Source organism: Ixodes scapularis, unplaced genomic scaffold, assembly GCF_016920785.2.
Source record: "Ixodes scapularis isolate PalLabHiFi unplaced genomic scaffold, ASM1692078v2 PGA_scaffold8__174_contigs__length_109621045, whole genome shotgun sequence".
Classification (NCBI taxonomy): domain Eukaryota; kingdom Metazoa; phylum Arthropoda; class Arachnida; order Ixodida; family Ixodidae; genus Ixodes; species Ixodes scapularis.
In genome coordinates, this window is record NW_024609883.1 from 82,796,310 (window position 1) to 82,868,398 (window position 72,089).

Here is a 72,089-nt window from a genome sequence, read left to right on the forward strand (position 1 = left end):
AGCGGAATCAATATCAACTGCAACACTTGTGCTCCGTGAAAGTGCATGTTTACACCGGAACAATTTGGAAAGCAGCACAACATCACCTAAAGCATGGCACAGGAATTACGAGCTCGAAGGCAGCTCTTCGGTGCGCCGCACACCTGTGCTCCATGAAAGTGCACGTCTACGCCGGAACAAGTTGGGAAGCTGCACAGCATCATTTAACACGGCACGGGAACTACCAGCTTCAAGGCAGCTCTCCGGTGCGCCGCACAGCCAAACTGGGCCTTCAGTCATTTGAACGGAGCTGCAGCACGATTGCACAGTGCCAAGCACGACTCACGCAATTCCCGTCGCTAACTGTGTATCCAAATATATTGCACACGCTTCACTGTAGACCTCGAAGATTCCGATGGTCAACGAGAGCGCAAAAATGTAGCCTTAAATTTTATCCTAGCGGTATCCGAATCAATCCTAGGTCCGAGCAACGCAGGGCAGATTGTCTCTTCCGTAACAATATCCCCGTCGGTAACCAGCGAAGTGCACACCGCTCATCCGTGTTTTCACGTTATATCTACGTCAGACACCACGCTGAACTCTGAAGTCGCTTTCGACCGGCCTCATACGACGGCTTCCGCGTCTGAAATCAACTCGTCCAGACGAACGACAACCAACAATGAATCCGACAAGCTCCGGCCCAGCTTGGGCCAGCCGCTGCATGGGCGCTGCCATTTTTCCTGTGACGTCACGTATTTGGTTTGGTCATGTGACGAGTAGTCAACTTTGCGTACAATTGCATCCGCCTTATGGGGATCACTTTTGAGTGCAGACCGTAACCCCGGTTTATCGCTCTAAGCCCCTCTACCTCGTTGGCTTGGCATGCTCTCTTGGCCAACCAGAAGCCTAAAAGAATCCCCCAGCGGTGGTAGCGAGAAACTGTTGTAATCGAAGGTATACGTTCGTATATTGTTGTAATAAGCGCGTAAGAATGAAGTGTAGTAACGCTTTGTGGTTGAAAAGAGGGTGCACGTGATGCTTCGATCATTATCATGCAGAAAAATGTAAGAAACAAATGCGCCGCTGGAACTCTGTTTTGCTTGGTGAAAGTGTGACCGCTCGGACGGCAGATTCGCGGCCTTCGGTGCTTGGCATACGGATTATGTCGATCGTTCCGCTAGTCGTACTCTTCCAGCATGATTTTGGATGACCGTGATTGAAACATCACGTGCACCATATATTCAGTCACCGAGAGTTACTTCGACGCACTTATCAAGTTTTTTTTTTCTCGCGACCCCCGCCAAAGGTATTATTTCCGACTTCTGGTTGGCCACATTTGAATTTCTGAAGACGCCCTGAAACACACCCAGCCCGCTATCGGCCAATGGCGCCTCCTCATTTGTCTCCTATACTTCCCAACGAATCAAATTCTCTACATACACGGTTCTGCACGCCAGTGGTAGCGCGCAGGGCCGAGATGACGACCGCCCCGATTCGCTGGTTCTTTATCGGAGTCCTCTCTTGGGGTCTTGTGAATTGAAACAGGAGCGCTGTATAGTGGCGTTCATGTCAAAATCTAAATGATGACCCCAGCACCATATGTTGGTTCAGAGTCACACTTAATTAACAAAGCCCGGAGAACGGGGAGCGAACGCTCGTTCTGGCAGAACCCAAATATATGGCCCCTTTCTGTGCAATTTGCCGTTTCTTGAACGTAATGAATTAATAAAGCAAGCGATCGGTCCTGCGTGAACGAATTGGGGTGCTTCATTATCTTGGTGCACGTTTTGTTGGTGCATCGCTAAAAGGGTTGTTTCTTTCGCGTGGTGTTTATTTTCAGCTTGGTGTTCACCGCTGCGAAGATGACGCGATGCACACAAGACAGTTCCTCGCTATGTCGTAAGCCTCATTACGATAATGGATGCGCTCTTAAAGGCGCCTCATCTTGTCCTTGTTTTCGACAGAAAAACAACGGCCGAACAGGCCCAAATGGAAGTTCTCTAAGGAACTATACGCTGCAGGGTGTCACCTTGTGCCTGGCCGAAATTAGTCACTCGGTAATTTTGTTCCTGGCATCCGCAAAAAAGCAGACCTCGCTGCTTCGTAATTACCTTCTTGGTATTTAAGGGCCGCTTTAATTAGTTTTAAGAGGCACAACTTAGAGCTGTCTTAACAGGGTTATGTACTGGGTTGTGTGTTGCTTACGAAAACTTCCCGAAATATATATATGTGTATATCTCCTGACGAAGCCGAGCCTCTTGGCGAAACTGTCGTAATACATACAATAAACTCATAGCATAGCAACTCCAAAAGTACGGATCTTGGACTTATTACAATTTAACGGTCCATTGTTCCCAAACTACTCTCTCTCTCTTTCTCTCTCTCTCTCTCTCTCTCTCTCTCTATATATATATATATATATATACATATATATATATACATACGTACATATGTACGTATGTATGTATGTAACACGTCAAAGGGATCGATGGCCGTTTGAAGGGGCCGCATAAGACGGTTTCTTAACATATCGCACTAGAATTTGCTACAGAGGTGCCCGAAGGTAGTGGAAGCTTTTGTTTAAATTGTGGGAGCTCATTATTTTTCGTAAATAACGAAAAATAAAAAATCAGTTCTTTCTATATTTTACTGGTACTCTTACAAAATACTTTGTGTGACTGTGGCGCTTATTTGGGCCAAATGAAGTAAAGAATAGGTAAGCCAATTATATTTTCTTTTCGTTTCACCAATTGCTCGGTCATAATAAAGGCCAGAATAGCCCAGAACGATTTTCAGATGATTTTGAAAACAAATAGGGTTACCGCTACTTTTTATATGAACAAAGACAGCTTTAGGTTCTTTCTTTTGACATCGAATATTTAATGTATTCACACTGTCAATTGATGAATGCACCACCTTTGAGCGCCTCTGTAGTGAATCCTAGCGTATTTAAGAAACCGGTTAATGCGTCTCTTGAAACCGCCATCGGCCCCTTGGAATCAAGCGGTATAAATATACGGCCAAGGAGGTTCTTCGCCGCAGGAACACGTCGCGAAATTTTCAACAATGACTGCCTGCTTAGTGTAAGGAACATCCGAGCGGAAGTAACTAACGAACACGTAATTAATCCAACTAAGAAGCATGCAACCAACTAGTAACTAGCAAACATGCAATGAAGGTCATTATTGCGTTCTCATCCACTTGAAAGGGGTGTCTACTTTCCACGCTGTTTGCCACTTCTCTCGAACCCTTCTCCCCTTAGTGCTAAAACAATTCTCCAAATCAGTAGCTTTACTTAAGCGCGAGTGAAGTGATCGTTCCGGCGCACGCATACGATGTTATATTTTGTTGTAAAGACATTGACGCAACCGTTCAACTCGCGAAAGAGTTACGTGAAAAACGTGCTCGGAGAGGAGTGGTAACCGCGTGCACCGAACTTGGTGATCCAAAAAAAGTCTACTCTCTATTTCACTCTCTCTGTCTCTCTCTCTCTGAATCCGCCTGCGCCGTAAATTGGTCGAAATGTCTGTGACCATGGCACGAACAATATTAAAGGACTCGCTCCCTTTGTGTTCAAAAATGCTCAGTGGTCAATATAATGCCCTGGATTTACCTACATTCCGTTCACCCTTTAAGCTGAGACTACAGCCAGAGCTACAAGCACGAGCTAACCCACGCTCCTCCCCACCTCAAGCATTCACACGAACAGCGGAGAAGCAGAGCGAGATGTCAGCGTTATTAGACGCATTTAGCGGTCAGACTTCCGACGACTGGGCTCGGTCTGCGCTAATGAGAGTAGAGAAATGGAGGCATACAGCAAAATGCACTATGCGATTATGGCAGCAGCGCTGTTACATGCGCACGACGACGAACTGCTTCCTGCTAAAAGAAAGATGCTTCTTGAACGGGTAAATGCAACTAAAAAGATAAAAATTGGGGGATGATTATATGGTGTGGTGCGTTTAAGCAGCGGCAGCTTCTTTTTTCTTCTTTTTTTTTACGTTTTTGCGAAAGCGGCGACGCTCCAGGTATTCACACGAGGGAGAAACCCCGGGGATTTCTCCCTCGTGTGAATACCCCTCAACAGCTGCCGCTGAAATTATTTTAGAGCACAGCTCTTTGGCGCGCCTTTCCGGGTTTCGCGATCTACAGACGAATTAAGGATCGCGCTTGATTTTGCGGGATAATTGACGTCACGTGACCTCAACAGCAATTCAATTCCACGCTAAATTTTGCGTGGAAAATGATGTCACATGACTTTGTGTCACGTTTCCTACGAACAAATTCAGCTAGAATTAGCGAGAAAATTGACGTCACGTGCGGAGGAGGAGTTGAAGGTACGAAGGAGGAGGAGGAGGGGAAGAGGAGGACAGAAAAAGGAGAAAACGAGGGGAGGAGGGGGGAAGAAGGGAGGAGAGAGGCAAAGGAGAGGAGGACCGACGAGAAGCAGAGGAGGAGGTGAGGAGGAGAGGAGAGGGGCAAGGCAGGAGGAGAAGAGGGTATGGAGGAGGAAGAGGGGCATACCCTCACCTTCGTACCCTGCCCTCCTCCTCCTCAAGAGCTGCGCTCTAATTTCGCGTTAGAGAGCTTTATAAACGTCTTTAATTTCTTTGTTTACGCTCACGCTGTCGCTAAATGTTTCCGCCAAATTTAGCGGGGAAACTGAATTGGTGTAAAGATCACGTGACGTCAATTTTTTCCCTAAATTTAGAGGGATCCTTAATTCATCTGTAGATCTCGTGTTTTTGTCTCTAGGTTCCTTACGTCAGGTCACGTGACATCAATTTTCCCGCCAAAATTAGCAGGGAAACTGAATTGATGCATAGGTCACGTGTCGTAAATTTCTTCGCTAAATTTAGCGGGGAGACTGAATTAGTATGCGCTCACGCCGTCGCGAAACCGGAGGGATGGGCCCGTAACAGCTGCCGCTGTAAACCAGTTGTAAGAGCTGCGGCTTGAAGAAGGAAATAAGTGTAGGAAGGGGGGGAGGGGGGGGGGACAGAGAGGTTAACCATGCAAGGCGACCTTGCTCGGTTGTCTGCTCTGTATTGCGGAAGAAGATGAAGAGATGAAAGCAGAAAGAAAGAAAAACTAGAGGAGATGAGGGTAACAGCGTTTGCTTTACTAAAGTGGAAAGAAGTGGGAAGAGCTTCCACTTCGTTCTCGACCTGTCACCGACTATAGTACAAACACTAACACTGTGAGCCAGAGTCAATAATTAAGAGAGTGCCGCAGTATCGAATGCGGTACTAAAACTAATATACTGAAAGTCCGTGCTGGATGGCCACCAATGTTCACCCAAGTCACTGGAGTTTTATGCACCTGCGCGCAGTTCAATTGAACAGATGTACATTTAGATGAATTATAAAACGGATGGTCTTGAAATTGAGCGCAAATAATGAAAACTAGAGAAGTTTTTATTAGAAACAGAACTCAAGGCGAGTTTTAGATAAAAAAATCGCAGAAAGGCGCTAGCGGCCTTCTCCTCTTTAAATGGAGCGCCCCAGGTCCCTAGTATTTTGGACGTAGTAAACGGCCGGTTGTCGAGACGTGACAAAAATGTTCGTGAGTACTTCTCTTTTTCCATCGTAAGTTGCTTATTCGCATATTAAATGGGATATAGTCACAATCACACCCCGGACAGTTCGGATTGTGTGTTTTCTCAGTTCGGTGCTGGAATTCCAGTGTGTAAAGGACGCCCAGCCGTAAACGGTGTAAACGTTGTGTCACGTAAAAGGTTACGTGACACAAGGTATTTTAGGTCAGGATCCAGTAGATATAAAAGAGGGTAATGGTGTGAAGAACTCTTCTGAAGACTTTGTTTTGCTTTTTGTGCGCGGGGATTTATCAAAGAAGGGAAGTCGCTTCTCGAGTGAGTATTTCCAGATTGGGGACAAGGTATGGGCGGAAGTTGCAGCACCATCTGTCGCCTTATTTCCAGGCATCTTGCAGTGTCCAAGAATCCACTGAAACTCAACAGAGTGTATGACTACATTTCTGAAGATGGCATAAAAGTTTGAAAACAATTTCTAGATTTCTACTTCGTCGTAGGTATGGACATATCCTTTGGGTCGCGGTTTAGAATCTGTAAACACTGTCCATGTCTTAGCTGGTTTTGTCAATGTAAATCGAAGGGCATGTTGAAGTCCTACTAGTTCAGCCGCTGTTGAAGATGTCTTGTGGTTTAGATTTGGAGTCTCTAGTTGTGACGTACGATGGAATCGCAATGCTTGCGCTAGAAGTATTTTGGCACAGGATCCGTCTGTATATATGTGAATTTTTGACACGTGAATACAGGCAGTGATGAATAAAGTGAGTTTCTTAAGCACTAGTAATAGTGTATTTGATTTCTTTTTGACGCCTTGCATATCTAGTTCCGCAACGGAGACAAGGCGTCTTCATGGAGATATCGTAGGGGGGATGAAATGGGCTATATATCATTATCTGGGATGAATTGCTACATGTTTGACAATGCCTTTTAATACCCTGGGTAATGTCGCTTAAAGGTAAAATCAGCAAGTAAGCGATGACTATGATTACTAATATGCGTCAGATGAACTCGCAATGTTCCCTGCATTATTAGTACCTCCAAAGGTGCAGCAAATGCCTCGGCAACTGTGCCCCGAGTCGAGGCACAAGCTGCCAGGCCCAAACAGTCATGGAGGCCACGTGCTTAATCTGCTCGGAGAGCTTTGACGTTGGTTCGGAACGTGCCCTGTAGAACGGGAACGCTATATCAAAGTAAAACAACAAATAAGGCCATGTAGATAGGGCATAGGGATCCCACTGTCGCGCCCCACGCATGTGGTTCCACCGATGAAGCAGGCAACAACACCAAAAACTGGCGAACTTTTTACTCAAATTAAAAAAAAATATGAGGTGACCAGGTCAGATTACTGTCGATGGTGACTCCAAGAAATGTGTGGCATTTAACGTATATAGTTTGCTTGCGTGTCTTGAGTGGGTATTTGTCTGTTCTGTTGATTTGTCACTGGAAATTTCGAGGTGCCTCAGACGACATACGCCACAGCGTAAGCCACAACGAGTTGAGCGATTCCTGCGCCATTACCGGCATCTCGCTGAGAACAATCTGTAAAGTTGCCGGACACGCGAAGGAAATGCCTCCGATTGCAAAGAGGTCCCACGCCAAGGCGGGGAGCTTTTATGCACCCCGAGTGAAGTATTCTCCATTCCCCGGGGGATGGTGTTCCACCCAGAGCTCAACTCACAGGACTTCAAAATATGGGCTCGTGCAATGCTACCACCATTGAACGAAGGTACAGTTTCTAATGTCGCCATTTTGATATTCGAAAAACGGGCGCTTATAAATACACACAAGGAAAAAACGTGCACAGCCTCTTGGGACCGTGTTGGTTAAAAAGAAAACGAAGCTTTGCTATAGTTGCAATATCATTCGTACGATGTGGCTCACTCCAAACGTGCTTCTAAATATGGTATTATTTTTTTTATTTATTTATTTATTGTTTTTTTTTTGGGGGGGGGGGGATGGATTGGTAAACAAGAAACGTATCGCGAAAGGGGGCGTGTTCACCCGCTACTTGCTTTCGGAAGAAGTGTGTTTTCTTTTTCAGTCCGAAATATAACTTTTCAAACAAAGTTTCACAACGTAAGATGTGCAGAAAGAAAGAAACTTTCCAAAATGTAAACAAAAATCAAATCGACATTTTTTTAAATTTTTCCTTAGCCTGGGCTCTTAGCACGACTGGAAGAGAGGGACTAAAGAAATTAAGCGTAGGCTTTTGAGCAGCACTCTTGTACCACTGAGTAGCAACTAATAAATTCTTTCGTTGGACAGCCACGATGTGAGCCTTGCGGCTCTAAATAAGCGTTTCTTTTTGTTGGACAACCTGAGGAGCCCTTTGTTAAACAATGGAGAATTAGGATTTGAGAGCTTGGCTTTTAGTGGTATGTATTTTTTACTAAGTGAAATCACCTTTTTCTTTAAAAAAATGTTTCCAATTTGTTTTGACAGGGCGCTCTCAGAATATCTCGAAGAATGCATCCAACAAATTGCCCAATTCAACGAGAATGACGTCAAAAGTGGCTTTGCTGTAATCTTGAATAGCTTTATTTGCATTTTTGACGCAGCTTTACGGAAGACAGAAATACAATATGAAATTGTCACTAAGACTTGGAAGATAATTGATGGAATCAATTAAGTTGGGCGCAGAAGTTAGGATAAAATCAAAAATGTTACATGCAGTAGCCGTTATCATTGTCGGCTTAAGAACTTCTTGAGGGAAAGTAAAATCGGAAAGCACATCCAAAACTTGGCACAGTCAACTGACAATGAATCATACAAGGCTCCACTCGAGCTCCAAACAATGTTAAGGTTATTAAAATCATCCTTCAATCACACAGGTGCATTTGGAAGGCGCATTGTAATTGAAACACAACAACAATACAATACAATACAATCAACGCATCATGAAATTTTCCAGAAAAGTCGGCAGCATGAGATGGTGGGCGATAACAGCCTGCCATAGAAGTTTTTGATGTTTAACGGTAATACACACCCAAATTATTTCGACAGAACTGTGAATATTTAAAACAAAGGATGGTATACTATCTTTAACCCGACGCCCCATGCCATTTCGTTCCTTCCTGTCAGGACAAAATGTTTTAAAATGCTTTTGTCCAAGGAAAAACTCTGTATCTGTTATCCGAGAGCCACGTCTCGGTTAGTACAGCAATGTTAGCATCGCATGTGCCAGTGGCAGATCATATAGCATGGCACTTCTTCTATTAAACGTCTTATATTAGTGAAAGGATATACAAGTTTGATAAGTTTTGTTCATGACCCCTCTGCAGCTGCTAAACAGGGACAGATCCGCTATCCGCCCTAGAGTCAGCTAGATTACGGGGGGGGGGGGGGGGGGGGGCAATTTCGTGACCTGGCCTAGATCATGGTCGTACACATAGCACTTGTCATTTAAAAATAGTTTATTATGGTTTAGCTATAAAGTGGACTCTTGAGCTTTCCAAAACTCAATTAGCTTCCTCCTCCCCGAGCAAGTTGCAAATGAAAAGTTCTCACTGACACCAATTTTAATGAATTTCAGCTTTGCTCATAAACCAAAACCTGCATCTTTCACTTAAAGAGGCACTGCAAGGAAAACAATTTTTTTTTCAGGGCATAGATGAGGCACATACTTTCTAAAATATATTTGCAAGAAAATATTTTTTTTGCGCAATTCTTATACGTGGTTAGACGCAATTTAGGTGGAGATCACAGCCTGCTCTAAGCCCGCCCACAGAGTTGTGGCCCCGCCCATTGCTACTAGACTGGCTTGGCTGCTCGACCGAACAGGCTAACAAGCGTATACTGTCTCCCTTTAGCGTCATCCGGTGTTTCTAGTCGGAAAGTCACACCGCCTGCTACTCGTGTGAGCAAATCAGCGGCAGCCTTCGGCATCGTCTGCTATTTCACCACCGTCTTATCTTCGTCTGCGATGCCGTGAGACGCAGACACGATATATGCTCATAGACGGAGACACGATATATGCGTCGAGCTGCGCGTCGACGTACGTTTTCGCCTCCATCCTTCTGCTATTCATGCCCCGTCTAAAAACTTCTGCAGCGCTCAGAAGTAACGGCCGTGAAAGCGGCGTTCAATCGTTCCATCGTGCACAAGCCACGGTCCAATACAAGTGTCTGTCAGCGTCTATTAATGTGCGTACTAAGTGACCGAGAGGACTAAACATATTGACAAAATAAAAATGCAGTCTTTCTAGCATTACAGTTCTTGTTATTTTTTTTTTTTTCGTATGGTATTCTCGAGCAAAGTGAGTGAGCGTCATGACGCACAATTAAAACGCGACGTACGTACAAATATTTGCTTCCGTAGACCAGGCGCACTGCAAAGCTTGAAAGCTTGAATTTCGAGGCGCAATGACGGAAACATACCTAGACAAACTTGATGCGAGCCGAACCCCCAATTGGCTCCAACCAAATGACTCGCAAATTCTTACCTTTGTACGTATCCTGTCGGTATTGAAACCATGGTCGCAATTACGACGGTTGCACAATTCGCAGAGAAGCGGGGCCGCTTTTACGGGACCCAAAATTTTTATTCAGCATCAACAAACGCAAAGAAAGAAATCAAGTCAGAGCGATCAAAATAGTTGATTTGGGACGCTAAGCTTAGGCCAGTACCTCTACGAAAACAAGCATCCGCACAACGCTTTCGAAGGCTCGTACTTGCGGCAGTTTGTTGCAAACTACGTCGGTTGAGATCTTCCTCTAAACACCTGTGTAAACTCAAAACCACTCGCACTCATAAAAATTTACGGGCTCAAGCAGCTTCGCTCGTTCAGCACTCCGCAGACGCCGGCAGCCATGTTTGTTTAAAGGCTATAGGCTCCTTGCACTGGCGTCACATCGCACACTTTTGAACACCAAGTAAAAGGAGGAGAGGGAAGCTGCTTTTGTAAGAATTTTGAGTGATAGGTTAATCTTCTCTAATCTTCTGGGCGGAGAATAGCGACGCCTGTACAAATCCGGGAGGCACAAAGGAGGATCCTGATAAGAGGGGAGCTCCTTGTTTCCCTTTTCTCTGGAAAGCTTCGGAAATAACGTCATGTGCAAGGAGCCTATAGCCCACATGGTGCGCTTCTCTCCGCGTCTGCGCTTTGACGTCACTTCCGGCGCCGGGACGAAACGCAACGTTTTTTGGCGCTTTCCGACGTATCTGCAGGAACCAGATATTTTGCGTCCAGGCGTCGCGTCTCCCGCCGCGTCCAGCAGGCGACAACCAATGAACGGCCGTGTTAGGCTCGTTGCAAGGAGCGTTTAAATTTCTTCACAGTTTTCGAAACTGTAGAACTGTTGTACGCCACGGACCTTGCGAAAATGGCGGTAAACAACGAACGCTTAATTAGCGAAGTAGAAAAGCGTCCTCCACTCTGGCAGGCGACATGTAAAAAATACAAGGATACCAAGAAAAAGCTGCAATTTGGAGTGATCTCGGGGATCTTCTTCTGCCGGGAGAGAAGGATCGCCGTAAGTCCTAACTTTCACCAAGGAATGGTGCCCACCTCAATCTGAGTTTTTTTTTTATTTTAGCGGGCACATTCCAGGAACGTTGGAGGTCCCTTCTGAACAAGTCGGTGCGCCTGCTGCGTGGCATGAGAAAGTCCTGGACCAGTGGCGCCGGCGCAGACCACGTGGAAGACCCGATGGCGTGGCCACACTTCGAACAAATGTACTTCGTGCGAGATAGCCTGGAGCATCGAAGGTAATGCGGCCTGCACTGTGAATTCTCCGATAGTGTTCTTCGATTAAATTATTTGATAGCCGTCCAGGCTTCGCTGTCCCCATAAAGTAGATCGCCACTTATAGATTCCACGTGTACATGCTTCTGGTATGGCCCTTCGGTCTTTCTGCTATCATCGTCATCTGTCTGAGTGCAAATCAACATTATCATTATTATAATTACGCAATTTTACCGCGCTTTTATTGACGTTCTGATACACTAAGTTCTGAGTAGCTTTGGAGCTGCGTAGTAGCTGTGCCGATCGAACATTTCGGCTAGCATAAGCTTCCTGCACAATGTGAACTTTCAACTGGTTATTGCTCAGTGTGATGAAAGGTACAGGAAGAACGAAATAGAATCATACTATTATTAGAGGTTCAAAAATGTGTAAATGACACTGCACTTTGTTTAGCAGTGTGCAGAGACCTATGATCATTTTCCATGCTAACTCAACGAAATCTAGTGAAGCGATTGACACGATGAATTACTGCACTAGTGGGTCACTTCTTGGACCTTACATTGGCAGTTTCGCCCCCACCCGAGCCGAGAGCCTACCCTTTCCCTAGCCGAAAATTCCTGGCTATGGCCCTGGTGTATGGCACTGAATGTTTGTTTTATTAAAGTAATTTTTTTCTCCTTAATCAACAGCACACCAGGAAACATGAAGACATCTAGCAATGACGACTTCATCCGTCCAGTGCAGGAGGGAAGCTATTTAGACAAAAATCCCGCAGCTGATGGGCTCGAGCCGGAGGCATGCAATGTCGAAGTCTATGAAGTAAACGAGGAGTGCCATTCTGGGGGGTGAAAAGCCTGTTCCCTTCAGCGTCTACCAGTTGCGCTACTAACGAGCCCCAAGATAAAAATAAAAAGAGCAATCCTGACCCGCTCTTGACAGAGCTCCAATATGGAAGTACTAGTGTTACTTTTCCCTATCGTTGTGCGATCTATTGCAATCTATTCATCCATCCAAGGTGTTAAAAATGCGTAAAAACATCCTGTAGGCAATTGACAGCCAGGAGTAGATAAGTTAGTCCTGTTTCAGATGGTTTTTTTTTTTCAGTAATCCCGCCGTTTTTCGCTAGGTGGCATCGGGCCAGATCAATCCCAGCAATCCCGTATTTCAGCTCGAAGATCTATAAATTGCCCCGTCTGTGGTGAGACTTAGCGCTGCCAAGAGGGTACCTGGTTTCATTTTGTTCTATTTTTAATGTTTAAAATCTACTGGGGGTGCAATAGTGGAATGTACCATTCACTGCATTTAGTCTACGATTGCAGGGTATTTACAGACATGAGGCTGTTGCGCGCAAAACATTACAATGTGTACAACTTTGTTTTCTGTTTTGGTAAGATTGCTGCATAGCACATTGGGCCCAAGCAATGTTTTCGGACTAGTAACTATATCTAATTTCCAGGAATGCAAGTTGTCAAGACATCGTATTTTATGAGTTTCACTTTGATTACATGTACTTCGTACGTTGTTACTGTTACCATTATATTTCGTGGATTCTGTACTGTTGCAGCAGGCAATTTACAGAGATGTGATACGTTCAAGTTATATCTATATACAGAATATTTATTAAAGAATTCATATACACTGATGCAACTAGAGCAATACAAATTTCAAAACAAAGAATGTGAGAAATATGTAAACTTGATAAGTTGCCGTGAATCAAGATACCTACAGCATTTACCAAGTACCTTCAGACAGTAACTACTAATGAAGCAATGTGATAGAAACATAATCGGGATTTCGTGCTGCGTGTAGTCCTCAAGTCTTTGCTCGGGGCACTCGATGGCGTTGCCGTCTCACTTTTCCTAACTGGGCTCGCTTTTTGGCAATATCCCTGACAAGCAGCATATGCTGTCAGGGATATTGCCAAGCATATCTCGAAGCATATCTCTGTCACCCCAGTCACCATGGTATAGTACGACTTTAAAGAGGTTGTCAAATAAAAAGAAAAGGCTATTTCGTTCTGCTAAAATGTCGAACGATGATCAACGCTGGGCAATATATCACCTTGCTGCCGCGGAGTACAAAAAAACAGTGGAGGAGGCGAAAGCCACTTTTTTCAACAGTACACTACCATTCATGCTAATTAATAATCCCAGGCAATTTTGGAAAGTTATTAGCCCCAGTCACAGTCAGGACGTAGCGCTCAGGGATAATGACGGAGTTGAAGTTCAAGGTGATTTGTGCTCTTTTGTATTGAATGATGAGTTTGCTAAATCCTTTTCACTACCTATTACCTCTGACCATCCGGTTCTCCCAGTTTGTATCTGCAAATGAATCCAGTCATTGTTGATTGCGAGGGTATTGCGAATATTATTGAAACCCTAAAAATATCAACTTCAGCAGGCATCGATAATATTAATACTAAGTTTTTGAAAAATACTAAAATGTATTCAAGCATCATCTTATCAAAACTGTTTACCCAATCACTTGAACAACAGATACTACCTAGAGACTGGAAAGTGGGGAGGGTGATTCCTCTCCACAAAGGCGGTGATAAACATAATCCTTTGAATTTCCGTCCGATCTCCTTAACAAGCATCCCATGCAAAATACTTGAGCACGTAATATATTCCAATCTTATTAACTTTCTGGACTCGAACTCTTTTTTTCACCCAGCACAGCATGGTTTTCGAAAATTCTATTCATGTGAAACACAACTCCTAACTTTTACCCATGACCTTCACGTCGTTCTCGACCGGGGTTCCAGGACAGATTGCATATTCCTTGACTTCTCCAAAGCCTTCGATAAAGTACCCCATGTACTCCTTCTCCATAAACTTCGTAACTTAAACATAGATAACAACATACTCAATTGGATAGAATCGTTCTTAACAAATCGTTTTCAATTTGTTTGCGCCAACGGAACTAACTCATCATTATCAAGTGTTAACTCTGGTGTTCCTCAAGTTTCTGTGCTCGGTCCACTACTATTTCTTATTTATATTAACGATCTTCCTACGCGTGTTTCCTTTTCCATCAGCTTGTACGCTGACGACTGTGTCATTGATAAAGAAATTATTCACGATTCTGACATTTCTGTTCTTCAAACTGATATAAACAACGTCACACAATGGTGCTCAGAATGGCATATGGAACTCAACACATCTAAATGTAGATCTATGAGAGTGCCCAGGCATAATAACACTTGTCCATCCTACAACATCATTAACTCCCCCCTACTTTCTGTTACTTCCTATAAATATCTTGGTGTGCATCTAACCAATGACCTTTCCTGGAATTTACATGTCGAATATGTCACTAATAGCGCTAATCGCTTACTAGGTTACCTTAAATGAAACCTTTCGCTTACTCCTGTTTCATTAAAGCTTCTACTCTATAAGACTTTAGTCCGTACTAAACTGGAATATGCAGCCTCAATCTGGGACCCCGGTATCACCCTTTCATCCGCTGTTGAGTCCATACAAAATCGTTCCGCTCGTTTCATCCTCTCGAACTATCATCGCACATCCAGCGTCACATCTATGAAAGCATCCCTTTCCTTGCCTAACCTCTCTCTTCGCAGGAAAATATCCCGGCTTTGTCTTTTTCAGAAGATTTTTCACTCTAATCCAACACTTCGTCAAACATTATTCTTAGAACCATCTTACATTTCGCTACGAACTAATCACCATCTAAAAGTGGGCGTCCCCTAGTGTAACACCTCATCTTTCAATGCCTCCTTTCTCCCTCAGACCTCAATAGATTGGAATCGCCTTCCTGCACCCATAGTCTCGATAACTGATGCTACTGATTTTAAAATTGCCATTACTAAGTTTTTTTATGTTCAATAACTTTTGTTTTACGTCATGCCTTATGTATCGTTATACTCATATGTTTCCGTTAAAAAAAAAAAAACCACTCCTCTCTGTAATGCCTTCGGGCCCTGAGAGAACAATAAATGAAATGAAATGAAATTCCCCGATTTTTCCCGGTAATTAAAATTTCCCTGACAATTCCCGTTTTTTTCCGGTCAGTAGACACCCTGAGAAGTGTTGCTCATAGTACGATTATTGATGGAAGTGTTTCCAATATTTGTGCCAGATGAAGTTCAGTTTCGGTTAGAACATGGTCAACATAGCCTGAGAACCTCCTAACATATACTTCAGTTTTAAATAGAACATAGAAATTGTCTTCAGTCTCCTTTTAAGACTGTTCATTCACTCAGATTTCGTCAATTTAGCAAGGTTGTCGTAGTGCGAAGATTTTTATTAATCTTTACTCCAACTTCGATCTATAGCAGTTACCAAAATATGCATTGCACCACAATTTTCTGTCAGGTGGTTTGATTGTGCGGCATGAACCATGGCGTGAACCTACCGAGCTTGACTGAGTCTGTAGTTGTAGGCCCTTCTCTTATCAGCAAGACCTTTCGCCGGATATGGGCGGAAAGAGTCAGTGCGAAGCTGAAAGGTCTCGTCGCCCACAAATGCATAAAGTGCCAGGTGTGGCTTTTGACACCCTGGGAGCGCCCCCAGCTTCGGCAGGTTGAGTGTGCCTTGATTCAGGCCCTGACCAATCTCGGAGGCCTTGAAAATGCCGCCATCACTTTGTCGTCCCTCTGCACCGTCGTCAATAAGCACAAACTTGTACTTGCTGTCTACCACAGCCATCAGGACTATATAGTAGGTGCCCTGAAACAAGAGTAGGCAAATTTAGTTTATCATAGCGTTCACTGTAAGGACAACATCACCGAGTCCCATGATCTTAGTTTGCAACACCTTCAGGCTAGACAAGCCTTTTAGACTGCCCCCTCTTAAATTAAACTTAATGCTATACTTTATCGTCTATGAGCTTCCCATAAAACATTTCGATGACTCGGTTTGAGGTGGAATACCGTCCAAACCACAACCGGCTGACAGAAACATTCATTGATCAAACACGTTACACCTCTACTATACAAAAAATACTGGAGCGACGAAGGAACAACGCGGAACCATCGGACCTCCAAAACAAGGTCATTAATTCATGCGGGAAGAGTTCACTTAAAACAAAGGGTCGTATGTAGGTTCATTCGAGGATCGGGGCAAAGCGGGCAGGGGGTCTTCTTGTTACACCACCGCCCATGGCTAGGGAAAGATTCGCGTGATTCATACATGAAGTCAAGATAGAGGGCAGGGTGCGCGTTCCTTCTTTTCTTTTCGCGGTCTTGAGAAGGCAGATGATTCACCACCGCCGACAGTGCACCGCTTCTTCTTTGGTTTGGGCTGCATGTCCTGCTACATACAAAGTAGGAAACATTTAATCTTCGTAGGCTCGTCTTCTTTCCTGTAGAACTTGAATAACTTCGCGCGGTTCCTCCCTTGTGACGAAACGAGCGTAGCGGCGCACGATCCAGCGTCAACAACGTGAGTTAAGCCTACTCGTACTGGTCGCACTCCGGCCGACTTCGATATCTTGCCGAGAGTAGCCGAGAGCAGCAGACGACAGAAAATCTCGCGCCTTCTCGTCGCAGACGCGACGCTCCGAGAGCAGACGAAAAGACGGCCGCCGTTGGCAGAGGTGGATGCAAGCAGACTTGTACACGTTACTGAAAAATTGTAAGGAATTACATTTACAATTACTCAAGGCTAAATTGTAATTTTTTACAATTACAATTACTCTCTCATAAAAGTAAGTTACCGTTACTCCCAAAAGTAATCCGTTACTTTCGTGGCGTTACTTTCAACAATATTTTCTTCAATTAAGAAACAAAAGGAAGAAGGTTATTCAAGTTCTTACTGTTGCCACCTGTCCCATTTATTGACCTTCAGTATTCTGAGCAATGGCTGGCACTTGAAAGTCTTGTCAGACATATATTGCGTCATTTCTTACTGAAGACGTCGACTGCTACGCGGAACACCATTTGAACTAAGTCACTGGATGGGATTGCCGTATTGTGCCTCACGAATATTTAATTCGCTGCATTCAGCTTTTTCAGCGAAGCAATGGAAGTACTATTTAGCTCGAAGATAGGGCAAAGCTTCATCGTTGCAGCCGTTGCCTGATATTCGAGTCTTACTTGAGTTGGTAACAGTGAGGTGATAATTAAATAATAAATAAGGTGTGGCTCGATATTCCTCTTTCTTCGGTTCTGAACAGGTCGAGCCTCGGTTGAGGCGCATTGGTGAATAAGAAAACGTTTTTAAGATATCAATATAAGTAATAGAAAAAAAAATAATCAGAACGTCGGTTAAAACAAGGAAATGCAAATGCACGCTTGCCATGTGTACCTTTCTTGATGCCGTTCAAAAACGCAAGGAGCACAGACCGATTGCAGTTTACTCCGGTTTTCTCCAGATAGACTTCCGCTGCTGCCACGGGCAGCAAAGGGCAGAAAACTGAGCCACACCCGAGTATCACTCTCTCCTCAAGTCCAGAATCTCAAGTCTACGTCAGCCACCATTATGTTTTATTTTTAAAGAACTCTGCTTGAGATAAGATGCGTCGTGCTGGGATACAAACAGCGAAAAAAAAAATGAAGACAATAGACCCTTTCCGAAATTCAGTCTGGCCACTTTGATCACTATCATCATCATCCGAAAAATGGCATATGTGCCATACCAATGGCGGCTTTCTATTTACTGATGAAGGCGCATGTTGAAGATACTCCTAAGCTGAGGATTCGAGGCACGTTGCGAAGCCGGAATTGAATGCAAGCGCTGCGTAAGCGTTCATTTCACTAATTCGGGCCCAGTGAACTTGTTAGTGGCACAAAATCGACTTCGAAACCCCTTGACTTATAGAACTTTATCAAGGCGTTTGTCTGGGCTGGCCCATCGTTCTGACTGGTTGCATCTTCGTGGGAATCGACACTGGAAGAGATCATCCAGAAAAACCTGTATAGCGAATAGTTTATTCTCGTCTGCCGTTGACATGCAAAAGTGATGGTGCCCGATAAAATACTGCAGGCTACGGGTTCATTGCCGCCATTCGTATGGCAAAAGTTAAACCGCCATTTCAGCCTCCGGATGGCACTGAATTTCGCAAAGGGTCTATTATTATTTTCGGAGTGATCGCAAAAAGCTGACTCATAAAAAGGTGACTGAGATGCGGAAAACCTGGCTGAAATTCACAAATAGAGTTGGCCAACCCTAGAAATTGAACCACAAAAAAGCAAGTAGCTTTCAAACAGGTTCAAATAATGTGAAAGAAGCAGAAAAAAATACATCCTGTTTTCTAAGAGAAGATGATAAGTGTGCAGCAACGAAGGAGGATGCTTGTGGCAATAGACCCTTTCCGAAATTCAGTCTGGCCACTTTGATCACTATCATCATCATCTGAAAAATGGCATATGCGCCATACCAATGGCGGCTTTCTATTTACTGATGAAGGAACATGTTGAAGATACTCCTAAGCTGAGGATTCGAGGCCTATACATTCTAGACGTTAGCACGTTGCGAAACCGGAATTGAATGCAAGCGCTGCGTAAGTGTTCATTTCTCTAATTCGAGCCCAGTGAACCTGTTAGTGGCACAAAATCGACTTCGGAACCCCTTGACCTATACAACTTTATCAAGGCGTCTGTCTGGGTTGGCGCTTCGTTCTGACTGGTTGCATCGTTGTAAGAATCGACACTGGAAGAGATTATCCAGAAAAACCTGTATAGCGAAAAGTTTATTCTAGTCTGCCGTTGACATGCAAAAGTGACGGTGCCCGATAAAATACTGCAGGCTACGGATTAATTGCCGCCATTCGTATGGCAAAAGTTAAACCGCCATCTCAGCCACCAGATGGCACTGCATTTCGGAAAGGGTCTATAACGGCTTCACACATTATCACATCCCTTTTAGTGGATTTTAGGGCGGACGGAGCGTTGTCTCGTGTTGTGACATTATGAAAATGGTCGTAGTCACTGTAAACCGAGAAGGGCACTGTTAATTATTGTCTGTGCACTTACCGCCTCCAGCTTCTCGAAGAGGCATACAATCACTTTGTGTCCTCCTCCCCCCGCCTTCGATCGCAAAGAAAAAAAAAAAAGACTAAAAAATGCGGATATAACTTGCTCCCCCCCCCCCCTTTTTTTGTAGAGATGTTTATTTGGACTTTTGGACATTGCTGTTAGGGTGTAAAAAGAAAATAGATTCAGGGGCTTGGTGTTGCAAAAAAAGGCTTTACAGAACTGTAGAGTGCCAAGCCTCCCTTTGCGCTGGCCAATGCGCGTGAGAGTGTCACTGCGCTTAACTTTACCCATAGCCTCCTAGAGGAGGCTATGCTTTACCAAAATAAAAACGACCTTTTCTTTAGAAAGGGGGGGCTGGTTCTGAAAAAAATGTAACGGATTACAAGGAAGCCGTTACGTAAAAAATGTAAGGGAATTACTTTAAAATTACTCAAGAAAAGATGTAATTAATCCGTTACTAAATTACCGATAAATGTAAGGGATTACAAGTAATTCCGTTACTTGTAACGGATTACGTACAAGTCTGGATGCAAGCACCTCGTGTTTTCCGCTACCGCCGAATTCGCTTCGGCGTCAGCGATTTGTTCGCAAGTGTGAACGCACCAGTCGACGGAGTATAAAACTATAGCTCTCAAGTTTTTGAACAACGCCTCAGGCGAGCAACATCGGATATTTTTAGGTCGCGTTTTCACTGTGCGTAGCGTTGGGTCCTTTAAAACTCTCTGTTAGTGCGCATGAACCTTGAGCAGACGCCGGGGGAAGTTGTCAGACGCTAGTTTACCCCCGTGGAAGGTATACGTGATGCGACGCTTGGGCGCCACTTTACGTCAGCATTAAATGGTCGCGTCTCGCGGACGCTAGCGGAAGCGCCTCGTTTCTGGTCGCGTCTCGTGAACGCTACAGCGCCCCCTGGCCGAGAGAAACAGGCCTATTCGGTTCAGGCACGGGAGCGGAATCCAGAGTGGAAGCGAAAACGGCATGAATATCATCAGAATCGTGCTCAGGGGGCAGCTCAGAAGTGACAACGGCGACACAATTATAGCGAATTACGGGAGCATCGTGCTGCTGCAACACCTTGTTACGTAAGTTACGTCACTGCTCCTAGGCCAAGCGAGAAGAGCCAATAGAGGGTTTTCACCGCCGAGCATCTGCGACGATGCTGACGAAGCACTCCGGATGGCCCGGAGAAAGACTTTCTTTTTTGCTTTTCTTTTTTAATACTCCGTCACATTTGTTGCGTTCGGCCTAAGCGTCCAAAATGGAATTTTGTTTTGTTATGCATTGTACCGACGTAATCTAATGAAAACAATAATAAAAATATAAGATAACGCGACGTGACGACGCAATTTTATTGGTGGCAGGTGGCTCGGGAACGAAGAAAAGCCACACATTAAGGGCGCACGATAGGACAACGCAGAACTATGTTGGAAATGCGGAGTCACGACGCCTGGGCGTATTCACTGCGTCCGCCGTCGACCAGAATCTCTAGTGTTTTCGAGTGTGCGAATGTGAAGATCATTTCTCTATATGGTGTTGTCTGCCGTGGTGTCGGAAAAATTATGCCGGAGAATCGAAGGTTCACATATTCTCTTTCCCCACCAACGAGCAACAGCGTATTCATGGAATGAGGCCATTCATGAGAAAGCAGTTCAAGTTGCGAGCTCTTCAAAGGTATGTTGGTTTGGCATATTTTTGTGTTGCAACGTGAGCTACACTGGCCGAGGTTGTGCAGTTTCGCGTGGCTCTTAAAGAGCCGTGTTGCACAAGCGCGAGGAGCAGTGACGTCACACGGCGCACAGCTGGCGCGCCGGAGCCGCCGCCACCGCGCGCGCCTCGCCGGTCTGCGCATTCCAGAGGAGTGACGTCATAGCCGTGGCAGACGCTCTGGCACCGCCGCGTGCCCAGCTGTGTGCATCCGTTGTGCAGTAGCCAAGTCTGACGCTGCACCGGAGCCGTTTCATAGCGCCTCTCATTTTGTGCGCATAAGCTCACGCTACGTGTATCCTGGCATAGCCGAGCGGAGTCACCGCAATTTTTATCCTGTCGCTTTTGCACTTCCGAATTGTCAGTGTGCCCAGAATGGCGACAGTACAGCACACAATTCCGCTTTTTCGTATTCTCTAGGAGGCATAGCTATTTTTAGAACGAATTACCACTTCGAAAGTGTCTTGAAATATTTCTTTTTTTGGTTTTGGCATGCGAGTCACCTTCGCAGTGTATTTTGCTTTTTTTTAATTTTTTATTTAACATCATCGACTATGATTTAGCAGCGCTTTCGTCCAAGACACCTATTCTGACAAACGTAGCTGGATACTTCGCCTTTGTGACTGTGAAAACATTTGAGTGCGAGTAATGCAGAGAACATTTGGTTTTGGAAAAGGCACCTTCTCAGGATGCATGCACTGATTTATCATCTGACAGATCCTTTATATTGAGGGGGCCTGCACCTTTCAACACAACCGGTCGTCATTGTGGTAATACATGCTCAACTTGTTGTGCACAAGCTTATGTCGTCCGAGCACATCACTCAGTTCTTGTGGTTACGTGATCAACGAGAAGTTGTAAGGTACCTGACAATAGCTACGCAGCTAGAGTTTGGAGAGTTGAACACTTGTGGCAAGAAAATGGACAAATATTAGTCAGAACAATGTCTGCAAATAGAAAAATGATCCCTAAGGCATAATGCAAGGTCTGCTCCTGCTAAAAAGCAACTGTCTGTTTTCCCCAAAAGCTAGCACTGTTTTCAAAACAAATTGTGAAGGAACCACGACTTCTCTGTAGACCGACACACGAAAACCCGAAAGGGATTCAACAAGGAAGTTGTCACATGAGACGAACTATACATTTTGTCAAAATCATTTATTACATGATGGCCATCTGACACGTAGTCAGTAAGTCAAAGATGTGGGTGTCATTTACATGTTTCACCCTGTTTTCCACTTTGTTAATACTGTGAACATGACACAAGCCCCTAGACTGCAGGCAGAAAAACGACACGAACACTAAAAGGCCTTGAGACCTACGTTCGTCGTATTTTGCCTGCAGTCTCGGGGTTAACGACATGTTTAATCTAAACCAGCTTGCTTGCGGCCTAACATTCACTTCATTAAAACTATGTTTTTTTTTTTATTTTTAAATAAAACAAGTGACTCCTTAATTAACGAGCCGACACTTATTTTTGTGCTGTATAAATACAGAAGCGGCCCTCTTACCAGTGGTGGGAGGTCGAGAGCGTACTGTTACTTTTACTGCATCATTCGGGAAACTACCTGTAAGGCGCGAGGCGGAACCTACTATTTCACATATTTTCTAGTTGCGTGGTAAGCATGTACGTCAAAATTAGGTTTCATATTAAAATATTTACGGTTGCAGAGCAACGCTTTGGTTTGACAAAAGAGGTTAGGTCAAATTAGCGGCGAAAGGTTATTGCCGCTAATATATATCTCGTGCGTTTTCAACCGTCGTAACTTAATAGACGAAATGTAGAATTTAGAGTTGTTTTATGATCTTCTAATCTTTAAAAGACTCTTATCAGAATTTTTTCGTCGTTGTCACGCACGGGCTAGTGCCATTGGGCATTAAACAAAAGAAAATCAGTTAAATTGAACGCGTTACCTGTTCAGGCGGCCCGGCCGAGCCTTCGCGACCTAGACTCAGCCGCCATGTTTGTTTGGTGGTGGCGCCCCCTATAGGTCGCTGGAGTCGCAAATATGAACTCGAATTTCTTTCTCTCGGGTTTGTGTTTTCTGTGTTTTCCATACTCCGTTTCTCTTAAAATCCAACCGCAGCCCGGGCTACAACCCGGCGGAGCCAATCAGGCTGTGCAAAAAGTGCTTCGTCACGGCGCTCGTAATTTTTCAGCGTTTCACATCACCTATTAAGTCTATGACGCTCAGTAAATGCGCCGTGATCCTGCACTTTTAAAGTAAATCGGTGTATACAACCTTTGACCACACTCTGATTAAAGATACATCAAAGTATAAAGTGCAACCTCAATTAGCGATGTCTATCCGATGCCAACTTGCCGTTTTGAATTTGTGCACACTGCCGCAAAAAGCCCGTTGTGGAGTTCTGCAGAATTGCCGCAGCGGCATTGCACTGTGCACTGTTACCAGTCCGCCTCGTCAGCGCTTCCCTGTTTGCATAAACCAGTCAGTCGAAGCCCAAGTCGCTTGCGAGAATCGCACTCAGCGCATTTTCAACAGAAACAAGAGGGAAACGCGTAGGGCAATTAGGAGAAGGCCAGCGAATAAACCTACCCGTTAAACAAATTAAAAGAACAAAAAAAAAAAAAGAGGCACGAATGCGCGTTTCTTTTCGCAAAACAATAAAAATAAAAAATACTGCGACAGAATTAGGTTAGATAGCTTAACGTTAACCTCAACGAACACACAGAACCAGAAAGACCTCTCAATTACCCTTTCACTGTACTCTCCAGCTTTTTCTTAGCAAACTTCGTGGCTTGGGCTAATTAATTAGAGCAAAAGAAGCTATAGCATAACCCTCTTAACTAATTTCGAAAAAAAAAATTTGTAGAGTAATTGTCAGAGTGTACTTTTAAACCAGTCCAGAGTGTCCTTTTAAACCAGTCCAGAGTGTACTTTTAAACCAGTCCAGAGTGTACTTTTAAACCGACGATTTACTTTAAAAGTGCAGGGTAGGAATGCCCATTAGCGTCGTCACTCGCTGAAGCAGTAATTTAAACTATTAATTGTCTCTTAGAGTCGACTTTCCGAAGGGAGGGTGCCGGTCAGGATGGTGACGACCGATGATGATGTTCGCCCGATGGAAGTCCCTCGGGAAATTGAATAAGAAAAAAACAAAACAAAAAACTAAAAGTTGTTCGATCCCGCTGGACATATTACGACGTTGGTTGGTTTACAATGGCCAGTGTGGCCCCCTTTATTTCAAAATAAAAGGACAAGTCAACAGTAATTTACATGACAAAACTCCCAAAATTAAAACCCATATTGTAGTCCCCCAGTCTCAAGAGCCGAATCTCTCTGATCTCAAAGGCCGAATTCCTCCGAGAATCCTCTCGGCACCCCTTTTCTAAACTTGTAGGGGCCTACTTTCCCTCCAGCGACGGGCCAATCACTTCAAATTTGCTGTCAACATGACCCCCCTCCGACACCTCAACAGTCAAACCCAAATTCCATGTAGAGTCACTACATGCTTTCGTCGCCGCCTGGCTGGCGCCACCCAGTTAAGTTATTGCGACGATTAAAAGCGAAGTTCTTACACTACGCGGCGAAATACACCGGGCACAAGCACACCCGCTTAAAAGCCACAAGTGCGGACAGAAGCCCAAGACGCGGGTGTTCCGGCGCCCCAAACTGAAACCCAATCCGTTTGTTAATGACCGGGGTCCGACTCTTCTCCACCGAGCCCCGCGGCTGCTCGAAGCCCGCCGCGCGTAGGAGAAAAAGAAGACTCCCCGTTCATGCTCCCACCCCCTGCCGCGGGTCTGTGAGCAAACACCCAAAATTGAGGACACAAACATAGGCAGATAAAAAAAAAAAACAATGCCGACGCAACTGTAGAAAGATACACTTTTCTAAAGCAAATCTTACTTATTTCAAATAAAATCCTGCGTTACTTAACACTTAGCATCATTAAAATAACGGTGTTATATATACTTTGCCTTACTTGAAGATTGAATACAGCGAAAGCTACGGGCCGACAGGGGTAATTACGAGTATATTAAAAACCACGCAGCTCGTTGGCGTTTCTTCGACGTGTGTATTAGCGCATCTTGCGCGCGCGCATTTGCAACTTTTTGCAAAAAGTGTATTCTCTCCAACCGGCTACCATGAACCACTACTAGAAGCAATGCGTTAACATTTTCTGTAACGTCCTAACGTACTCGTTAAAATAATAAACAACTACTTATTAAGGTAATTTAGTTCTTATTTTACTGCATTGCCTAAAAAAAGCCTGTTGCTCGCTACTTTGAAATACAATTGAACACGCCTTTTAGGGCGGGGGTCTTACGGCCCGAACCATAACACCGGCAACAGCTGTGCTAACGATCCTGTCTCAGGTGCAAATGTCGCGCCTGTGCGCGTTCCACGTATTTGCTTATTTTTGCAAATAAATGGCCAAGTAATCATCACTGTCCTAGTGCAAAAGGTGACATGCATTTGCCAAAACCTAAAGCACAAAGAAAAAAACAAATAAGTGCAAATTGATATTTTCAAAGGCATGCTGCTACGCATTCCAAGTTTCTAGACTAGTATTGCATCCAAGTGTCTTTTTTTTATGAATAGATCAAGGACTCGTGTGGTTTTGTACTTCAGTTTTTTTCCTTAATTAGTTCACTCGCATTCTTTTAATATTTATTCAAAAAGTGCCTACTTCATTCGATTTTGAAGTGTCGTAACTCAGTTTGACATCATAAAGCTGCAAAGACATTTAAGGGCATGCTCCTGGTAAACATAGGAACCCAACATAATATATATATATATATATAAATATATATATATTACGCCAGCAGTTTTTTCGCAAACGCCAATTGATTATGATAAAATTTCAAAAATTGCCAGCACGCGTTCTTCGTTTTCTCACATGGCATTCTAGGATTTTTGTTTTAATTGTATGTTAGAGGAACTAGGCTGGTTCTTTATAGGGCTGGTTTGGTTGTAATTATACTCATATTTGTTTAAAAAAAATCATGGGAAAATTTTGAAGCTCGACTCTGTAAGCAAGCAGTCGGTTTCAGAGAAGAGGACAGCTATTTAAACAACGAATATTTATTAGAGCTTTTCTCATTTTAATTACAATGACCTCTGCTGCACTGTCATTGCGCGACGCAGCAGAGGCTGGTTGCACTATCTCTCCACGGGGCGCGGTACCTCCGGGGTTGAGATGCGCTCCGATAGCAAACCGAAACTTAAAAACTCGTCGATTTTGTGCGGTTTTTCAGAAACCCGTAAAATGTTTCGCGTGCCTTCTATCGTTCTGCAATTTGTTGATTTAGTGTTTTTCGATGATGCTGAGCGATTGTCTAATTTAAACCATGCCCTTAAACACAATAATAAAAAGTTAATTACGCAAAAATAATTAACAAACTAATTATCCCGGACTTTAATAATTTTATTAAATGGGCCCCTGGCCCAGGACCAAAACGCCGCAAGCCTTTTTTCGTTGCGATGAGTAGTTTTCGCAGGAGCGATTTGGCCTCTGTTCTCTGAAACACCCTACATAAATATAAGTAAAAAAGCCACCGAGGTTCAAACAAACTTGGATAGTTTAATCGGACGTTTCGGAGGGGGACCCTCCTTCTTCAAGCGTGACATAAAAGTGAATAGGGTTACATGATGGCCGAGATTCTCACTCGGAGAGGGAGAGGAGAAAGCAGTACACGAGAGGGGACGACAGAAGGCACAACATAACAACACAAATGCCCCCAAAAGTGACGGCAACAGCAATTATATTTGAAGTTAAGATTTACGGCAGGCGGAACACAACGGTGTCCCTATCCCCGAAAACCTCCCCGGTGATGGAACTGCGATGGCAGGGCCTCGGCTCCCCACAACTTGAAGATGTCATATATATATATATATATATATATATATATATATATATATATATATATATATATATATATATATTTAGTTAGTTAGTTGTGTGTGTTTGTGGGTGGGTGTTTTTGCACACATCTGAGGTAGTTATTGTTCATTAAATTCAGGGCAAGGGGATGGGAAAGAGAGCTGGCGAAAACTTTTGTCTGGAGCGGGAATCGAGCCCGCTTTAACACGGCAGGGCTGTCGCCACATCGCAACGTGCGGGTTTGTTATCGCCATATACTCTTCATTTAAAAGCGACTCTGCTTTCGTAGAAAATGCGATGTCTTCTCGCAGAGAGGGAACAGATTGGTCGCACTGTCAAAACAGTACGCCTGTCCAAATAAGTTCTGGGCACTGCACACTCTGCAAGAAACAGAAGCGAGTTTGGCTTTTCTCTTAGTTAAATATATGACTGGTCAGAACGTTACAGTCGACATAGTCGTTATCTTTAAAACGTGCAACGCTACTAGTTAACGGATTTTTTTTTTCTAAGAAAATTGTTTTTATTGCACATCTGTGACGAGGCCAATTCTATCCTCGAAAGAGCGGGCATGTTCACTGAACAATGGTACGAGCTGCCTCTGACCAAGAGGGTGCACAAAACAGACGGCAGTGGAAAATTCAGCTCGAAATGTTATGGCTTCACTTCACCATTAAATCTTCAAACAAACTAATATTTTCTAAAGTTAAAAAAAATGCCCAAGATTGCTGCTGCTACCCTTTCGCTTAAGAAGCACAACATAATGCCTACATAAGAATGTAAAGTTGGTTTTAATATGTTTTATTCAATATTCCCTTTAATACGACCTTTCATGCGTTAGTATGTTGCCTGGAACTGTTAGTTGCGTCCTTGAGTAAAATATCAAAGTTCTGCAATAGGAAGGCACTTTTTAGATTTGCCGGACCGCAGTGCTTTTCCATCTCACGAACAAAAAGCCGCTGTGACCTGGTGTCACTGGATTCTGGGAAAGGAGCGCCAAGTTCCCCGTATAGTCGCCATTTTGGTTCTTGAATTGAGGATTTTCCGCTTGTCCTTTTTATTCTTAGCGAGCCAAGCTAAATTCGATAGTGACGGGTAGCTTTATAGAGACGTTTCTTGTATACCGAGATTTTTCTATCAACATACAGGCGAAACAAACGTTCACCATTAGGTGGCTTCAATTTGGTTGGTTTCGTTTTAGACGTGCACGCGTTGCTGTTTCATGTCGTTTTCGCTTAATGTTGGGGTATGTATATTTCTTTCTTGCAGCACACAGCGAATAAAACAATTGTACTGAGCGACTTGGAGAACCATGAAGTGGTTTCGAGCCTAATTTGCGATCATTTTACGAACCCCATATGCGTCTGATTACGTCCGTTAATTTTGGCCCGTTTCGGCGGTGAAACAACTGCGCTGACGCACAAGGAGGATTACTATTGTCCATGGCCGTACCCACGGACAATAGTTTCTAGAAAAAAAAAAGAAAGAGTAATACAAGCTCTGCATTCTGGACACGCTCGTTGCCTGCTGCCGTGCAATTGGCTACGCGTGCACCAAGCGCTACGGAAGGTACACTCTTAGAGAGTGGGGTAAACATATTCCTCCTTAAATGGACGAACGAGTCTGACACATATGCTCCTTCAGAAACGAAGTAACCTTGCCCCCCTCAACAAGAGAGGAAAGTTCCTCCTCCGTCGATTCAGAGATGCATTTCAAAATGGCGGCTCCGAATCGAGCATCTATTGTAAGTCCTTCCGGCACGCCATCGACGTTCTACCAGTTCCACCGCAACGCAAAGAGTTCCGATGGTCACCGGACAGGGCGAATGCCTCCCGCTCACTGGCGGTCTGGCATTGCTTGCTCGGCAACACTCGGCATAAAAGCACCGCGTTGACCGCCTAGCAGCAACCAAGCCCACCCAAATCGAGCCGATGATTCTAGGGCACGATGAACACCAAATGAAAACAGAACACGATCTTCTCACGTCGATTATTTATTGGCCAATCCGGCTGCGCATGCAGGTGAGGAAATCCGCGCCCCGAATCCAATTTCGCGTCGTGAATAAACAAGAGATTTGCCGAAGCCCGTTCGTTCTCATGTTGTAATTCCTCCGTCGCAAATCCTACACAACAGATGTGGAGCACTAGGAACGATATATAATCCAACGCAATCAATACGGTGCGCCGAAGGATCCCCTACAACTCGCCAAACGTATACTACCGGCTGCCTCAGTGGAAAGAAAATACAAAGACAGTTTCACCGTTCATGGCCAGATGGCACATACGCAACAACAGACAACAGAACCTCTCATCGCTAACACCATTGCCTGCCGCAGAGGTATATATACCGTACGGATTTAAGGCACCTAGTTCCGCAATGACTGCCTAAGAAGGTATATTATTACAAATAAATTATTGTTCCCGCGCGAAAGCCTGCTCATAAGAACGTTTGAAACGTCCGAAGGCATACATCTCCAAGTATAATGTAAGCTTAAATAAGGTAATTATTTGTAATAGCCAAGAAACCAACCCCACCCGCCGGCACCTACAAAAAAAAAACAAAAAAAAAACGCGTGTGGGTGAGCTGGTGAGCGCTAATGCGTTCGCTTCTCCGCGTAGCAGCTCCGGATACCCAAACGTGCGACCAGAACGTCACGAACCAGGCTTGTTTTCTGGTGCTAGCCTACAGAAAGACATGAAGGAAGAGCTCTCGTCCTCACCGGTGTTAGTGAAGGACGGCTTTCTTTACTATGGGATAAAGTATAAACCGCATGTAAGCGATTATGCGGGCGCCGAGATAAGGGAAGGCGATCCGCTTTGCTGTCGCTCGGTCAGTCACGCGACAAGGCAAAAGCATGAAAGCGACGTTAGAAAGCGACCAGGGCGATGAGCGACGTTTTCTAAAAGTGCGAAAACCGAGCAACGCGACGAGCGACTATGAGAAATCTCCGTCGCTCGTCGCTGACTCTCGTCGCTTGTGGCGTCGCTCGCTAAATCGCGTACGTGCGGTTGAGCAATGAGGTGCGAGCGCGCGGATAGCTTTGATCGGTACTCATCGTGCATGAGGGTTCGAGTTTCTGTACCTTTGAATTGTCGTGGGGTATTACGGTGACGACGACGATCGCTTCAATTCTTCGGCGCGAAGTTCAGGTAAAGACCATTCCACTTAGCGCTCTCTGGGCGGCACCATTTTGTTCGACAGCAGTGCCCTCTCCATACATCCGGGAAATTCAGCGGGTTCGGAGGGGTAAAACGAGAGAGAGGGCACGCGCCCGACTCCGCTAGCAGACGACAAAACGGGAGGTTGCCATTCTCCATCTTTGGGCTGTATCGGCGGGCTGTACGGAACATCGAACTCTCACTCATGGCTGCCGTTGTGAAGTGGTTCGCGTTCTTAGAATAGTTATGGCTACTCCAAAATCAGCCTAGAGCTCTCAGTTGTTCTAATTCGGTAAATGATCAACTGACATATCTTTTTCTGTTACTTAAATAGCAGTTGAGTCAGCCGGCAGTGCTACCCTCAACTACTGCGTGTATTGCGGCAGGAGAGCACGTTTTTATTTATTATTTCAGACTTCCACTCATGGTCGCTAAAGGCCTACACAAGTACGAACTCTGTATAGTAAAAAGGGTACAGCCACCGGATTCACTTTTCGCCGGAGAGACCGACCAGTCTGACACAATTTTCTATATTTTTTGTTTTATTTGCACGCAGATAACAGCGCAATTGGACTCTGTTAGTCTTTTTATCTAGCATAGTTATCCACGATAACTGGCATACCAAAATCTGCGCATCTACGCTTGAAATTTCCAAAATGACGTGATTTTAAACAGAGTTTGTACGCCAGCCGGATGCTAGGTACTGCCCACTCGGCGGAGCAGACGACATGCGGGTGAGCAGGGGAGGGCATTTTTTTCACCTTTTTACTCTCTCTGCTATGACCCTAATGGAACGGTCTATAGCACTAAGCAAAATCGGTACCGCAGGTTCTCACGTCGTAATTTTCCACGTGGTTGCTTATCATGGCATTTCTAGAGGGATATTGAGTTAAGAAAACTAGATGCAGAGGTACTCGAAGTGTGCCATTAGGCTTTCTTCATAATGCTTCGAGGAGCTAAAGAAAACCCATACAAGGCAGTGAACCCCCAGCTGAAGTTCTGCTGCACTGCGCGGCAGTCCGTGCAGCCTGGCATTGTCCAGCTACGCACTCTTGCGCTAGATTTAGAGTTGCCCGATACATATTCCTATGTCGATTTAGGGGCGTGGGATCAGGCTGTCTTGACCTTCCCTTTTAAACTCTGCTTGTGCAACCTTTCAAAGGTACCAAAGCCTGGTCATAGTGCAAAAAGGAACAGCCACGATGTAGTCATGCTGTGACTGTTAGGTGTCTAAATTTTGTATTGTTTACCAGGCAGTGTGCTCAGTGTTTACACTTAGTACACGACGGGATACTTCCTGAAACATATTACGCTATATCAATCTTAAATCATCGTCCTATCTCAATCACATCAATCCTCTGTAGAACATTTGAACGTCTCCTTAACCGGGCTGTATTAACTTCTCTGGAGAAGCATGACATACTCTCGCAGTCCCAGCACGGCTTCCAGCCAAATCGGAGCTGTGAAACGGTCCTTGCCACGGTTACACTTTACATCAGTGACAGTATTCTTTTTGTGTGGCGTACGCAGTGCGCCACCAATCATCATCATGGTGCTTTGAGAAGAAGAGCACGTGAAGCCAGAACAAGACCAAACGAACATGTGTCTCGTGCCGTCAGACGGGTCTCATGATGTAATCTGTATTCTCCTTTCTTTAATTATAATATATAATTAAATAATACGCATTAGCCTTTCTTTCTTTAATTGTTTTCTACTTTATTAAACATAATTTCTCAAGTTTTAAAAGTATCGACTATCGCATCCCTGCTGATTTGATTCAACAGAACCGCAGTAAATTCGCTGGACACGCTCAATCACTCCCCCCCTGACCAGATAAGCCGCTCAGGCTGGTGTCCGTGGCTCGCTACTTCTTTGGTTGACTCGCTTTATGGTGGGTCGTACCCAAAGCGTGATTTACCCCAAACAGCACACATGGTCCTCTGGATATTGACAACTTTCAGCGATGGTATTACAGCGGTGCGAGAATCGCGCTCCCTAGCTCCTAGTTGATCGGCTTCAGAATCAAGGTGCTTCCCTAAATATTTTTTTTTACGTAAAACAATTAAGTAAGGCTTTATTACTGCTCGCATATCGCGAAACTAAAATTACTCACGCGTCGCAGACCCAGCCTCGTACTGCTGTTCTACGACGATCATCCAGATGACAGCCATTTTGATAGGCGCCAGTGTGCCCCCTATAGGTCGTGAAAGTTGCGAGTCTTCGGGATGTCCTGACGTTCCAGGGATGCCCTGTGGATGTGCATAGTACACCTGTGCTTCTAGGGACAATGGGTCAATAACCCAAAGCTATCCAGCTCTTTGTGGAATTCCACAAGGCTCCGTACTTGGTTCAACTTCGTTCTTGTTCTATGTTAACGACATGCCGCCAAACAGTAACACCCTATTTGAACAGTATGCAAACGACAGGTTTAGTATCGCCCGCATCACCTCTCCTGAGTACCCCATCCGCCTTCAAGGCTATTTCATTCTCTTTTCAGAGTGGCCGCATGTCAACTGCCTGACCATGAGTGGGGATAAGAGCGTAGTGATGCGTTTCCACAACAGGAAGACTACCAGTATTCCCCTTTACACTGTCTCAGCATTCCCCTTAAGGAAGGTACAATGCGCGTCAATCTTAGGGGTAACCCTTGTAACGTTCGAACCAACACTTGACTTTTCTCTACACATTTTAAACATAGTGGCTAAAGCTCCGTGCCCTTTGGGCTTTGTGACACGGTTGTCGAAAATCTGTGGCTTTTCCAGACTTGCTTCACACTGCACTTGTTCTGCCAAAGTTGGAGCACTGCGCACATGTGTGGCACCCATACCAAGTTCACTTGAATTTTCAGCTGGAGGATGCGCAACACCGTCCCATTTCGACACTCTTCCCTTGTCCCGACCGCCGACGTGATACGATTCCATCATATGACACGTGGTTGCAGCGTTCGAAGTGGCAGACATCAAAGCACCGCCACACTACGACTCGGGTTGCCCTACAATTGCTGCACCTTGGACGGGTCGCTCAAAGTTTCCTACATCTGAGCGGTACGACGCAATAAACGGACAGGACAACCCATGCCTTTATACTCCAGTACAGTGCAGCATCAGTACTCGGTGTTGCCGGCTGCAGTTCGGGTCTTTCTCGGGGTTTCGATGCCCCTCCCTGAAATTCGTGAAGAATCGAGAATTTGGATTCGTGAACTCTCTCGGCGCTTGACTTAGCCCCGTCACCTAGTTATATTTTGTGTTGTTTGTTTTTCTTACCATCTTTCTTCTCAACCTCGGGCGACTGGCTGACAAGCGCTCTGCGTATGTCAAGCCTCGCACGTCGCCCAGGACCACACGTCGGGCAATTAAAGGTTAATGTTGCTATGCGTAGGTCACTGCAAAGGTGTGGAACTGTGGCAAACAGACAAGGCAGAGACAGCATTTAAGTATGGTTCAACTGAAGCTTCCTTCCTTGTCTGCAACAATGCCGTCGTGTGTCAGCTGCCGATTTAGGCATGTTACGACCCTTCTCTTCCCTTGACTTCGGTGATGGACATCGGCAGACAAGATTTTCAAACGCTGGCACGTTGCAATTTAAAAAAAAAAGTGGTTTAAATCATTCAAAATCACTGGAACGGTTGTGATGTGCTTCTGGGGACACTGCACCATTACGTGCGACAGTTTTGAGTTGGTTCAGTGAATTAAGGCGTGGCCGTACCTCTCTCAAAGGCGACAAGGGCACTGGAAGACTTTGAACAGCTGTGACCGAAGAAAAGGCTGCTGCTGTGGAGAGGCTCGTTAAGGTGGATGCTCGGCTGACTGATGGTGATATCGAAGGGTCGCTGAAGATTAGTGCCCCCGAACGTTTCGGCGATTCTTCACGAGCACCTTTGTCGGACAAGTTTGATATCTTTGGGTGACGCAGAATTCGACAGAAGCTCAAAACCAGGCAAGGGAAGAATGGTGCCGAGGAATACCATACCGATTCTAAAGTGGCAACCCTTAAAGCAAATATGTGGCATTCTAAAGAGCGAGAAAACGTGGACCATCCAGCGTGCTCTCGAAGCCAAGCCCTAGTCATCTGTTTGGATATTGCCTGTAAAAACTCCACTGCCGAGTCTCAAAATGGCAAGAAGAGTTCAAAATAAAATGATGGCAATCTTCTTTACAACCAATGTGCAAGTGGCCGCAGTGGCACTGGAAAACCAAAGCCTGCACAATGATACACCACAGCTTGCGTGCCCGCAGTTCATAAGGGGAGAGACGATAAGAAATCTGCTTGAGGTGATGAAGAAGAAAAGTCAGAACTGGAAAAAAGTGATTAGCCTGGTTTCTTTGTCCTGGTTGGCTACTGTGCCTTGAGGGAGGGGGATATGGCGATTAAAAGAGAGACTCTTTTAATCGCCATATTTCTTGTGTTGCTAATAAAACCATAAAAAGTCTAGAAACCTTGGTTAGTTCAAATAATCTTATCATACATAAAAAATAAAAAAAAAACTCAGGTGACCTTTTCCGCTCCAGAAATAGGAATATCATCCTGACAAGCGACAATTTCTTAGACTCTTCTCCAATCAAAATAGCAAACACATTTAAAATTTTGGGGGGTAATTTTCTCAAAGAACATGTCTTGGACCGAACATGTGGACTATTTAATTTCTAAACTTGCCAGAATAAGTAGTATGTTGCATAGACATCGTCATATTTTTCCTATTGGGGCTAAGCTGATTTTATATAACCCATTATTTTTTTATATCTCCTGAATTACGGTCATCTAGTCTGGGTTACCACCACAAAAACTAATCTGGAACAACTATTTTTACTGCAGAAAAGAGCACTAAGTATCATATGCAACGTTTTATATAATTTTCCTACTAACGAAATTTTTGTTGGTCTGGGTGTTCTGAATGTATTTCAATACTATGATATCATACTGTGTGTAAAATATAAACAGGAATATAGAGGTATTAACAGCTTTTTGATACGCTTAGCATCCCTCAGAAACAAACCTATAACATATTGCACTCGCCATTCCGATTTCTGGGTAGTAGATGCATCTCGTACTGACTATGGTTTACAGATGAATAAAAAAACGCGGCCAACGTTTCTGAACAAAACGATCCGGTCTAATTTTGATATAGAATCCTGTAGCATCTGTGATATCAAGAAATATTTTCTATCAAAGTAATTATGTAATTACGCTGATTCCCTCGCAGTTTTCTTTTCTCTTTGCTTTGACATTAGGAGATATTTTTCTATCGAAGTAATTACCTGATTACACTGATTCCCTAGTAGGTGTTTTTTGTTTCCTCTTTGCCTTTATTGTTTTTTGCTTTATGTAATTTCTTGTGTACGCTTTTGGCAACCGCTGTGTTACTGTGAACGGGCTGAGGACCAGTCAAGCTACGTAGACAGCTTTTTCCCTCAGCTCTCACCATATTTATATGGTAAATAAAGCTATTATTATTATTAATTAAAAAAAAGATAAAAGAAGAGTTTTGTCCTTCAACATCGAAGCAAGTGCGACAACACAGGCCAGCTGGTGTACAGCTCCCATCACAATTCCAAGATCAGGAATAATAAAAAGACGGACTAGCACACGCATGTGATACACACACATGTCGCAGCTATGTGGATTTCACAGTCTCATTCGTCACGGGCAAGCAGGGGCTCTCGATTCTTGAATGTACTCGTATTATCGGGCCTACAACTGCCCGAACCACTCGCATGCTATATCATGCCAGTTATTGACTGATGACTCTGAACAAGAACCGCCTTCGATCTATCATGACGGGCATGGCATTGCGAGATGTGCTAAAGACGGAAACGAGTGCGATGGCACCTGATATCGGAAGTCTGACCGCCGCCAAAATGTGCAGCACGTCGAACTAGATACGGCCTGTACAGTTTTAATAAACATAATTTTGGTCCGCCTAATTTTTTTAAATTGTGCATCCCAGGCCTAGCACTTGCCAGTGAATAATAGGGTTGGTAGGATTCGTACCTTTGCTCCTAAGGCACATATTCATGAGTTCCCAGAGAGCTGCCAAGTGACGCAGTGTGTATCGCAAACCACATATTCCGACGTTAGTACCCTGTATTTAAACATGCGAAGGGAACAAAATAACATCGAGGTCAAAAAATGTCGAGCAAGAAACGACATTAATAAGGCAGCTACTCTTAAATCCTCTGAAGCCTACTAAACAAGCTGGTCTCTGACGAGTTGGGATCTAAGAATTGGCCTCTGACGTAGTGGCCTATTTTACAAGTTGCATATACATGTTGACTGGCACCATATAGTGCCATATACAGGCGTATCAGGCATCCTATACTGTTATATATGACATCCCCTGGCACCATATATGAGTTTATCTGGGGATATATTTTCTCATATATGGTTTCACGTTACCATATTTACCATAATTACAGCCCTTGTATGGCAATATATGACCTTATATGTCTACTTATATGCCCAGATACGGCCCTATATAAAATATATCTGGGTCATATATGACATTTCTGTTCCCGCACTCACAAGAAAGAAGAAAACCGCTTGATCTCTAATCTACGCACTAAATTTCCAACGACATAAATAATAGACTAACACTAATTTTCGGCCCCTAGCACTTCTGCCGTCTTTTTTCTAATCGTGAGCCCCTCCCCCCCCCTTTTCCCCACTACCTTCAGGCCTTCCCTTTTTCTTGCTCCCTGACCTTCCCCCTTTGTATGGCCTTGGTGTGTGCGGTATCTCCCTCCAAGCTTTGTCTTTCCCTCCGGCTGCTCACTCTGGGTGTTATCTCTCGTTTTGGAATTTATGACTTCTTATATATTGTGATTCTCTGAATCCTTTGATGTCGCCTTCCGACTTCCGCGCGTCTTGTCCACGCGTGCACCCGAAACGTCGCTCCAATAGACCTTTTCCGAAATTCAACCCTGACACGCTGCTTTGACGATATTCGAAAGTAGGGCTGGCCACTATGGTCGGGCGAGGCGGCGCCATTATGTTGTATAGCCTGCCAACTGCCATGGCTGCTGCGACTGCAAGCACCAGCACTGCTCGTCCCGATTCCTTGTCGTGGTCTAAAAGTTTAGTCGCCATCCCCAGTTCGTTTACGGTCGAGAAGGTAGACAGCTACTACGCCGCACGCAAGACGAGCGAGCGGAACAAGCGCCGGAGTTACAAATTCGTAACGGAAAGTTACGTGGAGGCGTCATCGCTGGAAACGGCGTCTCTTCTTCGTAGGTAAGTTTGATGATTTCACATTAGCAGATACGGCGTGTTACGCAATATGGATTATTCTCAAAGCCTGTATATTGTGTGTGCAGACATGCTACGTTCGTCGTGGTGCGCGGCCGCTGCTACCGTAGCCAAAAGAAGTCCGGCAGGCCGTACGGCGTCACGGCGACGTTTTCGGAGGACGGCAGCGTCTGGGCATCCAGCTGCGAGTGTGCCGCAAAGGAGGGGCTGTGCAATCATGCGTTGGCCCTGCTGAGGCTCGTCGTACTGCTCAAGAAGCAGGGTTACGAGGAGCCACCCCCCGAGGTGGCTTGTACCGAGCTCCCCCAGCAGTGGCGGCGTCCCCGTGGGTCTCAAATCCCAGCTACTAGCGTCGCCGAGGTTGACTGGAGAGCTGTGCGGGACGGGGGGTCTTCGAAGCCGAGGGGCTCGAGGCTCTACGACGCAAGAAAACGCCCAAGGGACCTGTCAGAAATGCAGGATGCCATCCATCGTCTGGGCAGTGACCTCTGTGCCCTGGGAGATTCGCCCTTTGCGAAGCACTTGAGGACCGTCCAGATCCTGGGTACAGAGTCCAAGTTTGGTATGGTACCTGTCAGGAGTCCTCTCTCATACCAACAACCCACGAGTCCCCACGGGTTCGCAACTTACACGAGCCCCAACATTGCCCTTCGTAGCAGAGACGTGTCCAACAGTTCACCTTGTTGGCCAGTGCTCTTCTCATCGGCAAGCACCTATGAGCCTGCAACACAGAGCCTCAGTGATGCTGAGACCTCGCTTCTCCAGGTAATATTACTATTCAGGATCCTTAATTTGCATATGTCAACCTATAGGGTCTTTCACTCGCGGCCCGCAAGTGATGCACTATGGGTATGCCGCCACCTTTGTGTCCGTACCAGTCGCGTTGCCGCTGTCGTGCCGGCTGCATTATGCAGCGGTTGCTGGTGTTTCAGACAGCCCTGTGGTTTCAGCCACGCCTAAATGCGGTGGAAGTGCTAGAAATAATAGCAAGGTTGTGAACTCTGTTTTTAAAGATGCCGAGAGCGTGTGTGTACCCTTAATGCGACAGGACTCGGTCGCTCTCCACGGGGAGAGAACGCAAATGGCGTTTGGTTGCCAGCTGGAGAGACCTCGGCACCGATAAACGGCACTTTGTCTCAGGTAAGCGTGGGCGCATTTTGCTGTTACCTGACATCATCTGCCAGCGAACCAGGCCTACTTGCGGCCTAAGTTCAGTGACGCTTCCCAAGAGACGCGAGCATTTCTACCTCTGTAGCAGCGGCAAAATGGCATTGATAGAAATTTACATAAGTAGGCACACAGTCTTCCGCCTTCATGAATCTGAGAAGGCTGTAGACGTCGTTTGCGAGTCCCTGGTCTTCCGCGGAATTTTCAACAAACATTGCGGGCCTAGGTCTCCGCGAAGTCAACCGATCATAGCTGCTTGGATTGGGCATGTGAAGCGCATGTGAGTACCCAGAGTGCGGATCAGGCTCCCAGTAGGGGTTACAGTAATTAAAGGGGCTTGCTGTGGCACCTGCACGACGCAACGAATTGCTCAAAAGAGGGCCGGTTCAGACGACATGCATCGGTTATTGCATGTCATCTACTCTGCGGAAGCCGTTGAACTCATAAACGGCGACCAGCTTTCTGGGATTGGGAAAGATTGTATGGCAGTGTGTACCCACAAAAGAAATTCTGTCAATGCCGCCTTGCTGCTGCCAGAGCAATAGAAAAATGTGCATTCGCGTCTCTTGGGAAGTGTCGCTGAACTTCTTTGGTCGCGAGTGAGAGCTCGCTGACACAACGAGCGAGGTCAAAGTGATGTCGGGTGAAGGCGAAATGCGCCCGCACTTAGCTGAAATGAAGTGACGTGAGTCTACCCTGTACCTGTCAAGATAGGTATCAAGGTCCTGCAGTTCGCAATCAAACGCCATTCAAGTTGCGTCCCCGCGGAGAGCGACCATGTCCTGTTGGATTTGTGGGTATGCGCCCTCAAATATGGTACTACTATTTTTGTGTTGTTAACCCCCCAGGGGGATCGTTAAGGTACTTAAATAAATGTGTATTCTATATCATTTGTAACCTGGTAAACAGTACTTCATAATTTCTGTTGTCTCTCTAGGAACTTGTCCTTACACCAGCGGGGGCACGTCGGCTAGAGAAGAACAGTCGACAGCAGGCCAAGAGTGCAACGTGGAGGGCTGCACGCAAGGACCGCCTCACAGCATCGTCCTTCGGGGTTGTCCTGATGAGGGAGTCATGGACCGCCATAGGGTTGCGCAACCTGGTGCAAGTTCGTGATCTGTCCCGTGTCAGAGCTATCCAGTGAGTGCCAAACCTATCTAGACAAACTATTCACAACTCCAGCCAGCCGTTCGCCCTCGCGCACAAACGGAGAACCAGAGGAGAGCGTACGGCGACGGCAGCGGCGCAGAAACGATGGCAGGGACTCAACCTTGATGCATGAAGCCATTTAAACGAAAAAAAAGGAATTGTCGTGCTCCGCCTTGCAACAGCGTTGCACGAAGGATTGGGATGTCTACTTTCATTAGGGACTTTTTTTTTATATTGCATACGCTGCAGATTTTTGGTCTTGTGCATGGCCGCCAGCTTAATTTATGCTCAGCGTGACAACAAACGCTCCTGCTAATAATGTAGAGCTTTATATTACAATCTACGAGAAGTCTATTCTTTGCCATAAGTAGGAGAAAACTCGCCGCACAACGGTATGTTGAGCTATACACATCGGGGAATTGGTTCGTGTTTTAAGGCTGTTACAAGGAACGTGGCCATTTATTCCAAGCACTTTCAAAAGACAGAATATGCATGTTTGCTTTCAGGTAATTACAAAGCAAATAAAGAAATGCTCGAAACATTTTAAGTGCGTCTGTGTTAGGCAGCCGCTCATGACGAGAGCTTAGAACGGGCAGTTTTGGCGTTGCAAATAACACGGTGCAAAAAATGTATGGTATATTAAAATATTCATTTTTGATAGAGCAATAAATAAAACCCCTCAACACGCCGATTATGTTAATAGGCAGTTTAAGCATAGCTTTGTTGCAGGCTACCGTTGGCTACCGGCACGGCAACGCTCCTGGCGCGCACTGAATATTGTGCTTCAAAGGCGCAGCGGGAGCTTCCGGTTATAATGCTACACCGCACGGTAACCTCCAGTAAAACTTTCTACCAATAACCAAAGAGCAGTCTGATCACGTGTTGCGATACACTAAAACCGGGACTTTGAGCAGCGAGTTGCGAGCCTGTGACACGAAGACAGCAATAGTGTGAATGCTGCTCTTCCGAAGCTCGACAGTCGCCGCGCACAAGTCACTTTTTATAGCACTAATGGCGAGGCAAAGTGAAAGCATGATATCTTCATCACCCTCAAAAATATTCTGTCACAAAAAGTGACGTGGCCAGTGCCTTAAACGTGCTCGCCCACCACAAAGCTTCGCAAATTAAGGTTTCTGCAACTTTTAATTATCAGCACGCTCGTTTTCCTAACACACATCAACATCTCCATTGCCTGTAATATGATACTGTCCTAACCGCTTCGCATTTGTAGACAAATCATTTTTAGCGCGCTGACCAGCGTCAGCGAGCAGGCGCACGGGAAATCCTGGAAAATCTATCCCAGTCTCTTCCGCCATCTTGGAACTACCGCCCTGCCACCCATAGGGCGTTGGAGTTGCGGATAGAGTTTACTTGCAGAACCAGCATTGTGCAGCTGCTCTATATTGCTTGTTGTTGTTTTTTTTTGTGGACATAGAATATACTGCTTTTTTTTTCCACTGTGCCTAAAAATATGTCGGACGTACCTGGTGCGCAGAATCTGAAGATACGTCGGACGTACCCGGAATGTGGAGTCTAAAGATACGTCGGACGTTCCCGGTGGAGCCTTTTCTGAAAGATACGTCGGACTGTCGAACCCCCCTCCCCCCACGCTAGCACCGAAGCTATCGACAAGCCACACAGTTACTTACAAACATGGGGTCGGTATGCTTACGGTGTGAGAGCTCTACGTGGGGGCACAGAATGTCGTGGACAAGGGCAGCAAAAATCACACTTTTTCGAAAACAAATGAGTAAAGGCAGCCCATAAATGTGTGCCACTGCATTAAAACATCAGTGTCAAGCAAATAAAATCAGTGATGCTATGAAGTGCACTTCAAATGTTTTGCAAGAGCAAGACCCGTCGATCAGCACACTGCTGTTCAATAAATTGCGCCCTAGTTCGGTTTGAGACAAGGACCACAAACCTTTTCCGGAATGCTAACTGATGTTATGGCTTTCCAATCAAATCGGTTTTACTCGCTGGGCAAAGCACCATCTGACTGAAAAAGAGCAGCGGTCCTAGCTGTCCCGTCACTGGCAGGGTCCCAACTGTCCCGTCATTGCGACAAGTTTCCCCCATAGAAATGAGTAGTTTCATAATGGTTTTCTTCGACCGCTGTAGCTCGCTCGATGCGGTCGAGTGCTGGAAGTGGTGCCGCCACCATTCTAGTTGTAGTCAACATCAGCTGTCTACACCTGGTTGGGCTGTATATGTTCTGCACATTATTCCAACACATGGAACAATACGGCCAGGTTAATGCAGAAGATGGTGATAGACCACTTCTGCTGGACTAAATGAGTCGTCTCGTCGATCAGCAAAAGTCTAATGCCACAAAATAGACACGCGTGTTCCTTTGCTTCGTTTTGACGGAAACACACTGGGCTGTTTGCTCTAAAGCTCAACCAGTGATTTTGCCCGTTTTCTCTGTGCTACGTGAGCAGCATGTGCATGGTTAACGCTAGATGCTCGGCGCATCTCAAGCTTCGGAATTGCGCCCTAAGGTGACGCAGCATGGGTCGAAAACCATGTTGCTTGCACTTTATTCCATGCCAACTGTAAAACATTCAGCTGTGCAATAACTTTTGACGCCTTAGTTTTGTACAAATGGACTTCAGGTGAATGCGTATCGTGCATTAAAGGTGACTGTTTGTGTTGTACATTTTGCAGGCATGGCATCAAGCACGAGCCACAAGCAGTGCAGCACTATAGGCGGGCTCTGCATTCCCTTGGGCATGACGTCGAGATCTCTGCCTGTGGCCTCCTGGTGGACCCTGCCTGCCCTTGGTTGGGGGCCTCCCCCGATAGGCTCGTGTATGACCCCACTGAGGCTGTCCCTCACGGTGTCGTAGAGGTGAAATGTCCCTACACCATTTGGGACTGTGCAGAGCCAGACTCAAAAAGCTTTTATATGGTGAAGGACTCTGCAGGAGTGTACAGACTGAGCCGGGACCATCACTACTACTTTCAACTTCTGGGACAGATGGCACTCTCCGACTCTCTCTGGGGAGATTTTGTAGTATATTGCAAACACTTTTTGATTGTAGAGAGAATTTCGTTTTCTTTGCCAGATTGGGTTCGATGCAAGGAAGCGCTGGACACGTTTTATTTTGCTACGCTGCTTCCTTACCTAGTGGAGCAGCGTAATCGGTCGACTGTGTGAACCGACCTTTAGCAGTTACTCCCTAAAGTGGTTCAGCAATAAGAACTGAGTAGCATTTACCGTAGAATACCGGGCATCCACTCATTCCACATTAAGCGCCCATTCCCAAATTTGTAAGATCTGAGAAAATATGCACATTACATTGATGTGTAAAATTGAGGACTAGACAAGCGCCTGTCCCCTATTTTTTCGCGATTATCTCTAAATTTTGAGTGGGCGCTTGCCCGGTATTTTACGGTAGTGTTGTTTTCTGGGTGAAATAATGAAAACTGCTTACGGGTAGCATTTGAGCTTGTTTTCTTTATTTTTTTACTTTTTATGATTGAAGTATGTGTGTCAAGGTTCTGGTCCTTTGAAGATAACATTTGGGTTGTTCATTATACGACACATTAGATAGGGTACCTTACAAATCGTGGAGAAGAAAAACTTGTAAGCTATGAAGTGTATGCATATTCACTAAAAACCATCGACACCTGCACGTAGCCATCTAAACTTTTTCGTCAAAGGTGTGTTTCACAGGTCGGTTTTTTATTGTAAAATAACAAAGCATAGTTCCCTTCTAGTAAAAAATAGGGCCAAGAAACTTGCCAGGGTCTACGGCGGGTGGCGACCCAGACGACACAAGTCCAGTAGCGGGGTGTGTTTAGCGTTCGTATTGATAGATGGGCGTCGGGAGCAGCGTCTGAAGGTGCAGCCGACCAGCCAAAGATAGCAGACGACACGCAGACGAAATCCGTTGGCAGCGAATGCGCAGTCGTTACGCAGACGCATTTTTTTACTTGACTTTTAGTTTTTATTGTTTGCATTTATTTTTTAACCAAATGTGCATTTCCAAAAGATCATATTCATCTTAATAAAGCACGGTGGTCGCGATAAGGGGGTAGCGCCATCTATCAATACGAGCGCCAAACACACCCCGCTACTGGACCCCTCTCATCTGCATTGCTGCCCGCCATAGACCCTGGCAAGTTTCTTGGCCTTATTTTTTTACAGAAAGAGAGCTACGCTTTGTAATTTTACAAGAAAAAAACCGACCTGTGAATTACAGCTTCGACGAAAAGTTGAGATTGCTACGTGCAGGCGTCGATTTTTACGGTCCATTTTAGATCAAGCCTAGTGACTATAGAAGCTTTAGGAAATTTTCATGAGTGTTGTGCTGCTCAGGGGCCCAATCTATACAATAACAAATTTACTGTTGACCTACTTTTTAAATTTAGTATTTCAATTTGTGTAAATAAAGCAGTGTATCACCCCGTACCATGACTGTCGTGTCCTTGTTCTTAAAGCAAAGCAAACACATTTAAAACTGCTGATCGAGTGGAGAGGTACAGCATTACACATCTTGGTTTGTATTTTGGACCATTTTTTTATTTGACATTTGAGTTTTTTGAAATGCACCAAATCCACCTCAACAGAGACTAGGAGCCCTGCAATGTGGCTTCCTGAACATTGGTTTGTATCGCATAAAACAAATCAAGTTGGATAACATGCCGATGTTACCTGTGGTTTTATCAAAAAATTTGTTTAGGTCTGGTTCATGAATTCGGCCTGTTTAGAAAAAACCACATGTGAGTGTGACAGTGACAAAGATGTGGACGTGCATTCACTATTCACAGGGTTTGATCAAGGGACTTTGTAAATTGCTCAAGATCACACAAATAGCCCACATCTCGTTGACAATGGGAGCTATTGAGATTGGTACAGGCCGGTCAAAGAGGTGAAAATTTTTTATCCTCTGAATTCGCCTCTCTACGTGTATCCGAAGCGAGGCTATTGCTTCTGTTTCCCTCACTTCCTCGCTTGTAAAATGTCCCCTCCGGAGGAAGGGAGGTGTGTTCAGCTGAACGCCGATGTTGGTCAGTAGGTCCTCAATCTTAAAGCCTTTGTCAGCCATGATTGAGTCACCAGCATTAAAAGCCAGCTTGAGGAAACCACTTTTCTCGACACACTCTTTGTCGGACATGGACCCAGTGAATAGATCGGAGAAAACGGTCACTGTGCCATCAGGGGATATTCCGACCAGCCCTTTCAATGTGTTCGTAGACTTGTAACTTGAAAAAGTTGCTGACTGCAGGGCAAGCGAGCTTGAGGCTTCGCACTTAACTTCAGTCGCGTCAAGAATCACCCGTGTTGACGGATAACGCTCTTTGAATACTGGCGGCATGTCATCGTCCACTGCCTCCCTAGGCAGCCACAGTGGTAGCTGTCCTATGTGAATGTAGATATAACTAATCCAAGTTATGCATATTTTCGAAACTGTCGCAGTCGAGACTTTGAACCTGTATGCAAGGTCCTTTTCGAAGAGACCAAGCCGAAGGCGAACCAGAACCAAAAATAGCTGCTCCGCAGAAGACAAAAGAGGAGGCCTGCCAGCATTTGTGGCATTGTTGCTGTAGGTAGTAGACCACATCTTAACATTCTCCCCATTTTCCCCTGGTGCCAAAAAGGTCCAAAGACTCTTAAACTGTGCATAGCTTGAAAGCCCGGTATAAAACTGGACATCTTCCGGGCTATCCTTAAAACACTCAATGGAGAACTTTCTACTTGCTTTTGCCTTAAGCGTGCGGCATTCTTCCAGTGCAAGCTCAAGCTTCCGTTCAGCTTTGTATAGAGCCTGTTTAGTTTGACTCAACTCTATTTCCCGAGCATCTAGCTCCCTGCATTTTATAAGAGCTAGCTCAAGCTCTGAACGCATCTGCTTCAGGGTGTCTTCAGCCCCTTTCAGCTGGTCTTGACAGCTTGTCAGTTCAAACTGCAGATTCTTGATCAGTTCGGCTTGGATGGCAGTCTGTTTCTCGAGATCTTGTTGCTGCAAAACGCGCGTGATGTCATCTCTACACTGTATAACAATCTGATCATAGTGAAAAGTTCTTACTAACCTGTAGACGGTCATCACTGTCTTTATCAGCGATCGAGTTGCCGGTGTCCTCTTCGTTCGCGACGCTGCTTTCATCTGCGATTGAGGAGCTTGTCGCGTTTTCATTGGTGACGATGTCTGCGTCGGCGATCGAGTTGCCGGTGTCCTCTTCGTTCGTGACGCTGCTTACATCGGCGATTGACGCGCTCCTCGCGTTTTCGTTGGTGACGATGTCTGCGTCGGTGATCGAGCAGCCGGTGTCTTCTGCGTTTGCGACGCTTTCTGCGTCGGCGATCGAGTCGCATGTCGCGTCCAAGTCGGCGACGTCGTCGTTCGCCGATCCTTCGGCAGCAGCAGTGGGGAGCTTCTGTTTCGGTGGCAGTGGTAGTCTTCGACGGGGTTCCCTCCTCGGAGGCCTTGCAGCAGTGTTGAAAGCAAATATGCTCGGCAGGGCATTCTGGCGCAAGAAGCGGCGGCTACCAGCATAGTTCGCGAGGTAATCGCTCTGCTGAAAGTGCTTCGAGCACAGCCGCGTGTACTTTGTGATCTGGAAGAGTTTTCCCTCGTCCCGTTTTATAGCGATCACCCACTTCTTTCGAACAACAGGATCGCTGGGGAAAGAAAAAAAAGACACCTGGGAAAGAAGAATACCCAAATTTTAGTGTCGCAAATAAGCAATGCCCAAACGAAGACTGAAACTTGTGCGCGCGCGCTCGTGCATCTCTTTGCATGCGCCAGCGTACCCATTTAATGACTCGTAGCAAACACAAAGCCTCACCTTGTCTCCGAGGTCATCCGTCACGCCTTTCTGTTTGCACAGAGGCGCGCAGCAATATTGAGGCATTCCGAGAGGCTCGATGGGTCGGTCTTGCAGCGTACTGCAACAGGCCGCGGCATACCACATAATGGCGGCCGCCAGCCGCGAGCAGCGCCCGCGGATTGTTTCGAAATGGCGCCGCTAGATGGCACGGCATAGGTAAAAGGGTCTATTATGTCTGCTAAAGAGCACAACGAGAGTTTCCGCAAACGGTTCCTGAGGCGACGCCGACGACTTATAAAGGGGCAGCTGACGACACGTTGAACATTCAGCAGTTTACGATTCATTCAACGGGACACAATTAGCCTGCAACGACAGCGAAGTGAAATCCAGACGACGAAGTGGATCTTTTCGGTGACACGGCAAGTATGCATGCGATGGCGTACATGGTCTTGTGAAATACCAGGCAACCCTGCACATTTGAGGGTCGCCCGCCATTGATGCCATACAAGGCGCAGGTGCTTTCCTGGCATTAGCAGGCAAAATGAAAAAAAAATGTATGCCTGCTGCACGTGATGAATAGCGAGCTTGAAGTATTTGGAAAAAGAAAAGAAAAAGAGAAGAGTGGAAGAAGTCCAGAAGGGTGCCTGGGAATGCAGTCATTCATATGTACAAATATCAAAAATCGAGTCAAGAGGATTTCTAGTACGTGGCACGGAGTGCAGACTCCGAGTGGAAAAAAATTGGAACGTGTTTCACGTATCGCTTGCGGCAGTCAGTGGCGACGCTCCAAATTTCTCATTAAGAGCGTATTTATTCCAAATAAACAAGTGCAGGTTTTTTTCAGTGTGTCTTCTTCTATACTTAAAAGAACACATCATCACCGCGCCCCCTCCCCCCTCACCCTCACGCTCTCTTGCCCCTTTATGTACTAGGAACGGCGCACTCAAGACAAAAAGTTTCAGGTTGAAGTTTTAATATTAAAGTGTCCTAAAAATTTGCCAAAAATGCCTTATTTCGAAAGAGTTGCTGAAAAAGTGAAGTTTGCCTTTTTATTTATTTCTAGATATCTGAGAAAATAAAATGCATTTCAATGTTTGTAGCGGTAAAGCTTGTGTGCGTTTGGCATAAAACTTTTCATAGTGTAGAAAATTGTATTCTTTACTGCAGGTGCCATCAAAGTTGCGGCAACGCCCGATTGGAAAAGTACTTTGTTCAACCTCATTTTTGGTGCGATTTTTTCTCACGAATTCAAAATAGTTTCTCCCAAATGTAAGGCGTTTACCGTTGTGTTGACATGTTTTTCTACCTCACTATAAAATTTGTTAAAAAAAATAGACGTGACACCATTATGACCGTCCTTACCTGAACACACCTATACACTTGAAGAGTAGCCTCTGCTCGAAACGTCGAAAATAAAACCTCTGTTGCTGCTCACAATTCGTTTTGCGTCTGTTATTCTCTTGGTGAAGTAATGCTTATTAATAATTTCGTTCTTGGAGTAAGAAACATTCTAAACCACAAATCGTTACACGGACCCCTTTACGCGGTATTCACACTGGGGAGAAACCCATGGACTTGGCTTGGCTTCTGCCGGCGAGGTCTCCTCACCTCCGACGCGGAGTCGGCATTGGAGTCGAGGGGTGTATGTACCCTCTGAACATTACCTCAGCTCCTCCTTCGCTGACCTCGACGTCATCGGGCCACCTCAGAAAGGCGTGACGTCAGCATCACGTGACGCGCACTGCGCGGGGCGAAGTGGCGGATTTCTTCCTGGGGTCCTAAGCTCGTCAAACACAAAGTTTGTGTTTGATCAAACAGAAACGCGCCGATTGGACGTCGGGGAATAAAGTGCGAAGTCATCGTCGTGAAATGCCTGTCGGTGCGCTCCGTCAACTTTGATCCCAACTTTGTGTTTACCCAGTTTGGACGCCCTGGTGTGAATACCCCATTAACACTCGATGGGCGATCCGTAAATGACATGGTTGGGAAGACTTACTGCACAACCATTTAGGTCTGCTTTGTATCACCAACCGTCCGATAACTAAGAATCGCGTATTTTATACTTACGGTATGTTCAGGTTCACAGAACAGATATAATTTTGAGATCATTTCCGCCTTGTCATCTGCCAACCTCTTCCGGTTGAGCTTCCGGTTTATCTTCGGATAAGCACCGCTGGATAGCAGATAAACGGAAATAATCGTAGATCGTTCTGCCGCCAGCGAATAGCGACGAGGCCTTTTCAGCTGATATAGTGCCGATGTTTTCGACAGACGCCGATCTGGGTCGTTCGTTTGAGGGCGCACGTACCAGTATTCCTCCATGGCGGCGGCTTGTTCAGCGCGGGACATCATGTCGATAGCATCTTCGCTGCGGCTCAGCCACTTCTCTAGCTCCCGCCTGTTGCCTTCCAGGCAATCGCTGAGCACAATGTCTGCGAATCGGTAAGAGACCCAGAGCGCGCAATACACTGTTGGTCAGCTGCCTACTTCCAGGAGCGTTTTTCCTTGCGGCAGGACTGCGCAAGGTTAGTCAAATCCAGGCATCAAAGGTTTCGCTTTCCCTTATTTGCAGAATTGCATTTTTACTCAAGCTGACCTTATTTTAGCCTTGAAAAAAGTGAGTGAAGCGTGAACGGCTGCCGAAGATTTTAGCTGTGAGCTTTGCCGGCAGCACAATAAAAATAAAAGAATAATTACAGGCAAGATTATTTCACCAAACGCGATGAAATGCGGTGGGTTTACGGGAACGTCGTTGGTGAAAACAATTAGGAAAGGAAATGGTATGGCGATGGAATGGTTGCAATATGCCGTGCGCACATCGAAGACGACGTCGAGTACGACGTCAAGTACGGAGTCTAAGATGTCATCTAGGACGACCTCTAGGAGGCTGTTGAGGGCAGCTTGTGGAACGACATCTAGGACGACCTCTAGGACAACCTCAAGGACGTCGAGGACAACGTCGAAGATGACGTCCTAGAGGACGCCGTTAAGATCGACCTCAAGGACGACATCTAGGTTGAACTCTAGGACGACCTTAAAGACGTCATCTAGGACGGCCTTTAGGACGGCGCCAAGCACATGAGGTCACGTCAGCCCTACCTACCGACGCTTACGAGCTTACGCGACCGGCGCTTATGTGAACTTGATTACGCGGGCTTGCACTTCAGCCACGGGCATTACGCGACCTTGAGGACATGACCTTGAGTGCGGTTGGGCCTATACACCTTTTCCACAAGGGCGCAGCCATCTTGAATGTTGGCGCTTTTGGTATGCGCTAAAACATCATTTTGATTTCTCCGCGCCGCTGTAAGGTGTTCATGAAAAATGCGTGATTTTCACACATTCTTGATTTGCCTCGCCTATATTTTCTCGTATATTCCAGGTTGAAATGTCTTATTACTTTTTTCTCCCGCATACCATATACGGAATGAACGTGACTGAGAATGAAAGCAAACAAAAAATGCCCATTGAGCTACCACTTTAAAAGAGAAGTAACAAAAGTAGGAGGATGGACGACTCCGAGGCGCTTTGAGAAGACTTGGCCCGCAACGAAAGCTTCAAAAATAGCAACAAGATGAAAAGCTCGAGGTGCACATAAACATTTTTTATGAGTTGTGAATGTGAAAGCATGCAAGCCGCTCGTCCGCTCCCTTTGTCGTCTGCTGCGTAGTAGAGCGCGAGCTTCGGGATCTCGGAGGCCATGGCGCAGCGGCCAATGGGAGCCCCGTCGACGCGCGCCAGCCAATGGAACCGAAGGTGCGGAAAGCAGGGGCCGTTTTCGCGCTTCAAACTGATGACGTCAGCTCGCTCCATGAGACAGTTAATGCTTTCGCATTGAAAAGGCTCGAGGTACACCTAGGCACTGATGAGTTGTAAATGCGAAAGCGTGTATGTTGTTCTCGCTCGCGCTCTCGGGAAGTGGCCGCGCCCCGCTGACATCGGCCGTGCTGCCGCTCTGGAGTCTTCCCGAGAGGGGTCTTGCAGGTTCCACCGCCAGCCGATTCCTTTTGACCGGCGCGCTGGCGGCGCGGACCCGCAGAACCATGGGGTGGCGCTCCGTGAAACTGACGCGCAGCGGCCAATGAGAGCTTGGTTCCTTGAAACTATGGGGGGGGGGGGGGGGGGGGGGGGGGGAATTTAGCTGCCGTTTGGCGCGGCTTTTGGCGCGGCTTCAAAGCTTATGACGTCGGCTCGCTCCATGGGCAGTTAATGCTTTCGAATTAAAAAAACAGGGACACTAAACGGAACTTTACGCCGCTGACACGACGTCGCGCGCCTGGAAGTTTGTAACAGGAGTTATTTTCCTCTCCGTTCCTCATAAAACGCAATTCAGTATTTCATAATTTGATCAATAGATCAGAATAAAACAACAATACTTTTAAATAAAAAAAGAATGTATTACTTTGGAGTAGAAAACAAATGCTCAGTACTCGCAAAAGTCGGGCCTCAAGATTAAAGATCCAAGTTGAAGAACCAAGGGGTGAAAATATCGAACCGAATAATGACTGGAATGAAATATTCGATGCAGTTCTTCGAATTGCAAACGAAGCAGAGGGCCGTCGTGCCGTGCCATGAACTCCGTGTAAGTCCGAGGCACAAACGTACGTTTGTAGGCATCCCGGACTGCTTGAAAATCCAGGCTGCTTGCCATGGCCTTTCCTGTATACCTGAAAAAAAAAATTTTTCTATCGCTAAAACCAGCTCATCCAGCAATGTTTTCCTTTGTGACACTAACTCTGAGACAGTGTTGGAACTTGGAACAGGCACGACAATGAAGTGTCCATAAGAAGTCTTCTTATTTTGTTCGTCGTCATTTTTGTCTATAAAGGTTGAAAAACGATGAACGAAACGATTTTTTTTTTGCTTTCAAAAAATATTACTCAGAATCACTTCCTAACGTTAATTACCGAATAAACTTGTCTTAGATTTTTTTTTCTTCTTTTTTTCTTCTAAGAAGTGGCAGTCGGCAAGTAAATTTCAGAAATGTAAGCATCGTTCATCCCCTCAGCTCCGAGCCAGAACAAACTGCCATATGTGGCCTGATGCCTATCCTATGCCATCAACGTCAATCATATATCCACGCGCTGGGGTCTGCAAAGTAGAAAACGGGAGATGACCTCAAGGCATTGTTAGAGTTCGGGTATTCTCACCACCATAAGGGGGGAGTAGGGGGGTTTGACATGAGTCACTGCCCGAGTGTCCGCCGAGGCATTGATTGCTACGAGCCGAGGCCGTATGCTCACGGCAGTTCCCGTGTCTTATTCTTGAGCCGCGCTCGACTGTCGCCAGACGGGTGGTTTCGATCCCACAAGTATGTCATCAAGCTTCGCGAAGGCAAGACTGAAATATATAGTCCCCTTTTATCTCGCAATTTTACCGCGACCAAGAAGCTACCGAGTCAGTGGCGGTCCGTCCCAGTATACTTGGCCCAGACCAGGAACAGTGCACCTCTGTAAAGACATGAACATTCCAATCCGATTTCGTTTCATCACCCTTTTAAAGCCGGGGTCACAGTGCTCGTATATCATACAAAAAACCAGTGTGAAAACGCGTCACCGCTATATTCGTGGTTCGAGTACGGCGTGCCCAAGTTTCTTCTTGGACTTATTGTCATACAGCATTCGAAGCACGGCACTCGCGTTCAAATCTGGTTGCCTACTCTCTTATGTAATATTTTAGATTGGAATTTTTTGGGGAATTTCACTAATCTTATTTCGCTTAGTGAGCCAAAAGGAAGACAATATAAATTCAAAAGCCTCATTTTCGCTACGAAACTTCAAAAATATAGGGTACTATTTCATACCTCCTTTCCTTCTAAATATCTCCGCTTTTTCACTGTGATCCATCCGCCGTACCCAGAGCCCCAAAGCACTTCAACCGGCCCCAGCTGACGTATTTGAAACGACCACCGCGTCCCTTCGATGTGTGCATTCGTCAACAATCAATCCGTCGACGAACATTTGGTTTCGAGTTCGTGGCCAATGAGTGCCGCGACGGCGCTTGTCATCACTTGCGAATGACAACTTCCACGATGTGCTTAAAAATCAAGATGGAAGCCCTTGCACCACAAGCACGTCACGACCACGTTATTTCTCATTCGCTTTTCAGTTGAGGATCAAAGCTAACAAAGAAGTTTAAAAAGCGTTTCATGGCCTCTTTAATCGTTCTCACTTTTATCAGGTTGCTTCTATTGTGCCATTAACTTTTGTGTTATTTTTATTACCTACCCACATTATAGGCTGTGTATAGTAACTGAAACTACTGAAAACGTCAGAGAGGGTTTCAGTTGCCCCGCCTCCAGCACGAGCTTCCAAGCAGCAGAAACACTTCAGCGTCTTGCCCTCCCCCCCCCCCCCTTTTTTTTTCTTCTTTTTTCCCCCCTGGTTGGATCGATGGATGCTAATGACTGCACCCTTTATAACGGGCGGCAGCTTGCGCCACCTAGCCTCGAAACTAAAAACCGAACACGTAAAAGCCAGTAAACCAAACGATGTGACGTCCATAGATACGCGTTAATCAGGGTTCCGAAATTGGCCTGTTCGCTTACACCAGAGGCGTTTACGAATACGCGTCCGGGAATCCGAGAATGATGCCCTGCCGTTCTTATCTTAACGCGACAACAAAATAGTGCTCGATACATTTGTATTTAAAACAAAAGGCACTCAAAGGACACCAGAAAGAAACTATTTTGAACAACATTTATATATATAGGGTGACTGAAATAACAGGCTCGACCTAAAACGAGTCGTAAGAATCGGCGCCTGCACGTAGCAATCTAAACTTTTCGTCAAAGGTGCATTTCAAAGGTAGTTTTCTTTTTTCTTTTTTGTAAAACTAGAAAGCGTAGCGTCCTTTCTGTAAAACATAGGGGCAAGAAATTCCTTATGGTCAAGGGCGGACGGCGATGCAGACGACCGAGTCGAGTGGCGGGACGCGTTTGGCACACATATTAATAGATGGCGCTACCTCCTCAACGAGAGTGCTCGCGACCACCGTGGTTTATTAAAACTAACGTAATCTTTTTATAATGTAACTTTGATTTAACAATAAATGCGGACAATATAAGCAAGACATCAAATAAAAAAAAAAAAAAAACGTGGCAGCGTTTTTTATTATTGATTAATTTTAGCGGCCTTTTTGCTGTCAAACGATTTCGTCTGCGTGTCGTCTACTGGGCTCTACTATATAGGGGGCCGCTTAGCCCCGCTCCGAGTCGGGCGCGAGTGAAGCCACCAGAAGTTCGATGCTCGTCCTGGAATTCGGGCGTCTGCTGGGCTTCCTAGTGCATTCAATCGAGGTTTTGGTCCGTACTTTGCGATGTCTTTGAATGGTTTTTTTTAATAATCATGCTCCGTATTAAATCCCGAAAATTAGGCATTTGAGCTTGGGACAAATGCGAACTTGATCAACTAGAATCACTCAATGTTTACATTGAATGGCTTCCCATAATGTTTTTTTTTTTATTTTTTTTACACAGTACCTACATCGCCACGGGGGCATTATTGTAGGGGGTACACGGTACAGGAAAGTAAAACGATTATACGTCACACTATATCAAACATGTTCATAAAAAGGTAAGACTTGATTGAAAGAAGTGCAATAAGAATCTTACAAAGCTGTTACACAAAATCAGAACAAAACAGTGCAAAACAAGAACTACAGCACACCACTATTAAAGGATGTCTAGTAATGAGGAGGAACACATACTATCTGAAGTCTCAGTGACCACATGCTGCGGAAGACTGTTCCAATTCCTAATTGATTTTGGGGGGTATGAGCTCTTAAACATTTCAGTTCTACACCTAATATTCTTTATTTTTAGCGGCTAGTCCACTCTTGAGGAAAGGTAATCAGAATTATGTAACTAGTTGTCCTTCACAATACCTGTTTGTCCTAAGTAAATGCTTCTGAAAAGTTTCACTCTAAGATATTTTTTCCGCGAAAACAGAGATTTCCACTCCAGTTGTTTCTTTAAATCTGTTATGCTTGAGCAAAATTCATAATTATTTGCAACAAAACTGGCTGCTCTACTTTGCACGCGCTCTAGTTTCGATATTAAATTTACGTCATACGGGTGCACGCTAGACAAGTATGCTCTAAGATTGGCCTAGCATTAGTTACGTATAATAGCTCCTTAATATTTGTTGGGCCATCTTGAAATTTCATTTGATAAAATTTAAAACGCGGTTTACCTTCGCTGTTATTGCGTCGACGTGCTTTGTCCAGGAAAGATTGCTGCTATGATAGACCCCTAGATATTTGACATCACCAACCTCCTGAAGGGCAACTCCGTTCAACTGATATTTCAATAGCTATGGCTGCTTTATTTTTGGTGAATCTAACATAATTGCATTTATTGATATTAAGAAACATTTGCCATTTGTCACACCAGGTCATCAATTTTTCAATGTCTGACTGAAGTGGAAGAGAATCATCCTCACATTTAACCTGTCTATATCTTACACGATCATCTGCATATAATCGTACACTGCATGTTAGGTTTTGTGCTATGTCGTCGATATACATAAAAAAGAGAAGTGGCCCAGGTACAGACCGCTGTGGGACACCCGAGGTTACACATGCATATGGAGAATTTGGACCACCAACGACTACGCGTTGTTTACGATGTAACAAATAACCATTTCTACAACCAACGAGATAGTCGGGAAGGGCCAAGAACGGCAATTTTGTGCATAAGAAGTAAATGTGGTACTTTATCAAATGCTTTTTGAAAATCTAGGAGCAAGCAGTCAACCTGTACATTTTCATCTAGTGAAAGTGAAAGGTCATGTAAAAACTCAGTGAGCTGCGTAGTCCACGATAAACCAGCCCGAAAACCGTGTTGAAACTTGGAAAAAGGGTATTGGACTCAACGTGGTTAACCATATTTGGATATATGATATGTTCAAGAACTTGGAACAAACGCAAGTTAAAGAGATGGGCCTTTAATTAGAAACCAGGGTTTGTTTGGCCTGACTTATAGATGCGCACAACATTTGCCGTTTTCTACTCTAAAGGTAGCCTGTTAGTAAAGAGCGATTTGTTGAAAATAATAACTAGAAAAGATGAAATTGCTGCAGCATAGACTTTCAGAATGTGGTTAGGAATGCCATCAGGCCCCACGGCTGAATGAGATCTCAAAATACGCAGTAATTTCAGTACACCATAATCTTCTACAACACATTCAGGCATTGTATCAAAAGTTGTCTCGAAAGGTTCTCGTAAAACAAGCTCGGTTGTTGAAAAGACAGATTAGAAGAAGTTATTGAAGAAAAACCGTTAACAAAGTTGTCGGAGGTCAGTTCATCATTGTTCAGTATTGCTGGAATGCCTACAGATTTACCCTTGCCCGATTTTCTAACAGTTTTCTATAGTTCCTTTTGGTTATTAGGTAATTTTGTCCCCAGTGTCAAATAGTAGCTTTCCTTCGGTTCATCAACTGTAGTCTTAAAGATGTTATCCAGCCGCCGAAGTTCCATTTTTGTGCGTGGGTCCCTCGTTTTCTTATATTTTAAAATCTTCGCTTTTTATTTACAAGACGTCGCAACTCCTTTGTCATCCACGGTTTATAATTCCTGCGCCTTCCCGACAACATCCTAGAAGGAGTATATTCAGCGATAAGAAAAAGAAGTTTATTCCTAATCAGATTCCATAATTCTTTAATGTGAAGCAATGTGCACGCACAAACTCGGGAAGAGACGCAACGAGGTCGAAAAACAAGCCGTCGTAATCCTCTCGAGCAAAGAGATAAACTTTTTTGGGGCATGGCTTATCAGTCACAGTGTGCTTACATGTAACATTTGTAATGATAGCTTCGTGGTCACTCATACCCGGAGCCGTCGTTACCGAACGGATGGCGGACGGGTGGTTCGTAATGAAAAGATCTGTTATAGATTCACTTGTTGCGCCGTACCTTGTTGGAAGTAACACAAACTGTTGCAACTCATGGGCGTCTACGAGTTCCTTGGAAATTTTATACAGTGCCGACGAATTTCGCAAAAGTGGAAGATTGTCGACCCAATCAATGTCCGGAAGATTGAAGTCACAACCAAAAATAACGTCATCGGGCGTTATTGCAGATAACACATTAGAAAGACGCAAAAGGGGATCCAGTGAATTGTTACCTGGGGGTCTACAAAATGCGCCTAAAGTTAAAAATTTATAACCTTGAAGTTTTATCTTGCACCAAACACATTCGCACATAGTCTCGAAAGTCACGAGTTGTGCTTTGTAGGTTTTTCGAGACTTGTAAAAACACCCCCTCCCCCCCCTCGAATTTCTGTCTTTGCGGTAGACAGCGTATTGGGTGGAAATATTTCGGAATTGGTTCATCAGCATCTGTTGTAGCAAGAAGAAAAGCAAGGTCATCGTTTTTATTTTTGATACTCATACAGTTCACTGTAACAAAGACAAGTTCCTGTACGTCTAACCTTCTGATATCGTTTTTTTTTTTTTTTCTTTTTGTGGCTATACAACGTTTTCAAACACGGTGTTGGCGTCGGATTGTGCTGGCGTGTTTTACCACGAATAATTAACTTGTGGTATCGTAGTTTAGATTGGGCACTTTGTTCCCTGGAGTACTCTGAAAGTTTACGTCCGGAGAGTTGTACCGCTGGTGAGAAATCCTCACCAATACAAAAGTCACTCGCCTTTTGTTTATAGGCGACATACAATATTTTTTGTTTATCTTTAAATGACAGAAACTTCGAGATAAAGGGGGCGTCCCGTCTCTTCGGAAAAGCGGCCTAGCCTGTGAGCACGTTCGATGTTAGTGGGGTCTCTTCATGCCGTACTTATCAGAGCCTCAGATTCGTCCCAGGTTTCATTTGCTGTGTGCGCCAAGCCGTAAATGATAAGGTTGTTTCTGCGCCATTGATTTTGTATTTCATCCCGTCGTGCGGTAGTCATTCGAAGTTTTGTGTCAAGTTCCAGATATTTCTCGGCTCGCTCTACTACGCAACAAGCATGCTCTCTTGAGGTTACAAGCTATAATTCAGCGCCTTTGACGCTTCTCGAAGCAGCGCTCGGAAGGGTTACAAAGCCTGCCATGCGCTCACTTCCGGGACAAGCCGCTTACTTCCGGTGGCTTCATACCTGTTTGCTGAATGCGCCATCCAGCCCCCCGTAATAGAGATCAGTGGTGTCGTCTGTTTTCTTTCACTGGTCGGCTACACCTTCCGACGCTGATCCCGACGCCATCTATCAATACGCGCGGCATGTGCGCCCCGGAAGTCGATTCGGTCGTCTGCGTCACCGTCCACCATTAACCATCACAAGTTTTTTGGGCCATTTCTTTTTTTCAATGGAGCTACGCTTTGTTGTATTACATGAAAAAACCGAAATGGTAAATACCCCTTTCCCGAAAAATTCAAGTTGCTTCGTGAAGGCGCCAATTTTTACGGCCCATTCTAGGTTGAGTCTGGTTATTTCAAACGATCCATATGTCGAAGCGGATTTTTAAATAAGTGTAAAATATCAGACACACTTAGACTGTGCGATGGGTCAATGTTTTATGCAAACTCTGAATGTGCCATACTGGACAACCACAGGGTAACTCGCCTCAGTAGAATAAGGGCTGCTGCGTCACACAAAGGTGTAAAAAGAAAAAACACAGAAACAGCAGACAGAAGAACAGTATATCCTATATAGAATAAGAGCTGCTACGTCACACAGGAGCGTAAAAAAAGCAGCAAAAAGAAGAACGATATAATTAACTTTTTTTAAAGCCATAAGTCGATGGCTGTTTGTCCCTAAATTAAAAATGTTTGTTTATTTTCAAAAGCTACAAAACGCAAACTCAACAACTAAAAAGGGAAGGGAAAAAAATGATATAAAGACTTGCCTCGACAAGGCGGAAGTAAAGTGCTTTTAGTCAACAACACCGAACTGCGCAGAGCTGTGTTTCGAAGTACGGTAGGGGTTCTCCAAAAGTAGATCCCGCAGCTGTACAAATCCAATTGCCACTTTACTTCGCAAATCACAATATTTTGGTAAATAGATTTCCGTGTGTCATATGTCGTTTTATGCGACGTACACAATTCTGTTCCTATGAAACCAGCTTCAAAATTTTTGACTAGAGCTCTTACGGGAAGACCGAAGTAACGGAAGTACAAGGATGGTGGTAGTGAATTTGGGCTAGATCGTTTGTGCGCTAAAGCGCATACTGCAGTCCAGGTGTTGGCTAACAGCACCTGCGAACATCGAAAGCTGCAGGGCCATGAAATTTCTATTTATTTAAACGAAAAAGAGTGCAAATAATGACAGTCTCCTACATATATACATAAACCTGTACAATTTAAGATTGCTTCTCTTTCTCAAGACATTTTTGTACATCAACTTTCTTTCTTTTGCACACTTTTTGAAGTTTTAGCCTAGAAAAAACTTTAAATATATACTTATATAAACATAAGATTGTACCGTTTTTCTTTTTTGATGATATGAACCTTATCTTCTCTGGTCCAAGATTTATATACTCCATTTTGTTTATTTGGGATGCTGCCTTGTTGTACCGTACCACCAATCTGTACGGTATTGTCTACTGTACTACTACAACTTGCTTCTCTGTATTCTGTACCGCTATACGGTAACCAATTGACAAGAGGTGATGTGTAGCGCGGCGATTTTAAAGGGTGCATGCGATCTTCACATAAAAGGGTGACAATCCGGTTCCAAACTGAGGGGAGCCTTTAGTGTAACGACAAAAAAAAGAGCATATATTTGTCGCAAAACCTAAAAATAAAGCAAAAATAAAACAACCCAGAAAGGGACTAATAATAAGAGTGGAACGCGTTATCCGGCACCGTTCGCATAGCCTTCTCTTTCGCTTCTCATGCTTTTCCTGTCAGCGAGCAGAAAGTGCATGTCACATGATCATCGTCAGTGGCGTGTCTGGCTCGTATCAGAAGGGTCGTGGGTTCGAATCCCTTCTAGAAGTCTTCATATTTTTATTATAGGCAAATTAATTACTTTATAAAGTGAAATCCTTTGAGACATTTGCCGATATTTAGTTCGCATTACATGTCATGTTTCTTAATCACTTTCATTCCCCGCGTGACGTCGCGTGTCACGTGAGCCTTGTGGGGTGTTTAAAATTACCGCGCGAGGTCATGTGGCGGTGGCGTCATGACCCTATAGACCAATCAGAAGTTTAAGAATTTTAGGCGGTATTCGAATCCACGATTCAGATTAAAGCTAATTAACGCATCTTAGTTAATCACCGAGTCTACCGTGACGGTTACTCATCTATTTAACGCAAGTAGAGCCCAATAAACAGAGTGAAGACTGCATCAGTATAACCATCACTTTTTTAAAAGTATGTTCAAATTGAAAGTTACCACTCTTCTAATGCATTCCGAGGGACTATATTTATTTTCCTTTTAATTTATGAAATAGGGCATGATATTTCATGACCAATCAGGTGTATATTTGTCACGAAATTAAAATATGAAAATATGAAGCTAAAATGTAAATATGTTCGTTGTGTATATCAATTCCTCATTGTTTTATTCCGTTCGATGGTACACTTGTGTCGCTTTGCTCGACGTTTAATAGCTTGCATTTTCTGAAATGTTGAGAGGCTCTGTTTTGATCGCGAAACAAATTCGCAACCGGAAATTCCTGCAAGACATGCTTCTCCGACCAAAGTTTCTAAGAAGTACAGGCTGATTGTCGTAATGGCAGTTCGTAATGACCACGGATTTGAAAACCGGCCCAGTCGATCTTTCTAGTTTCGGTCACGACGCACATCTGGGAGAAATGGAAGAATAGAAAGGTGTTGGAAATGATAATCATTGGCAGAGAGAATTGGACGTGACTCTTTCCAGGGCCGTAACCAGGGGGGGGGGGATAGGATAGGGGGTTCTGACCCCCCCCGAAATCTTTTTCTGTGTACGGCCCTGGTCGGTGCACTTGCAGCCAGCCGAGTTTAATCTCCACCTCTGCGCACGCGCAGTGGCGCCGGTCGGCTACCGGGTACCAAACCGGGACAGGTTCTCCGGTTTGCTATAACTCTCCATTGTATGCCACCGATGCACACGATTCATAGGCGAAAATAAAACAATAGACATTTTCAAAATGGCCGCCGCTGTCCCTGAAACCCCCCCCCTCTTCCGAAATTTTTTTCTGGGTACGGCCCTGACTCTTTCAAATACAGATAATTGTATTAAGACATTCTGTGAGAAAATAATTTTGCTAACACCTGCGAGAGTAATTTTACCAGCTTACACATTGTAATCCTCTGTACTTCTGTGAGACTCTAAATACCTCACTATGCTCATGACGTTGTGTTTCACCGCAAGTGCAAGCAAAGTCGAAGCTGCTGCACGAGCGCATGTTCTTCTCAGCAGGCTCGGAGAACAACCGCCGTTTGGCCGCCAGAAAGCGCGCCGTGGGGGAGTGGTGTCCTCTGGCGGTGGCTCCGAATGTTGGGACAGAACATTCATGATGCTTCTGTACCGTATTGATTTCGCTCCCATAGATGGCGCCCTCTGTAGGGTAAAAAGAACTTTAAATTAGAAGCCGTTCGTGAAAGCTCCGAAAGAGGGCGCGTGATCCTAGGAAGTTGAGCGAGAGCTTCCTCCATCATTGTTGACAGTGTCGGTAGAATTTTCCTAGTGGATCTTCCTTCGTCATCTTTAAAATACAATCAACCGCGAACTTTTTTTTTTTTTTCATTGTGTTTCTATCTAGATAAATAGCAGGGTTCTTGCAGTGCGTGTCCTTCAAAGAGCATGTTCGAGTGAACGCTAGAAGTCATGTAAAAATTGTGCCTGCTACACTATTCTGCACCATTCTGCCCTTTAAAATCCTCGCGACTTTACGGAGACATTGTTTGCATCGCTCTTTTTTCTTATCTCAAAACATTAAAAAACGTTAATAAAACTTTTTCTTTTGTGTGTGTAACATTGATAAACGATATTGTATAAATAATTTTTTGCGTTTCATGGACGTTTCATGAACGTTTCATGGACGCAAGCACAATGCAAATGAGTCGCTAAAAACTTGGTACAGTGTGCGTGTCCACAAACCACATTTTTCAGACCGCCCACAATGAACGCTGCTTTCCATGACGCAGTGGGGTTCTACAACGGCAACGAAGAAAGAAAAAAGTGCTTGAGGCCCTTGGTGTAACACCAGGTGCGTTCTGTGACGTTACCCTGAACCGGATTTACAACACCAGAATTACAAAAATAGCAACTTTCGGGCCTCTGCGAAAAGCAAGAAAAAAAGGAAAATGAAGGTCAGTGTCTAGAAAGGATTCACAGCGCAATGCGAAGGAAATGACGCTGAAGGCTATGCACTGTGCGCATTTTATGATTGTGGATGAGCAGCCAAACTTCCAATTGGGATTTCTCAAAAACTCTACTTTTGCACTAAAAAGGAACATTTTGTCCTAAACTACACAGATATTCTTTAATCAGTTATTACTACACGCCTATAGTTGACCTACTGAACCTCATAATTTGTATTTTATAGAAAACTTTAATATTTATTAATAAATTTGCTCTCACAGGAAACAACAAAAATGAACCTCATGTGCAAAAAATTAATTTTCAAGCAAAAATGAAAGGTTTACTCTGAACTAATTCGTGATATGCCACGTAAAGCGTGCCAAAGTAGTTTACTAATAAACGGGACTCGTGCACTGTAGGTGTAGCCGCGAAGGAACTTTAATATACGTATTTACTAGAGCGAAACGAGATAACTGTTTAACGAGGACAACATAAGTTTAATAACAAAGTTAACAAGGCTAACTGAAAGACGGGTCCCCTTTACTAGCACCAGATGAAGACTCCCTCTCGGCGAGTTGTCTTCCCGTAGGCGAAAAAGAATCCATTAAAAAAACACTGAAAAGAAACATGTTTTTTAAAAAATTGTTTGGGACACACGTTCCAAAACAATGGATTGTAGACCTCAAGGGCAGCTTGCTATGAGGTCTACTATCCATCCATCAGAGCCAATCAGAGCTCGACGTTCTGACGTTACCACAGCCCCTGCAAACGAAGCAGACGAACTTGCGCTCCACATAGCGTCGCAAACTCGGCCGTCTGCGAACACACTCAAGGTTGACTTTGGAAAGATTCTAGCTCTTTCTTTTTTTTTTTTTTTTTTTCAGGAGAAAGGTTAAGGATTGATATTTCACAGGATGAAACTGCTTTGCTCGATGCACATCCGGGGAAAGTGTGAGGGTCAGGCGCTGATTTTTCAAGCTTGCTTTACAACGGGAGATCCGCTTGCGCCACCCCATTGCACGATATACCCTAACACATTCCAATATTATCGTAAACATTATTCAGATAAATATGCCCGATGCGACTTTCGTGTAGCGAGTGTAACATCGAATAGTTTATCTGGACAGCCCGTAGTAATCTAACTTCATACGGAGTCTGGGCACTCATACTGAGCCCCTGCTACGTAATGCATCTATATGGTTACTAACAGCTAAAGAAACGAGCATCTGATTATCACTTCACAGCCAATAAGAAATCTAGATTCGCACCTAAATTATCAAAACCGAAAAACGAATCTCTAAGCAGAAGAGTGAATATAATAAATCACTCACGGCGGTTCTTTTTTAGCTCTCCTTGACTACAGTTCTTATAAAAAAGCAAGCCTGTCGTAAACGATTCTGAAAAAAAACAAAAAGTGGACAAAAGAATGGCTGAAAATATATTTTTTTCTTTCTGAATTGACTTTTTTTAGAAACAACGCATAAACTCTTATAAATCTCTAGCGTCTTCTTTCCCAACAAGCACTTCGGTGATCCGAAAAACCTTTCTTCAGAGGTCCATCGAACAACATTGGCGGTATAGCCATATTTTGGACATTGGAGGTTGCCAGATCAGAGTTCGTGTCCAAGCAATGGCGTACTCGGATAGTTGGGGCCACACGTACCAGATGGCGCGCAATTTCGATAAGAGTCTTGCTGCAATCTATATGGAGAATGAGCTCGGCGAATAACGAGGCCGAAGATAAATGCAGACCAAAAATACGGTCTGGGATGTGACAGTGAGCCTGACTAAATAAGGTGAAGCGTCATCTCAGTGTCACAGTGCAGTGGTTTTAATGCAAAATTACATTTTTTTTATTGAACTTCACATTGATTTAGCCTGTAAAAGCGAGGCGCAGGCCACGGTCGAGGAGAGTTGGCTGGCTGCCATACGCCCGCAGCGTGACGCTCCGCCGGCCACACAACGCAACCACGGAAGAAAGCAGACGATGGCGGAGAGAGGACTCCGAGATGCTTCGAGAAGACTTCGTCAGCTACAAAAAAAAAAAAAAAAACTTCGAAAACAAGTAAGAAAAATGACACAAAACGAGGATGTTGAGACGCTAGACACGACGTCGCGTCTCCGGAAGACTTACTGGCGTCTGCAAGAGTTCACTGCGTTCCTCATAAAACGCATAATTGTGCATACGACGGTTTGATCGATAGATCAAAATACAAGTGAAAAATTTTTGAGGTATCGACCTATTTTCGATTTTTTTTTCATTTGCCAGTGGTTGGCTTCTCCCAAGCGCTTTGAGGGAAAGCCAACACTTTAGATTTCTAAGAGCGTAGAATGCCTTTTGTACCTAGGCCATACACGCTTCTTTAATTTTTTTAACGATCTCATTTAAACGCAACTTCAACTAGAAAAAGAAGAAAAAAAAAATAAGCTGGTGCGAAGATTTGTTTGGAAAAGGTAGAAGTAAGCTATCCTCTTCCCCAAAAATGTCAGACTGCGCAGCTGTGTCTTGATCTGGGACGGCGGTTCCCCAATAGTTACAGTGCCCGGAGGAACGCGTCTACGGCAGGTGTGTTTAGCGTCCCATTCCACGCGTGCGTCGAGAATCGTCCCGAAGTGTCAACAAATAACGTCACAAAAGCCGGAGTGTCATGCTGTCGGGATGTCGGGATCCTGGCGGCTGAAGGTATGTAGAAATGCTGGCGAAAAACACGAAGCGAACGTGCTTGTCGTTTTCGTCACATCGTTCCCCACTCCTGGCCGCCGAAGCTTCCGTGCCCTGCCACACTGGAGGGCGACCTGCAGCAGAACAGGCATCTGCCACTTCCACCAGCGTTGCTGGGACACCACCGCAATTGCGGTCAGCGACAGCATAACACTTCTACGACGTTACCAGGAGAAAATCGAGGGACCACTTTCTTTGAACGCCGTAAACACCCAGTGGGAAACGCGTTCCAGGCACTATACCACAAGGAGGCCAAACAGCTATGACAAAATTGCCAAAATTGCTACCCCCCGTATGGCACGCTTATTGCCGTATTTTGATGAACAGAGTTCTGTGCGCCACGGTGATTTCTCGAGCAGCTCACAAAATAGAGTCAGCACAACTTGCTTCAAGCCTTTCTTAAAGTTTGAGCTGCGCAGTACGGGAACGCGCGGAAATGCAAGGACCGGGTGTCATTGAATTTCAACCTGATTTGAGTGCCTAGATTAAAGAGCGTTTCCAACTGCTCGAATGGGGTCACGTGGTTTATGGGCCGCCATTTGCAATGCGAGCTGCGAGGTGGTGACGAACGCGTTGGTCGACTGCGAGCGTCTTCTCCTGCTTTCCTCCTTGCTACGTGTCAACGCAACGCATGTTCACTTGCAACCAATTTGCAACTTGCAACCAGATTGCAACTTGCAACTTGCAATCTGCACGGGAAGCGTCCGCCATTAAATTGCAGATGCTCTTTTTTTTTTTTTTTTTGCTTTGTTTGTAGTTTTAACCGGGGAAAAGAATTGCACTTTCTTTCTTTAAGCAAGCATAAAAACAGAATTGTACCGTCTTTGTTCTGTGTTTGCTGATAATATGGGTACCCAAGCACGCTGAACCTTACTACCCGACCCATCATTACCATCCGTACCCTGCTCATTTTACCCTTCATTATAAATGCAACTCCGGTTGAAAAGGCAACCAAAAATAAATGACTGGTATCGCTTTAGTGGCACGAAATGATCGCAACCAAAATATTACGTCGATGTGGAGCCGTATACACTACTAAAACCGCTTTTAAAGATGCGATCGCTTTTTAGCAAGTGGCAAGCGGGTTAGCTCTTAGTCAAGCAACACTGGGCGACGCGTACCGCAGCAACACCGTGACGTCACGTCGCGGCCGTATAGCTGAAATCACTGTTGCCATCCCTTTCAAGCAGATAGTTTCAGTTATGCCGTAGACTCCCGAAACCAAACTTTGAGCCCTTAATATTTATAGAACTACACACATGATCGAAACAGAGGATATCTTGTTGTTCATAGACTCTGAATGAGCTGAAAACAGTAGAATCCAAAATTGGAAAATATATACCGGAGTTGAGATTTAGGTGAAAGCGAAGTCCAAGCTGCCGCTTGAACGCGCGTGCTCGGGGCAGGCATTTTTTAATGCACGCAGAACAACCGCCGTTACACCGCCAAAGAGCGCGCTTTTGGTTAGTGGCGTCCTCTAGGGGTGGCGCCCAAAGTTGGAGGGCGCTTCGAGGAGGTTCGAGGATGCTCCGGTAGCGTATTGACTTTCTTCCCATAGATGGCGCTCTCTGAATGCGGAGACTCTCAAATAATAGTTTGTTCAACTGCACTATAGGAGTTGTGCTTATGGGCGCCATTAAATTGCAAAAAACAATTGCTGGGGTTCTATGGGGCTGCCGGTGGTTTTTTAACGTAACTCCGGTTATAAACAGCCCTAGAGGTGCTTGAATATTTTACGCAAAGTATAAAATAAAACTTTTCTTTATACATAATTTTTGTTCCGCTAGGATAAGTATTTCTTAAACGCGAAAAAGTGAATAGTCGGCTATCTCTAATAGAGCACTGCACGGGCCCGGGCCAGCCCGAAAGCCCGAGCCCGGCCCGGCCCGCGGGCCGGGCTCGGGCCGGGTAGCACGTATTTTCTCGGGCCCGGGCCGGGCTCGGGCTTGAACAAAAAATTTCTCGGGCCGCGCCGGCCCGGGCCGGCCCGAGCCGTGCCTGGGCAATTTTGTGCCGTAAATCATAAATTGTTGTTGATAGCAAGAAGTTTGCTCATTAATCTTTTAGGTTCATTGAATACAAAAAAAAAGCGAAGTGCAAATTCACTACAGCGTCGTTAAAAATAATAACTAAAAGACATCTTGAAGCTAGAAAGCCTTCAAGCTTTTTCCGTGTGAGCGAGGGTTGTGTTATAAGTTGTAAACAAAATAAAGCCCCAGTCATATGCTTGTCAACCTGTCTGATTCATCGCTCTCACAAATATCTAGTTCACTATTAGGAAGATTTAAAAAAACGTAAGCAAGCGCTTTGGGTACCGTAAAAATAGCGTTGCGATGTAAAACCTATGGCGATGCTAATTTTAGCTTGCCCAAAGTGCTTCAGTACGTTATTCTAAGACTCCCTTATTGCACAGAGCGCAACACTATATTAGCACGAACAAGCGATCGTCGTGTTTTTACGCTTATCTCATAGAATCAAAACGCTGTTTTAAAAAAAAATTTATTCTTTAGAAGTGCTCATCTGGGCCACAGACCTAAGCGGTATACTTTGGTGCCTACTAAAACCATTTCGAATTAAAATTCGAAAAAAGAGCGAACGTCCTGTTCGCAGTATCAGTGTCGCGCAGTGTATATAGTCCGTTCCGCGCTTGCACGTTTTGGGAACCATCTTGAAACAAACGTTTTAAGGGGTTAACTAGGAATATATTAAACTTAAGCTTGCCTGAAAGGGTTGTATATTTTAAGAGCGCGTTGACATGTAAAGCTGCTTCAGAACAGAAAAGGTGCGCAGACCAGGCTTAGAACGATGGAGTCTTTTTGCGAAGAGGTTGCGATGTGCAGGGCCTTATAAAAGTAGGTTGAAACGGGACACGTTCAAACGCAAAGGGTGTTTCGGAAACTGGTTGAAATAAGAAGGGCGTTTAGGGAATGAGTCGAAACAGGACAAATTCAAACGAGAAGGGCGTTTAGGGAATGAGTCGAAACAGGACAAATTCAAACGAGAAGGGCGTTTAGGGAGCTGGTCGAAACGGGACGGGTTCATATGGGAAGGGTGTTTAAAGAATGGGTCGAAACAGGACGGGTTCAAATGGGGAGCTCGTTTCGGGAGCGGGTCGAAACAGGACGGGTTCAAACGGAAATGGGTTGTTTCGGGCTACAGCCATCGGGCCGGGTCGGGCGGGGCCTTGAAATTAACAATTCTGTCGGGCTCGGGCCGGGCCCGGGCCATGTCTCTTTCGGGCCGGGTCGGGCCGGGCCTAGAAATTTAAAATTCTGTCGGGCTCGGGCCGGGCCCGGGCCGTGTCTCTACCGGGCCGGGTCGGGCCGGGCCTAGAAATTCCGGCCCGTGCAGTGCTCTCTAACGCCACCATTGAATTACAAATTCTCTCCGTGGTTTAAGTTAAGGACGCTCTTCCTTGAGGCCCTTTAGGAGTCTCTGGGGAGGAAGAGAAGCGAAGCAGTTCGTCAAACCTTGGAGAGAGGGCGCTTGATTCCTGGCATCCTCGTGAATGCCTTTTTCAGCTTTGCTGTACTGAATGTGCTGTTAAAACTTTTGTTGTGGGCCTTCCCTTATTTAAAGACCTTATTCCCTCCTCTCCGCATTCGAACTTTGTTTTCTCCAGACATACATAAAATTGGGCGAGCCTATCAGAAACGCCTTTACTCTTTGTGACTCAGAGTGCCGTCCAACATTTGTGATCAATAGAGACACATCACTCAACACTCAGAATTGTAGACTCTACTGTGCAATAAAGCGACTCTTATTATTAGGTAAGGCTCCATCTTATTTTATTATTTATAAGAAACATTCTAGTATTAATGTACCGGTTTTCCTACTTTCTTGTACTTCATAAGAGCCTTCTGCATGCTACTGAAAAAAATTTACCTAATTAGAACAAGAACTACTTCCATTAAAATACAATTAAAACAGTATTTAACCCTGGAGAGTGTGCAAACAGAAGGACAAGACAACAGGAATCTCCAAACACAACTAAAATTTGTTGAAACAAAGCAAAAAAAAAAAAAAAAATACACAACCTTAGATGTATTCTGTGTAAGGTTTTGTATTGTGAAATAAGCCTCAGCATTGTTAGCAGATCCGTGTTGTGCCGTCCTTCTGTTTCCCCACTCCCCAGGGTTCAAAAAATGACCGTTTTTAACCAGCTCATCTGCATCCTTGCCTTCACTTCATAAAAACTGTAATCAATTCTACAGCCTCTTTCCAGCAACTGAACATTTACTTTGTGGGAGACGATGGTGGAAGACGACGGGGGTCGGAGTGCACGTGACAAGCGGTCGGCCTGCATGGTCGGCCGAGGAGGCACGAGTCGCACGACCTGACGCCGGACAGAGCGTGTGCGCGAGGCTGGGGCCGGGCAGCAACGATGGAGTCGGTCTGGCCCATGGCGATCCCCGGAGCGGTCCACCAGCGAGCTGCGGGCCAGGACCGACTGAAATAGCGAGCCCTGGCCATACCGGCCTAGACTATGACGATCCCGGAGCGGTTCCGCTGCGAGACTCGGGCTACGGCGGCCCTGAACAGCTAGCCTACGCGGCGCTGACGTGGAAAGGACGGCCCGCGGGCCTGGACACGGACCCTGACTGCGAGCTTTGAACGACGGGCGACAACCAGGGTCGGCGGGCCCGGACTGTCGGCTCTGGAGGGCGGGCAACCGGGAAGTGCAGTGAACCCATTCGCTGCGTTCTCGTTGTGTTGTGTCACTCCCTGGGGAGACGAGCGAGGCACAGACCGATCGGGCGGCGGTTATCATAGAGCGACCGTAAAAATTTAAAGGAATCGACTCCATTCTTCGCAAGTTTCTCAGCATGACATTGTAATTATCGTAATATGTTAAGCTATGAACGATAATGGAAGTACCCGAGGAAATATTGTGCTTGCATAAATGACGAAATGAAGGATTATGCAATTTTGATTGACTTCACGATTCTTCTTTTTTTTTTTCTAAACTTTGTTAAGCCATGTTTAACAGAAAAATGGTAGATACTTGGGGCGGTTGGATATGTGTCTTTGAATACTAAAGACGGCGCCTGCAAGACAAAGGAGCAGGGAACACGTACACGGACAGCGCTCTGTCCGGCTCTCTGGATCTTCGTCTTGTTTCCGCTTTTTTTAGTTTTGTCTGAGTTTTGGTTCCAAGTTGGCGACGGATCATCATCATCATCATCATCAGCATCATCATCATCATCATCATCATTATCAACCCTTTATTTCTCTGTCTGTAGGCAACAATGATCCGTAAAGAGTCGCAACGTAATAGCGTCGTCTGCCAAATACGTCGGCTGGGTTGCCGTACCGCGTGACTCTCCAACTTTGAAATAACTACACTGGAAAGAAACTGAAGGAGAGGAGGATATGAGAGGCTGCGGTCTACCCACTCTGTTTCTCCAATCAGAGAGAACATTGAACGTCGTCTGATCCTCGCTCAGTGTCTATCTTTCGAACGCCGTACGTCGGCGGAGTCCGGCGCTCGAACTCTGCGCGATTGGAGCAGACGACGCTAGGTATTCGCTCTGATTGGAGGGAGAGAGTGGGTAGAGAGAAAGGAAGGTAGCCAGGCTTCGCGTTTACCCACTAATCCCTCCAATCAAGGCTCGGCGTTTTGACGTCAGAGCCCGCTCTCATCTCCTCCTCTCCTTCAAATTCTCTCCGTATACAGTCACTGACAGCCTAAGAAACTCGGGGTGCGGCCTAACACGTTCGCGCTTCTTGCTTCGCAATTTGGTCCTTGTCGTCCTTATTTAGGCGCAGGAAAATGAACGTAGAATTGAATTGAATCAGCTGATACCGCAATTGGTTAGGGAGCGATAATGAGGTGCTTTTGTTTCTTAAGCTGTCAAGTGACTATTACACAAAGCGTTTCGAACGCAGGAGCGCTCAAAATTAAAACTACATGCGAGCCACAAAAAAAAAAAAAAAAAAGGGAATCGGCGCCCCAATTTGTCAATCCGATTCGTCACGAGGTTAATGCAGGCTAGGGCGGAGTAGAAAATATGACACATCAACCCGTAAGAATACAGCGGGAGCTCAGGAAAAATACCCTGAGGCAAATTAGGAAGTAGCGCGAAATAAGTCACATAAGTTAAACCGATAAATAAAAAGAGAAAAAAAAAACTGGAGAGAAATGAAAACATAAAAGGGAAAAGTCGGATCTCGTACGGAACGGCAAGACAGACGTTCCCAAGTTGGACACAAAATCGCATTAGTCCCTGATTTCTTCTCATATAGTTCTTCCAACATTTTTTTTAAATATTTTTATTATTATTACTTTTTATTTTGAGCATAGGATATCTTGTTTTTTATTCATCCCTTTTATTTTCTTCCTTTTTTTTTTCTAATTACACCCTCAAACCGACGCCGAGGATCCGCCGTACCCACGACTTACGATGAACCTGAACAAGTTGGTGCCCGAAGATTTTCTTTTTCTTTTATTTTTATGTTTCCTTTTTTTTTTATCTCGACGACACCAACTTTCTGCACGCGTCTCTTAATTTTCTTAATTTGGGACCTGCAGCGTCACTTCTCATCCCCTACACTTTTTTCTTCCTTTTTCTATCCTTTTCTCGGCCGTCGTTACCTACATTGGTCTTCTTCCCCTTTCCCCTATTTTTCTCTTTTTGCATCCTACCATAACCGTGCGCTGTGCGTTTTCCCCCCCCTCTTCCCTCCCAATATGTTCATGCATATATCTATATGTATACTGTAGAATGATATACGTATATACTGATATATAAGTGCGCTGTCGATGCCGCTTTTAGCGGCGGAACGCTTCTTCCCTCCTAGCCCAACCCAAATCACGAAAAGACTAAGTTACGCGAAAATATATATAAGAAAATTAAAATAGAAAGGAAAAACTAAGAAAAATTTTAAGAAGCTTATATATATATATATATATATATATATATATATATATATATATATATATATATATATATAAGGGTAAAAAGGGAGGCTTGCAAAGAATAAGTAACAGGCACGCTTTAAATATTCCGTAAAACTCTGCGGCATTGGTTTGGCTCATGAGAGCCGACCGCCGTCTGCCCGGGCCGCCAACTTGCTGAGCGTTAATTTGGAGAAATGTAGAAATACAACTTAAAACAAAGTCGTGTAGAACTTTCCGTTCTTTACTTTCGCGTTAACAGAAAATCTCTATCTTTGCATTATATTCGGTGCCTGATAGGAGGAGGGGGGAGGGTATAGGAGAAAAAGCACCGCCTGGATAGAGTTCTAAAAGGGACAGTTTTCATCACGCTAATTGCCTCAGAAAAAAAAAAAAAAAATAGGCGCGAAACATTAGTACAGAAAGAATACGCTTAGGGGGGGAGGTGGCGACCGAGAATATACTATTCTTAATTCTCATTTGGCGGGCGCCTTAATTCGCCGTTTTTCTCGCGCATCCAAGCTCTGGGTCGTGTACTTTCTTTTCGGGAGCCTCCCCTGTTCCCATCGCTTCCCCCATCTTCCCCATCCTCCTCACCTTTCTTGCTTTCTTCCCCCCTATGTACGGGCGTGTACGTTTTGTTTCTCGGCGCTAACTCGAAAACTGTTCGTCGTCGCTTCGCAGGGAAAGTCTCTTTTTATTTTCACACTCTGTCTCCATCCATTACCGTCTCTTTGCCCAAGCCTGATTGGTCGGGAACAATCAAGGCTCCCTCCGTAAACTTTTTTCCTCTTTCGCGAAAGGTTTCCCGAGATAAGAACGAATATAGGGAGAGTCGGCTGCGTGAGGAGTGAACCGCATGCGTTGTGCCTTTTGTACTTCTTTCCAGCGGTTATCCCACAGGAAAAAAAAGAATCCATAGTCACTGAGCTGTGGCAACACCTCATTCACTTCGTATGACTTCACATCCAGAAGCGGCCGTTGCTACGAAAGTATCTTAATACTTATTTTTACAAATGAGGGCAACCATTACGAATCACGAAACACAC

At 45.0% G+C, this 72,089-nt stretch overlaps 2 protein-coding genes across 2 annotated transcripts; one reads left to right on the forward strand and one right to left on the reverse strand.

Moving 5' to 3' along the window:
- The first annotated feature begins 32,234 nt into the window (after nucleotides 1–32,234).
- On the forward strand, nucleotides 32,235–43,831 carry LOC115313491. The gene is made up of 6 exons (XM_040214414.2): nucleotides 32,235–32,247; nucleotides 32,353–32,471; nucleotides 36,964–37,082; nucleotides 37,166–37,862; nucleotides 39,202–39,404; nucleotides 42,081–43,831. The coding sequence occupies exons 1-6, from the start codon at nucleotides 32,235–32,237 to the stop codon at nucleotides 42,571–42,573; spliced, it is 1,644 nt and encodes a 547-aa protein (XP_040070348.1). The 3' UTR covers nucleotides 42,574–43,831.
- A 105-nt stretch (nucleotides 43,832–43,936) lies between these two features.
- Nucleotides 43,937–46,407, reverse strand: LOC115313493. The gene is made up of 3 exons (XM_040502415.2): nucleotides 46,209–46,407; nucleotides 45,453–46,064; nucleotides 43,937–45,382 (listed from the first exon to the last, which is right to left on the reverse strand). The coding sequence occupies exons 1-3, from the start codon at nucleotides 46,332–46,334 to the stop codon at nucleotides 44,180–44,182; spliced, it is 1,941 nt and encodes a 646-aa protein (XP_040358349.1). The 5' UTR covers nucleotides 46,335–46,407; the 3' UTR covers nucleotides 43,937–44,179.
- Nucleotides 46,408–72,089: the final 25,682 nt, after the last annotated feature.

Coding starts and splice junctions, on each gene's coding strand:
- LOC115313491 (XM_040214414.2), top strand. Junction 32,472..36,963: donor CAGCATTCCCCTTAAGGAAG/GTACAATGCGCG, acceptor ACGGTCGAGAAG/GTAGACAGCTACTACGCCGC. Junction 37,083..37,165: donor ACGGCGTCTCTTCTTCGTAG/GTAAGTTTGATG, acceptor TTGTGTGTGCAG/ACATGCTACGTTCGTCGTGG.
- LOC115313493 (XM_040502415.2), bottom strand. CDS start 46,334: ATGTGGTATGCCGCGGCCTGTTGCAGTACGCTGCAAGACCGACCCATC. Junction 46,065..46,208: donor CGGATGACCTCGGAGACAAG/GTGAGGCTTTGT, acceptor CTTCTTTCCCAG/GTGTCTTTTTTTTCTTTCCC. Junction 45,383..45,452: donor ACAGTGATGACCGTCTACAG/GTTAGTAAGAAC, acceptor CGCGTTTTGCAG/CAACAAGATCTCGAGAAACA.